This window comes from Pan troglodytes, chromosome 2 (assembly GCF_028858775.2).
Source record: "Pan troglodytes isolate AG18354 chromosome 2, NHGRI_mPanTro3-v2.0_pri, whole genome shotgun sequence".
NCBI classification, from domain to species: Eukaryota; Metazoa; Chordata; class Mammalia; order Primates; family Hominidae; genus Pan; species Pan troglodytes.
Window position 1 is genome coordinate 52,256,038 of NC_086015.1, and position 55,883 is coordinate 52,311,920.

Below are 55,883 nucleotides of genomic sequence, written 5' to 3' on the forward strand. Positions count from 1 at the left end.
CCTCCTTGGGGGCCTGCCTCCTCTGCATTGCCCTGCATTCCCTGAACTCCCAGCTGAGGAAATAAGGTGGTCTCCTGGCAGCTGGAGTGCCTGTGTAAAACTGTGTTTTTGCAAAAAAAGGACTTGATAGAGTTTGGACAAAACTTGCAGTGCAGAGAAAAAAAGTCAAATTAACTATGTGGTTTGGGTGGATTCATTGTGTGTAAAAATGTATAATTGGTATTAACAGTGTATTACATCTTTGAACCTTAAATGCTCATAAAATGTTAGAGAAAATTGCTTTGATGTCCAATGCTATAAATGATGTTCTGTTCATTGGCAAGCCAGAAATGTCTACTTTCTGTGTTAACAGCAGCCAGCATGGGTGACTGGTAAACCCCAACAAAACTCAGAGGACTGCTTGCCAATTAAAATTTCTTGAAACAACATGGGTGGATTCACAAGGCTAATCTCTCCGGCAGTCAAAGAACAATTGCTGCCTCTTACAAAGTAAGAACTCTGTGTTCCCAGTATTAACACTACTGCTGCATGCCAAACTTGTAACTCCTGTCAAAAGCCGGCCCATTTATCTTCTAGTAAAAAACTGGCCATACTACACAGGAGTCTGGCCCCACCTGCATCTGCAGCGATCTTTGACCTCCACCCACTCCAGGCTAATGGCTGTACTTTTCTTCCCAGGTTTTTCCTTTATTCAGGTTTTAAAGTGTTTCCGTCCATTCAGTTGACTCTGGCCCCACTGTGGCCCTTGAAACTAATCTGTTATGTTTTATTCAATGGACATTTCACAGACCCAAGTAGCTGATCCTGCCGAATGTATCGTGGAAATAGATGCTTTCAGTATGAGTGATATTTGTCCTGACCTCAAGGGATGCTCCCAATGGGGAAAGGCCACTGTTAGGACAGTGGCAGTGGGACAAGTGCACAATTGGGAGCCCACCAGGCCACACGATGGCAGTAAAGCAGCATATAATACAAGGCTGGGACGGTGCGGGGGCACTCCACCCACTAAAGAGCCAGGAGAGGCAGAAGTGCTAAAGGAAACCCGACACCCTGTGTGGACTGCCCTCCCACTCAGCCAATTAGTCCCAAAGAGCCTTAACATTAAGAGTGTGGGTGACTGGTAAGTATGCAGACTGGAGCCTGTGGCAAAAAGATGTAGCCGCTAAGCAATGGTCCCCCTGTGGACGTGGATAAAGCATTTGTCTGATGCCACTACCAGGTATATCCTTTTTGAGAGGAAATTATTGGCTTGTTATTGGCTGTTAGTGGACATTGAGAGACTAACAAAGCAACAGCAGGTGTTATTATGCCCTGACATCCATGAGAGGGTCAAAAATGAAAACACCAACAAAACGGATTTTTCCCAGAAAAGAAATAAACTAAGGGTGTAACAGGAAGAGCCGCAGACAAAACCCCTCACACATAGAGTTGAGGAAGGAAAGGGCTTTATTCGGCCGGGAGCGTCGGCAGACTTATGTCTCCAAAAACCGAGCTCCCCAAGTGAGCAATTCCTGTCCCTTTTAAGGGCTTACAATTCTAAGGGGGTCCATGTGAGAGGGTGGTGATCGATTGAGCAAGCAGCAGGTACATGACAGGGGGCTGCATGTACTGGTAATCAGAACAGAACAGAACAGGACAGGGATTTTCACGATGCTTTTCCATACAATGTCTGGAATCTATAGATAACACAAGCAGTTAGGTCAGGGGTTGATTTTTAACTACCAGGCCCAGGGCATGGTGTCAGGCTGTCTGCCTGTGGATTTCATTTCTGCCTTTTAGTTTTTACTTCTTTTTTCTTTGGAGGCAGAAATTGGGCATAAGACAGTATAAGGGGTTGTCTCCTCCCTTAACAGTTTAACACGTGCAGGAAAAAGTGGCTAGTCACCTTCTAGATATGGCTGTCTCAAATGTGGGGTTCTGTGCCAGAGCTTCCTGGGGGCTTTGGTACACCACTGTTTCTGAAAATGCCTGGGCCTGATTCAGGGACACATCAGCTCTGTTAAAGGCTGATGGGGTGCATTGGGCCACTGCAGCTGTTCAGCCTCCAGGAAATCGGTTTGTTTTTTTTGGGGGGGGATGGAGTTTTGCTCTTCTTGACTAGGCTGGAGTGCAATGGCACAATCTCGGCTCACTGCAACCTCCGCCTCCCAGGTTCAAGCAATTCTCCTGCCTCAGCCTCCTGAGTAGCTGGGATTACAGGCACCCACCACCACGCTCGGTTAATTTTGTATTTTTAGTAGAGACGGGATTTCACCATGTTGGTCAGGCTGGTCTCAAAATCCCGACCTCAGGTGTTCCACCCACTTCGGCCTCCGAAAGTACTGGGATTACAAGCGTGAGACACCGCACCCAGCCGGAAATCTGTTTTAAACTGCAATGGAAAGGGGGAGAAAGAGTAAGAGAGAGAGCAGAGCTCTGGGTTGTGGTGTTTGCTCTGGAAAATATCTCCTACAATTCATCTTGTTAACATTTTCACTGACTGGTGGGGAGTAGCCGATGGACTGGCAATGTGGTCTGGTGCCTGGCAGTGGGGCATCTTGATGATTAAGTCTCAAAGACTGAGGTCTTTGTAGGGATGAACACTGTGGCAGCAGACTGCACTGGACTCACAGCCCCGTTCATGACTCTTGTGGCTGCCCATGAAAAACGACCATTCAAAGATGAACATCAATGGAATCGACAAGTTAATCAGACCCATGCTGGCCAGGTAAGGACCACGGCCATGTGGAGATACTATCACACAAGGCATGGTAATCCATCTGCAACTCAGGACTGCATCGCCAAATTTGGCATAGTGATTCCAGCACGGGAGGCTAAGGAAGTCTGGCAAGTGTGCCTGACTGCCAGCTACACAGTTGGGTGACAAAGGGAACTCCAGGGTGCATAACCAGGGGTGCTATCCCTGTCTGCACAATAGACATGGGCCAGACTATTCGAGGATTCTTAGATGGACTATGTTACATATTTAGATTCCCTGAACACATCTAATCAACAATGGGCTACTTTTACAGTAAAAAGTACCCCAGAGGCCGGACGCTGTGGTTCACGCCTGTAATCCCAGCCCTTTGGGAGGCCAAGGTGGGTGGAACACCTAAGATCAGGAGTTTGAGACCAGCCTGACCAACGTGGCGAAATCCCATCTCTACTAAAAATACAAAAATTAGCTGGGTGCGGTGGTGGGCACTTGTAGTCCCAGCTACTTGGGAGGTGAAGGCAGGAAAATCACTTGAATCCAGGAGACAGAGGTTGCAGTGAGCCAAGATTGCGCCATTGCACTCCAGCCTGGGTGACAGAGCGAGACTCTGTCTCAAAAAAAAAAAAAACAAAAACAAAACTCTCCGTAGTGGTGGTAAAAAGTTGCATTGCTTGACTTCTTGCTGGCTTTTTGAGGTAAGGGTATGTACAGTCATTGAGCTCTTGCTGGGTCAGGATTAATATTTGATGACCAATAAAGATTTTTTTTTTTGAGATGGAATTTTGCTCTTGTCGCCCAGGCTAGAGTGCAGTGGCTCGATCTCGGCTCACTGCAACCTCCTTCTCCTGGGTTCAAGCGATTCTTCTGCCACAGCCTCCTAAGTAGCTGGGATTACAGGCACCTGCCACCACGTCCGGGTAATTTTTGTATTTTTGTAGAGACAAGGTTTCACCATGTTGGCCAGGCTGGTCTCGAACTCCTGACCTCAGGTGATCCACCCGTCTTGGCCTCCCAAAGTGCTGGGATTACAGGCGTGAGCCACCGTGCCTGGCCAAAGATTCTTATCTATTTATAGCAACATTAAATGGACTAAGACAAAAAAAAGTAAAAAAAAAAAGATTCTTAATCTAAGGACTCTTAGAAATCTTCTGACAACTGCTGACTGCAAGAGTGAACAGCCTCCACTAGAGATGACAGAACAAGATTAACTTTCTAGGCACTGATATAATTTTCTTAAGCCTCAATCTATAATTGTTGAACTCTTTTATAGATTTTCCATAGACTATAGCAATTGCCCAATGTCCTAAGTTTAAATGATTATTGGACCCTGATCCCACTTCAGCAAAATGCTGCTGCTGAGACTGCTACTACTTTATGTGTGAATGTCAGGCCTATACTTGTCTGTGAAACACAAGCTAGTTTAAAACTCTTTGGCTGGGCGTGGTGGCTCACGCCTGTAATCCCAGCACTTTGGAGGCCCAGGCGGGCAGATCATTTGAGGTCATTTGAGGCCTACATTATTTTAGGCAGATAGTGAGGGCAAAAGAGTCCTCGGCAGAACTTCCCTTTCTAACAAAAAGCAGCCCAAGAAATAACTTCTTTTCTAACAAAGCACAGCCTGAAAGATTGGGCTGCAAACATAGATAAGGAAGCTGGAAGCTTGCACGGGGGGATGCTGGCAGCTGCACTGATAGAAATGGCTACCTGGGGCCAGGCATGTCTAGCATGGGGGCTCCACTTTCTCTTTTTGTTAGCATGTGCACAGTAAGAAAGAAATAAGCAACAAGGAGTAGCTCTCTGCTTAGGCAGAGGACCCACCTGCATAATAAAAGATTGGGGTGGAGGCTGCCAGAGATTCACATTGTATGCAGATGGCACACCTGGTCCTAACCAGTTTTTGCGCCCTATGCAGATCAGATACCACCTCCCCACCAGCTCATCTATAAAAACCCTAGCATTTCACTGCTCATCAGCAGCCTATTTTTCCAGGACCCATCTCTGTAGCAGAGAGTTATTCTTTCTTTTGCCTATTACAGTTCTGCTCTAAACCTCACCCTCTGTGTGTGTCACATGTCCTTGATCCCTGTGACTATGAGACCGAGGACCTCAGATGTCACCCCAGACAACAAGGCCACTTCAGTAGGGGAAGAGGGGAAGGGCTCTATCCTGTGACCTTGCACATAACCATGCAGCCTCTCAGGCAAGACTTTAACTGCAGTGAATCTGAGTCTCGGCAGAACACCTTGTAATCCTCCTGGAACACAAACTCCTGGGAGGCTTGTGAGGATCCCCTCTAATGCCATCTTCCATTTAGCTCCCTGTCTCCCTTATGAGAGTTTTGTTTGTTTGTTTGTTTGTTTGTTTGAGACATGAGTCTCACTGTCGCCTAGGCTGGAGTGCAGTGGAGTTCACTGCAACCTCCGCCTCCCGAGTTCAAGCGATTCTCCTGCCTCAGCCTCCTGAGTAGCTAGGATTACAGTCGCGTGCCACCATGCCTGGCTAATTTTTGTATTTTTAGTAGAGACGGGGTTTCACCATGTTGGTCAAGCTGGTCTCGACCTCCCGACCTCAGGTGATCTGCCCACCTCCGCCTCCCAAAGTGCTGGGATTACAGGCACGAGCCAGCGCGCCCAGCCTCCTTATGAGGGTTTTGATTAAGTATGTGGCTTTTTGCTCTGGCTCCCCAGGGTACAGCTGTAGGCTATAAAATTGCTCAATTGCAGTCTAGAATTGGCTCCTCAGCAACAGGCTGTCCTATTATTCGTGATGTAGTCATCTGGTCCCTTTTGTTTTGGTGTCACTTAGTATAAAGGCCGCAAGGAGCTGACACCTTTGGCACTTTTCCTTTTGCTGTCTATATGTGTAATAAAATGTTAAAATTGAAGAAAGGTTCACTGTTACTTAACCCATCAGATCTGTCAGGAGTTTGCTTGGTCCTCCTGCTATTACAACAGCTTAACAGCTATTACAACAGATTGGATGCAGAAGCAGATGGAAAATTCAGCTTATTTATTTATTTATTTATTTATTTATTTATTTTGGTGGAGTTTTAGCTCTTGTTGCCCAGGCTGACGTGCAATGGTGCAATCTTGGCTCACTGCAACCTCCGCCTCATTCAAGCGATTCTCCTGCCTCAGCCTTCCGAGTGTCTGGGATTACAGGCACACACCACCATGCCCAGCTAATTTTTTTGTATTTTTAGTAGAGACGGTGTTTCACCATGTTGGCCAGGCTGGTCTCAAACCCCGGACCTCAGGTGATCCACTTGCCTCGGCCTCCCAAAGTGCTGGGATTACAGGCGTGAGCCACTGCACTCTGCTAGCTTCTTCTATTGAGTATTAAAGAAATTTGCAAAACTGTAAAATAATGCCTCTTTTGTTACTAAATTTTTTAAAGGAAATCATATTTTCATAAAAATATGTTAACAAGTAATGGGTTTATTATTGTTTTTAAAATGAATATATACATATATGAAATTTCTGCATTGAAATATCTAGTTTGGTAAATAGTGATGAATTTAGCTCACACAAACAAAAGTATAACCATCCAATGGGTCCACCTTCCCTGCTGCCTAGACAGAGCCAGTTTATCAAAGACAGGGAAATTGCAATAGAAAAAGAGTAATTCGGCTGGGCGCGGTGGCTCACGCCTGTAATCCCAGCACTTTGGGAGGCCGAGGCAGGCCAATCACGAGGTCATGAGATCGAGACCATCCTGGCTAACACAGTGAGACCCCGTCTCTACTAAAAATACAAAAAATTAGCCCGGCGTGTTGGCGGACGCCTGTAGTCCCAGCTAATGGGGAGGCTGAGGCAGGAGAATGGCATGAACCCGGGAAGCGGAGCTTGCAGTGAGCTGAGATGGTGCCACTGCACTTCGGCCTGGGTGACAGAGCAAGACTCCATCTCAAAAAAAAAAAAAAAAAGAGTAATTCATGCAGAGCCGGCTGTGCGGAAGACCAGAGTTTTATTATTACTCAAATCAGTTTCCTCAAAAACTCAGAGATCAAAATTTTTAAGGATAATTTGGTGGGAAGGGGGCCAGTGAATCAGGGTGCTGATTGGTTGGCTCGGGATGAAATCATAAGGAGTTGAAGCTGTTCTCTTAGGCTGAGTCAGTTCCTAGGTGGTGGCCACAAAACTGGTTGGCAGTTCCAGCTGGGGCCGTTCAGTTGTCAGAAATGCAAAAATCTGAAAAGACATCTCAAAAGGCCAATCTTAGGTTCACAATAGTGATGTTATCTTTAAGAGTAATTGAGGGCTGGGCGTGGTGGCTCACGCCTGGAATCCTACCACTTTGGGAGGCCAAGGTGGGCGGCTCACCTAGGTCAGGAGTTTGAGACCAGCCTGACCAACATGGAGAAACCCCGTCCTTACTAAAAATACAAAATTAGCCGGGCGTGGTGGCGCATGCCTGTAATTCCAGTTACTCGGGAGGCCGAGGCAGGAGAATTGCTTGAACTCGGGAGGAGGAGGTTGCAGTGAGCCGAGATCGCACCATTGCACTCCAGCCTGGGCTCAAAAAAAAAAAAAAAAAAAAAAAAACCAACCAAAAAAAAAAAAGAATCCAAAAATATTAGCGGGGTATGGTGGTGCGTGCTTGTAATCCCGGTTACTCAGGAGGTTGAGGCAGGAGAATCGCTTGAACCCAGGAGAGGGAGGTTGCAGTGAGCCGAGATGGCACCACTGCACTCCAGCATGGGCGACAGAGTGAGACTCCGTGTCCTTTTCCCTAAAAAAAAAAAAAAAGAGTAATTGGGGAAGTTGTGCTTCAAAAGAGTAATTGGGGAAGTTGTGCGTCTTAGGGCCTCTGGAATAATGGCTGGTAATATTTAGAATTCCAGCCCTTCTCATCCTACTTTGGTGGCTGGTGGCCTTTCATTCATTTTACAAGAACAGTTTAGCCCTTGGGAAGGGCTATTATTTAAGCTATAAACTGAATTCCTTCCCAAGGCTACTTTGGCCTATGCCCAGAAGTGGACAAAGACAGTTTAGAGGTTGAAAGGAAGATGAGGTGGGTTAGATCTGATATCTTTTACTGTCATTGATAAGGCTCCGATGACTGGAGGAACACCAGGGTCCTTGGTCTCTGATAGGCTTAATAACACAGACACACGTGGAGTGGTTTTAAGGAGCGAAAAGTTTAATAGGCAAGAAAGAAGGAAGGAAGACGAAAACAGCTCCCCCATACAGAGACAGAGGGAGCGGGGATTCCAACAAAGAGAAAGCGCCGTGTGCGGAAAAGTGGCTGCTTATCTGAGGATGCTGGAGGAGGCGGTGTCTGGTTTCCATAGGGCTCAGGGGATTAGTTTGATCAGATGTGTCATTTATGTGGCAGCCAAAAACCTGGCCCTCCCACCCTAGCTTTTTAATATGCAAATGTAGGGCTCCATGAAGTTCTACACACGTGGGAATATGTGGGGGGTGGCCATGTTGCCAGGCACATGTCAGGGCAAAGAAAAGGACGGCGGGAATCGCCATGTTTGGGTGCGTCCAGTTTCTAATGGCCTGCATTTCCATATCAAAGCTTGCCATCCTGCTCTAGGAGCCCAGGCTTTCCTGCTAGACAAGAAACCTTTCTGGAGCTGCTTTAAAAGAAACAAAAACTTCCCAAGGACCCCTTTCCTTCTCTATCTGCTTAAAATAATTTCTTAATAACTCCTATAACATCATAATTTCCTTAGGTATAATTTTGCAAAGGCGGTTTCAAAAGCTCTTTGGGGTCCTCAGTAATTTTTAAGAGTGTAAAAGGATTTTAACAACAAGTTTGCGAACCACTGTCCTTGAGAAGCTCTCCATGGATGCGCATGAGTCTGTCCAATTGGAGTCCTGGTGTATTTCTACATTAGATACCACACAGCAGTGAACACACAATGAACAGGTCAACACGTGTCATTATAGAACTGCGCAAAAGAGCTAGTATTTATATAATGTTTACAACCATGGAAAACAACACTATATTTTGCTTATGGGTACCTGTGGTAAGCACAACCCCAAATATTGCGGCCGAGGGGGACCTAGAAGGTCAAAGTGCGCCTCAGCATTTTCTCTCGCCCTGCACAAGCCGCATTCCGCCCCGAGAACTACGCTTCCCGGCAGGCTGCGCGCCGCGCGGTGACGCACTTCACCCAGTCCTGCTTCTTTCTTCTGGCGCCGCCAGTGGCCCGCGGTGCGCATTATAATCCGTTTCACACACGGTGCTGCTACCTCGTTTGCTTCGTGCGTGCGTGCGCAGATGTGGGCCCCGCGGGAGCAGCTACTGGGCTGGGCTGCGGAAGGTGAGTCGGGGCCGCGAGACCGCCTCCCCCATTCGGTGCTCCAGCCGCAGGCGCCGCGCAGGCGTCGGCCGTATCCACCAGGGATGCGCGTGGGGTGCGAGCTGTGTGAGGCGCTGACTACCCCTACAGCGGCTCTTACTCCCCTGGGGGGCCAGGTTCCTCCCTAGGTGTCCCGTACAGTCTCCACGGTGCTCACTCCACGACTCTTCACCGGGCATCCTGCACTTGTGCACTCCGGCAGTCATTGGCCATAAATGGCTGCTGAGCATTTGAGAGGTGTGGAGTGCAACTGAAGAACAGCATTTTGTATTATTATATTATATCATATTTATTTTGAGACGGAGTCTCGCTCTGTCGCCCAGGCTGGAGTGCAGTGGCGCGATCTCCGTTCACTGCAATCTCCGTCTCCCGGGTTCAAGCAGTTCTCTGCCTCAGCCTGCCGAGCAGCTGGGATTACAGGCGCCCTCCACCACGCCTGGCTAATTTTTGTATTTTTAGTAGAGACGGGGATTTCACCATGTTGGCCAGGCTGGTTTTGAACTCCAGGCCTCGTGATCCGCCCACCTCGGCCTCCCAAAGTGCTGGGATTACAGGCGTGAGCCACCGCGCCCGGAGTATATTATATTTTTATATTTTTTGAGTCGGTCCGGAGTGCAGTGGCGGGATCTAGGCTCACTGCAGCCTCCGCTTTCCCAGGCTCAAGTGATTCTCGTGCCTCAGCTTCCGGAGTAGCTGGGATTACAGGCGGCGCCTCACCACCCCGGCTGTTGTATTTTTAGTAGAGAGGGGATTTCGCCATATTTGCCAGGCTGGTCTCGAACTCCTGGCCTCAAGCAATCCACCCACCTTGGCCTCCCACAATGTTGGGATTACGGGTGTTAGCCACCCCACCCGGCCCAAAAGACTTTTTTTTTGGAGACAGAGTCTTGCTCTGTAGCCCAGGCTGGAGTGCAGTGGGCGATCTCTGCTCACTGCAACCTCTTTCTCCCAGGTTCCAGCGATTCTCCTGCCTCAGCCTACCAAGCGGCTGGAATTACAGGGACACGCCACCACGCCTGGCTATTTTTTTGTATTTTTAGTAGAGACGGGGTTTCATCATGTTGGCCAGGCCGGTCTTGAACTCCTGACCCCAGATGATCCACCTGCCTCGGCCTCCCAAAGTGTTGGGATTACAGGTGTGAGCTACCACACCCGGCCCCAAATGACTTTGGATGTAACAACAGGAACAGTCTAGAACAGGGCTGGGCAGACTTTTTTCTGTTTGGTTTTTTTAGAAACAGGGTCTCCCTATGTTGCCCAGGCTGGTCTCCAACTCCTGGGCTCAAGGGATCCTCCCGCCTCGGTCTCCCAAAGTGCTAAGATTATAGGCGTGAGCCACTGCACCTGGTCTTGCAAACATTTTCTTTTAAGGGCCAGGTGGTAAATGTTTCAGGCTTTGTAGGCCACACGGTCTTTGTTACGACTAGTGGTCTGCTGTTGTGTGAAAGCAGCCAAAGACCATAGGTAAACGAATGAGCATTGCCGTGTTCCAATAAAACTTTCTTTATAGACATTGAAATTTGAATTTCGGCTGAGTGCAGTGGCTCACGCCTGTAATCCCAGCACTTTGGGAGGCCAAGGCAGGAGGATCTCTTGAGCCCAGGAGTTCAAGACCAGCCTGGTCAACATGGCAACACCCCATCTCTACTTTAAAAATAAAATAAAATAAAATAAAATAAGCTGGGTGTGGTGCCGTACACCTGTAATCCCAGCTACTCTGAGGCTGAGGCGCAAGAATTGCTTGAACCTTGGAGGCAGAGATTTCAGTGAGCCGAGATCGCATGACTGCACTCCAGCTTGGGTAACAGAATGAGACTCTAAAAAAAAAAAAGGAAATTTGAATTTCATATATAATTTTCATTATTATGAAATATTCTGTTTCTGATTTTTTTTTCAGCCAATTAAAAATGTAAAAACTGGCCCAGCATGGTGGCTCACGCCTGTAATCCCAGCACTTTGGAAGGCTGAGGCTAGGATCACTTGAGCCCAGAAGTTTGAGACCAGCCTGGGCAACATAGTGAGACTTCATCTTTGTGTTAAAATTTTTTTTTTCTGAAGTAAAGACTATTCTTAGCCTTTGGGTGGTCTAACAACAGGTGGCAGGCTGGATTTGGCTTGTGTGTAGTTTGACAAGCCATTGTTCAGCATGTAGCTGTTTGTCCTGTGTGGCAGCCCTTGTGCCTCCTTCCATCCACTCTTTGAGGGTGGTGGGCTTTGTCTCTGCCTACTGTGCCAAGACCAGTTCAATTGGATAGCAAAGCTAAAGAAAGTAAAGACAATGGACCGGGCGCGGTGACTCATGTTTGTAATCACAGCACTTTGGGAGGCTGAGGCGGGTAGATCACCTGAGGTCAGGAGTTCGAGACCAGCCTGGCCAACATAGTGAACCTCTGTCTCTACTAAAAATACAAAAATAGCTGGGCTTGGTGGTGCGCGCTTGTAATCCCAGCTACTCAGAAGGCTGAGGCAGGAGGTGGAGGTTGCAGTGAGCTTAGATCGCGCCACTGTATTCTAGCCTGGGCACCAAGAGTGAAAGTCTGTCTCAAAAAAAAAAAAAAAGACAGTAACACTAAGTTGAACTTTAGAAGGAGAATAACTTTTCCCTCTTGTCATGAGTGGCAAAGAAGATGTTTTGTGGTCACAGAGCTAGAAAGGTTCTTTGACTTGCCTAAGTGCTTCCCAGATGTGTCCAACATGGGTGGAGGCACATTGTGAGGTCCTGGAGTGTGCCTGTGATTCAGCACCTGTTCCCTTTTTGGAGGACTTATTTGCCTCTCTGAAGGATTTGCCTGTGAGTGGTCTCATGCTGGGGAGAGGCACCTAAGGAGTCAGGGCAGAGTCAGGACTCAGGAGGTAGGATCCCTTAGTTCAGCTGTGTGAGGTTACTGTGTGTCCCTCATTTTTTTCCCACCTGCTCAGTGGGATCAGAACCACCTGTCCCTCTGGAAGGGAGAGGCTTAGATGGTCTTTTTTGCTGAAAAGACTGAGGAGCTGCCTCCTTGCCTTGTGCTTTGCTCAGATGTAGCCACTGGGAGTGGCCAAATAATGGTACTCAGTTTTTCTTCTTCTAAAACTTTAGAACTTGAAATAGTAAGATTGCTTTGTTTTCCTCCTGAGTTTAGTCAGGAAAACAGTAACTTGGAAAATTACCCCAGACAGTTATCAAACAAGACTATAATTTTTTATATATATTTTTTAATTTTAAAATGCTGCTCCATTTACACAAAAATGTGCAGTTCTGGATAGATACATAGTGTAGGCACATATTATGGGGCCAGGATAATGGTTTTCTAGGGCATGCAAGAGGAGAAATTGTATATATGTCTTTATGAAATCACTTGACACATTCTCATCACTTAGTACAAAAGCCAGAGTTTTTGCTGGGGTCTGTTTAGAGTGTTTTCCAGGGGTGATGATTTCAGCAGGGGTGATGTCATTATCACATTTAGGGCCTTTTTTTTTTCTTGCAAACCCAAGGACAAGGCTACCCTTAGCCTAATTCCCCACAGTAACTGCACTATTACTCTGGGGAGCTCAAAAATAGATGGGACGAATTATAAGCTTTTTTTTTTTTTCTTTGAGATGGAGTTTTTTACTCTTGTTGCCCAGGCTGGAGTGCAGTGGCACCATCTCAGCCCACTGGAACCTCCGCCTCCCGGGTTCAAGTGATTCTCCTGCCTCAGCCTCCCGAGAAGCTGGGATTACAGGCATGCGCCACCACACCTGGCTAATTTTTGCGATTTTGGTAGAGACGGGGTTTCACCAGGTTGGCCAGGCTGGTCTCGAACTACTTACCGCCCACCTTGGCCTCCCGAAGTGCTGGGATTATGGGCTTGAGCCACGCCCAGCCATTATAAGCTTATATGTATCTTTTCGGAGACAGGGTTTCCCCGGCTCTGTCACTGAGGCTGGAGTATAATGGTGTGATCTCTCACTTCATTGCAACCTTTGCCTCTGGGGCTCAAATGATCCTGCCACTTCAGCCTCCCAAGTAGCTGGGGCTACAGGTGTACACCACCACGCCTGGCTAATTTTTTTATTTTTTGTAGAGATGGGGTTCACCATTGCCCAGGTTGATCTCGAACTTCTGGGCTCAAGCAATCAGCCCACCTCGGCCACCTAACGTGCTGGGATTACAGGCATGAGGCACCGTGCAGAGCCTGGCCAGCTTCTATGTATCTTATAAACACATATGCCTGGAATAAAGGGTGTCAAGGAGGAAGCTTCAGACTGCTGCTAAGACCCTCGTCCCCCTGAGAGGCACTCCCTTCCCCAGACTCTGTCCCTTCTACAAAGGCACAGGTCACAGGTTAGAAATACGACATCCCAGTTCCTTTTCTGAACTTTCAGAATCAGTGACACCCAAGGATCAGAAAAACATTCTTCTTTCCCCTCAGCAAAGATATGGAAGAGAAGGCTGGGCGCGGTGGCTCACGCCTGTAATCCCAGCATTTGGGAGGCCGAGGCAGGCAGATCACCTGAAGTCAGGAGTTCGAGACCAGCCTGGCCAACATGGTGAAACCCTGTCTCTACCAAAAATACGAAAATTAGCCAGGCATGGTGGCAAGTGCCTGTAATCCCAGCTACTTGGGAGGCTGATGCAGGAGAATTGCTTGAACCCAGGCGGCGGAGGTTGCAGTGAGCCGAGATCGTGCCATTGACCTTCAGCCTGGGTGACAGAGTGAGACTCTGTCTCAAAAAAAAAAACAAAGATATGGCAGGGAAAGCCTGAGCTTCCCTCCAGAGATGTTAAAATCTTACCTTTTAAAATTCCACAATAGGCCAGGCATCGTGGGTCATGCCTATAATCCCAGCACTTTGAGAGGCCAATGTGGGCAGATCACTTAAGGTCAGGAGTTCGAGACCAGCCTAGCCAGCATGGTGAAACCCCCATCTCTACAAAAAATACAAAAATTAGCTGGGCATGGTGGTGCATGCCTGTAATCCCAGGGAAGTTGAGGTGGGAGGATCACTTGAGCCCAGGAGGTGGAGGTTGTAATGAGCAGAGATTGTGCCACTGCATTCCAGCCTGGGCAATAGTGAGACCCTATCTCAATCAATCAATCAATCAATCAGTTCCACAATAATTTGAAGAGGAATGAGAGTCTGACAAGCTGCGCTTTAGAAATGCTGTTGTAATGGTCTTTAATACTTTTTTCTCCTTTTACTCATGCTCTTTTGTAAAATAAGGAATAACATTGACAAGTTTTTAAAACAATATAATAATTATTATTTTTATTATTAGAGATGTGGGTCTCATTGTCACCCAGGCTGGTCTTGAAGCCGTGGATTCAAGTGATCCTCCCACCTCAGCCTCCCAAAGTGTTAGGATTACAGGCGTGAGCCACTGAAACCGGCCTGACACATTTTAAAAAAATATTTTCATTAAATCACAGACTTCTGTTTCTGTGTTTAACATTTTCTTTTTTTTTTCTTGAGACGGAGTCTCGCTCTGTCGCCCAGGCCGGAGTGCAGTGGTGCGATCTCGGCTCACTGCAAGCTCTGCCTCCCGGGTTCATGCCATTCTCCTGCCTCAGCCTCCTGAGTAGCTGGGACTACAGGTGCCCGCCACCACACCCAGCTAATTTTTTGTATTTTCAGTAGAGATGGGGTTTCACTGTGTTAGTCAGGATGGTCTCGATCTCCTGACCTTGTGATCGGCCTGCCTCGGCCTCCCAAAGTGCTGGGATTACAGGCGTGAGCCACTGCGCCTGGCCTAACATTTTCATAAACTATTTTCGAGATGGAGTTTTGCTGTTGCCCAGGCTGGAGTGCAGTGGCGTGATCTCTGCTCACTGCAACCTTCGCCCCCTGGGTTCAAGCGATTCTCCTGCCACAGCCTCCTGAGTAGCTGGGATTATAGACGTGCACTACCATGCCTGGCTAATTTTTTTATTTTTAGTGGAGTTGGGGTTTCTTTGTCATGTTGGTCAGACTGGCCTCAAACTCCTGACCTCAAGTCATCTGCCTGCCTCGGCCTCCCAAAGTTCTGGGATTATAGGCGTGTGCCACTGTGCTCGGTCCATTTTCATAAATTAAAAAAAAACATGTAACTGGAGTCACATAACACATGGGGGGAAATGATGCCTTGTCTCAACAGTTTTGCTAATTTTTAGGGTAGAAATATGATGAGTGCTTAGAGTTTACCTTACTACATTTAATTAAGATCAGTGTTTCTGTAAAAATGTAATAGGGAAGTGGTGCAGAGCATAGAGAAGTTGACTCAAGCATAAGGCAGGAGGTGAGAGGAGCTCGGGGTCTGGGTCAGCTGAGAAGGCTCAGGTGGCCACAGCCAAGGCTCAGAGGGCTCTTGGGGATCCTCATGATGGGCCTGGTAGGGCTGGCTTCTCAAGGTTGCTTCTTTCTTTCCCCAGCTCTGCCTGCCAAGGATTCTGCCTGGCCCTGGGAAGAGAAGCCTAGATATCTGGTGAGTTGGGCCCGCCCTTCTCTTTTCTGAAATGCTGGCTCATTTCTCAGAGAATGGGCTCATCTGTCTTTCTTGGGAAGGGAGGAAGTGATTAACATTTAAGTGGTTTATGCCTTGTGTTAGCCATCGTTCTAGGCTTATTATATATAATGGTTTTTGCACTTAGTCTTTCTATTTTTTGAGCTTATACAAAAACATGACCAAGTTTAATTTTAATTCAGAGTATTCTAAAATATAATGGTAACTTTTTATAAAAACCTTGGGTTATTAAGATCCTAAAATGCACTATTAAAGTTCCCTACATCAACATTTGCACAAATAGTTATAACACTTTAATAGTATCTAATAGTCTGATCTTGTACATTGGACCTCTTTTTCACATTTTGTTTTAGAAAACAAAGATGCAAAAGTAGAAAAAGAGTTAATGAACTCTTCTGTATCCATCATCCCACTTCAGCAGTTACCAACTCATGGCCAATTTTATTTCATCTCCATTCCCACTGGATTAAAGAAAATCCAAGGCATCATACCATTTAATCCATAAATATTTCAGTCCTGTGTTTAAATCATTATCAGCTGTAGGAGATGGGTGGTGACGTCCCCATTTGCGAGATGAGATCATCTGGCTTAGAGGGATTACATGATTTATGCACAGGGACACGTGGATGGCCAAATGGTAGAGTCAGGAATTAAATCCAGATTTCTCTGATCTCAAACCATGAATTTTCTGTGATGCCTTCTTGACTGTTTTTTTCTCCTAGAAAACTACCCAATGATAAAAGAACACACTTTCCAACTCTACGAAATGGGGTTATGTTTTGGATGAAGAGCCTCTTAGAGTTCACCCCCTTGTTCTGATGTTGCATATCCCTCTCCCCCAACCCCTGTGATCTTTGCTATACCAGAAATTTAATTTATTGGTTTCTGGGCACAGGACTGTGTGAGATTCTGGGAGCTAGCCAAATAGAGTTGTTAAATTCACTGTCCTTATTCTCAAAGATCCAAGATTTTTTAGGAAATGATGCATAGAGACAGGAAATAATGACACTGGTAATAATTATGATGAAGACAGCTAAAACTGTAAAATAGTACAGGGAAAGACTAAGTGTTAGCCTGTAGCTGTTAAAACAATGCACAGCCACAAAGAATGGTCTTAGGTTTGGATTGATAATCAAATTCATGGTATGCAATGTACTTTAACCCTGCATTAAATTCGCGTAGCTTCATGAAGGGATAGAGTATAGGAGACATAGTAGGCACACCATTCTTCTCAGGAGGTTTTGTACCAGTCTCTAGGGCAGCTTCCAGGCCATAGGGGCCAAGCTTGATTGATACAGATGAGGGTGACTTGGGAGCAAATTACTTCATTATCAGGGAAGCAGCTGCCTTTATCCTTTATTTTCCCGTATTCCCTTATCTGCCCCAACTTTTTTTTTCTTTTTTTTTTTTTGAGACAGAGTTTCGCTCTTGTCGCCCAGGCTGGAGTGCAATGGCACGATCTCGGCTCACTGCAACCTCCACCTCCTGGATTCAAGCAATTCTCCTGCCTCAGCCTCCTGAGTAGCTGGGATTACAGGCACGCACCACCACACACAGCTAATTTTTGTATTTTTAGTAGAAATGGGGTTTCACCATGTTAGCCAGGCTGGTCTCGAACTCCTGACCTCAGGTGATCTGCCTGCCTCGGCCTCCCAAAGTGCTGGGATTATAGGCATGAGCCACTGCGCCCGGCCCATCTTATGTTTTCATGCGCTTCAGAGTAAGTTGCAGATCTCAATACATTTCACCTCTGAATACTTCAGCATGCATATTATTAAGTAGAATTCAATATCGTTTCTGATTTTTTTCTGAGGTAAAATGTATATACAGTGAAATGCACAAATTTTGAATTTACCTTTTGAGTTCAGCACTTCTACAGCTATTCGTTAGGCATTCACATAGCTTCCTTTTTTTGATGTGTCTGTTCAAAGTTTTGACACATTTAAAACAATTTATGATTGACATATAATGTTTGTACCTTTTTATGGGGTACAATGTGATGTTTTCACACATGTATACCTTGCGTAATGATCAAATCGGGGTAATTAGCATATCCATCACCTTAAACATTTATTGTTTCTTTGTGATGAGAACATCCAAAAGCCTCTTTTCTAACTATTTTGAAATATACAATTCTGGCTGGGAACAGTGGCTCATACCTGTAATGCCAGCACTTTGGGAGGCCAAGATGGGCGAATCACCTGAGGTCAGTAGTTCGAGACCAACCTGGCCAACATGGTGAAAACCCATCACTACTAAAAATACAAAAATTAACTGGGCATGGTGGCGGGTGCCTGTAATCCCAGTTACTCAGGAGGCTGAGGCAGGAGAATTACTTGAGCTTGGGAGGTGGAGGTTGCAGTGAGCCGAGATCGAGCCACTGCACTCCAGCCCAGGTGACAGAGCAAGACTCCATTTCAAAAAAAAAAAAATACAATTTATTATTGTTAACTCTAAGCTTCCTACTTTGCAATAGAACGCCAGAACTTATTCATCCTGTATAAGGTAGTTCTGTATCTATTGACCAATCTCTCCCCTGCTTTCCTCTCCCCTCTCCTCTCCATCCTCTGGTAACTACTATTTTACTCTCTACTTTCTTTTTTTTTTATTAAATAGAGACGGGTCTCACTATGTTGCCCAGGCTGGTCTCAAACTCCTGGACTCAAGCAGTCCTCCCCTCTTGGACTCTCAAAGTGCTGGGATTACATGTGTGAGCCATTGCACTTGGCCTACTCTCTGCTTCTTTGAGAACAACTTTTTTTTTTTTGAGACAGAATCTCCCTCTGTTGCCCACGCTGGAGTACAGTGATACGATCTTGGCTCACTGCAATCTCCGTCTCCTGGGTTCAAGTGATTCTCCTGCTTCAGCCTCCTGAGAAGCTGGGATTACAAGCATGCGACACCACGCCTGGCTAATTTTTGTATTTTTATTAGAGACTTGGTTTCATCGTGTTGGCCAGGCTGGTCTCGAACTCCTGACCTCAGGTGATCCACCCTCCTCGGCCTCCCGAAGTGCTGGGATTACAGGCGTGAGCCACCACACCTGCCCCGTCTTTTGTCTTATATTTGTTTTGTGAATATTTTGTTCTAGCCTAGAGCCTGCCTATTCGTTTTCTTAACGTCTTTTGATGAGCAAGAGTTTTAAAATTTTGATGACGTTTGTTAAAACTATAAAATGGTTTTTTAAATATGAAATTTTTGTGTTTTTAGTGGAGACGGGGTTTCACCATGTTGGCCAGGCTGGTCTCAAGTTCCTGACCTCAAGATAACCTCCCACCTCGGCCTCCCAAAGTGCTGGGATTGCAGGTGTGAGCCACCGTGCCCGGCCTAGATCAATTTCTTATGTAGCTAGATTCTCCAAGACCACCAGTTCCATTCTCCCTGTGAATCTTAATGGTGACTTGATGAATATGAATTTATCAGTTGATTTAGGGACCAGTGACTTCTGAGGATGTGGCTGTGCTTTTCATTGAGGCAGAGTGGAAGAGACTGCGCCTTGAGCAGAGGAACCTATACAAAGAAGTGATGCTGGAAAATCTCAGCACGCACCTGTAGTTCCAGCTACTCGGGAGGCTGAGACAGGAGAATCACTTGAACCTGGGAGGCGGAGGTTGCAGTGAGCTGAGATCACACCACTGCACTCTAGCCTGGGTGACAGAGCAAGACTCCATCTCAAAAAAAAAAAAAAATTAGCTGGGCGTGGCGATGCGTACCTGTAATCCCAGCTACTTGGGAGGCTGAGGCAGGAGAATCACTTGAACCTGGGAGGCAGAGGTTGCAGTGAGCTGAGATTGCACCAATGTACTCCAGCCTGGGCAACAGAGTGAAACTCCATCTCAAAAAAAAAAAGAAACTGTTTAATTTAAAATCACCTTTAAGTTGCGGTGATTTTTAGGTTTTTTTGGTGTGGTATGAGATAGGGATTGGCGTTCTTTATTTTTAAATTTGGGCGTTCAGTTCTTCCAACACTGTTTTTTTGAAAAGACTTTCCTTTCTTCATTGAATTCCTTTGATACTTTTGTTAAAAATCAATTGTGGGGCCAGGCACAGTGGCTCATACCTGTAATCCTAGCACTCTGGGAGGTCAAGGCAGGTGGATCGCTTGAGCCCAGGAGTTCGAGACCAGCCTGGGCAACATGGCGAAACCTCATCTTTACGAAAAGTACAAAAAATTGGCTGGAGTTATTCACCTGTAGTCCCAGCTATGTGGGAGGCTGAGGTAGGAGGATCTCTTGAGCCTGGGAGGTTGAGGCTGCAGTGAGCCATGTTCACACCACTGCACTCCAGCCTGGGTGATGGAGTGAGACCCTGTCTCAAAAAAAAAGAAAAATCAATTGTGGGTCTGTTTTCTCGGTGCTCTGTTCTGCTCCATTGAACTCTTCTCACATTTGTATTGTGCTCCTCACTAATGTAGTAGCTTTATGGTGAGTCTTAAAATCAGGTAGTGTAAGTCCTTAAATTTTATTATTATTATTATTATTATTTTTTGAGACAGATTCTCGCTCTGTCTCCCAGGCTAAAGTGCAGTGGCATAATCTTGGCTCACTGCAACCTCCACCTCCCGGGTTCAAGCGATTCTCCTGCCTCAGCCTCCCTAGTAGCTGGAACTACAGGCACATGCTGCCATGCATGGCTAAATTTTGTATTTTTAGTAGAGACGGGGTTTCACCATGTTAGCCAGGATGGTCTCGATCTCCTGACCTTGTGATCCACCCGCCTCGGCCTCCCAAAGTGCTGGGATTACAGGCATGAGCCACCACGCCCAGCTGTCTTTTGCATTTTTATATAAATATTGAAATCTATCAATTTGAAATTGAAAGTCTTATCAATTTGTACAATGGGATTTTGATTGAATTGCTTTGAATTTTTATATTAGTTTGGGGGAGAATAATATCTTTTTTTTTTTTTTTGAAACGGAGTCTCGCTGTCGCCCAGGCTGGAGTGCAGTGGCAGTATCTCGGCTCACTGCAGGCTCCGCCCCCTGGGGTTCACGCCATTCTCTTGCCTCAGCCTCCCAAGTAGCTGGGACTACAGGCCACTGCCACCTTGCCCGGCTAATTTTTTATATTTTTAGTGGAGACAGGGTTTCACCATGTTCCAGGATGGTCTCAATCTCCTGACCTCGTGATCCACACGCCTCCCAGAGTGCTGGGATTACAGGCGTGAGCCACCGCGCCCGGCCATGAGAATAATATCTTAACATTATTGAGTTTTCTGGTCCATCAGCACAGTATCTCTCCATTTATTTAGACCATTTTTTCCTCATTTATGTAGATCTTTATCTTAATAATCTGGGCGTTTTTTATTTTTATTTTTTGAGACAGAAGATCCCTCTGTTTCCCAGGCTGGAGTGCAGTGGTGCAATCTCAGCTCACTGCAGCCTCTACTTCCTAGGTTCAAGTGATTCTCTTGCCTCAGCCTCCTGAGTAGCTGGGATTACAGGCGTGCACCACTACACATAGCTATTTTTTGTATTTTTAGTAGATGGGCTTTTGCCACGTTGGCCGGGCTGGTCCCAAATTCCTGACCTCAAGTGATCCACCTGCCTTGGCTTCCCAAAGTGCTTGGACTACAGGTGTGGGCCACCATGCCCGGCCATCACCGTTAGTATTAATGAACCAATAATATAATAATGGTGGTTATTAACTAAAGTCCAACTTTATTCAGATTTCTTTAGTTTTAATGACCATTTTCTGTCCCAAAATCCCATCCAGGTTATCATGTTACACTTAGTTGTCACGTCTCCAAGGAAGTACTAGTCATATTTTTCTTTTTTTTTTTTTTTTTTGAGACGGAGTCTCGCTCTGTCGCCCAGGCTGGAGTGCAGTGGCACCATCTCGGCTCACTGCAAGCTCTGCCTCCCGGGTCCATGCCATTCTCCTGTCTCAGCCTCCCGAGTAGCTGGGACTACAGGCGCCTGCCACCACACTAGGCTAATTTTTTTTTGTATTTTTAGTAGAGACGGGGTTTCACCATGTTAGCCAGGATGGTCTCGATCTCCTGACCTCGTGATCCACCCACCTCGGCCTCCCAAAGTGCTGGGATTACAGGCGTGAGCCACCGTGCCCGGTGCTAGTCAGATATTTTGTAGATTGTCCCTTACTTGGGATTTGTTTGATGTTTTCCTCAAGTGAGAGGATTGCTTGAGCCCAGGAGTTCAATACTAGTCTGAGCAACACAGCAAGAACCCATCTCTATAAAAAATTAAGAAATTTGCTGGGATTGGTGGCATGTACCTGTATCCTAGCTACTTGGGAGGCTGCCGTGGGAGGATCACTTGAGTTCAGGAGTTTAAGGCTACATTGAGCTATTATTATGCCACTGTACTCCAGCCTGGGTGACAGAGCGAGACCTTATCTCTTAAAAAACAAACAAAACAAGCTGGGCGTGGTGGCTCATGCCTGTAATCCCAGCTACTTGGGAGGCTGAGGCAGGAGAATTGCTTGAACCCAGGAAGTGGAGGTTGCAGTGAGCTGAGATCGTGCCATTGCACTCCAGCCTGGGCAACGAGTGAAACTCTGTCTCAAAAAAAAAACTAAACAAAAAATCAGTCGATGTTTGTGTCGGTCATTTCTGGACTCTATTCTGTTCCACTGATCTACTTGCCTTTGTTTTTGCCCATACCACACTGTCTTGATAAATGTAGCTTTATAATAAGTCTTGGAATTGGGTAATATGAATCCTTCAACTTTATTCTTCAGTATTTTGTTAGCTATTCCAGGTCTTTTGTCTTTCCATGTAAACTCTACAATCGGTTTCTCGATAGGTACAAAATAGCTTGCTGAGTTTTTGACTGGGTTTGCATTGAATCTATACATTGAGATCGGAAGAGCTGATATCATAATACTGAGTCTAACTATCCATGAAGATAGACTGTCTTACCATTTGTTTAGATCATCTTTGATTTCTTTCATCATTGTAGTTTTTCACATGTAGACTATGTACATGTTTTGTTAGAGTTGAACCTAAGTATTTAATTTCTTTGGTGCTCTGTGTGTATGTGTGTGTGTAAAATTTAAAATTCTAATTGTTCATTGCTGGTATATAGGAAAGCAGTTGACATATAGGAAAGCAGATGATCTTATATCCTGCAACCTTTCTATGTTTGCTTATTAGTTCCAAGGTTTTTTTTTTTTTATTTCTTTTTGTAGATTCTCTGGAATTTCCTATGTAGACAGTCATGTCATCTGTGAGCAAAGACAGCTTTACTTCTTTTCAAATATGTGTACATTTTCTTTTTCTTGTCTCATTGCAACAGCTAGGACTTTCAGTACAATGTTGAACAGGAGTGGTGAGAGAAGACATCCTTGCCTTGTTTCCAGTTATCTAGGAAAAACATCTAGTTTCTTGCTATAAAGTAGGATATTTGTTGTAGGTTTTTTGTAGATGTTCTTTGTCAATTGAGGAAGTTCTGCTGTATTTCTAGTTTGCTGAGAGCTATTACTTTTTTTTTTTTTTTTTAAGACAGTCTCACTCTACCTGTCAGGCTGGAGTGCAGCAGCGCCATCTTGGTGCATTGCAACTTCTGCCTCTTGGGTTCAAGTGATTCTTGTGCCTCAGCCTCCCAAGTAGCTGGGATTACAGGTGTGCGCCACCACGCCCAGCTAATTTTTGTATTTTTAGTGGAGACGGGGTTTCACCATGTTGGCCAGGCTGGTCTCAAGCTCCTGACCTCAAGTGATCTGCCTACCTTGGCCTCCCAAAGTGCTGATATTACAGGCGTGAGCCACCATGCCTGGCCAAGAGTTTTTACTTTTTTTTTTTTTTTTTTTTTGAGACAAAGTCTCGCTCTTTCTCCAGGCTGGAGTGCAGTTGTGCGATCTTGGCTCACCGCAACCTCCACCTCCCGGGTTCAAGTGATTCTCCTGCCTCAGCCTCCCGAGTAGCCGGTATTACAGGTGCTACCAACCACGCCTGGCTAGCTTTTGTGTTTTCAGTACAGACATGGTTTTGCCACGTTGGCTGGTCCCGAACTTGTAACCTCAGGTGATCTGCCTGCCTTAGCCCCCCAAAGTGCTGTGATTATAGGCGAGAGCCTGGCCAGAGACGGGGTCTTGCCATGTTGCCCAGGCTGGCCTCAAACTCCTGGGCTCAAGCAATCCTCCTGCCTTGACCTCCCAAACTGTTGGGATTACAGGCACAAGCCACCACGCCTGGCAGCTGAGAATTTTTATAATCACTAGATGTTGGGTTTTGTATTTTCTGTATCAAATGATATGATCATATGATTTTGTTTCTTTAGCCTGTTAACACGGTGGATTACAATGATTGATTTTCTTTTCTTTTCTTTTTTTCAAGCCCACGAGCCTAGTTTATGACATTCCATTGGGCAAAACTCCTGTCCCCAGCACTGAGTATGGCCCAAGCCCCACAGCAGTTGCCAAGGGACCCAACTGCCCTGCCTGCCTCTAGCTCCCAGCATTGCTACTGGGGAGGCCAAGGGTACTGAAGTTCATCCCACTGTCCCCTGTCCATACATGTCAGAGGGGCCAGGCCGTCATGGTGGGGTGGGGCAGGAGTATAGTTGTGGCCCAGGGCTTGTGAGTACGCCTCCTACTCCACAGCGCAGGTGCAGGAGGAACTCTGGAAGCTCTGCTCTCTGTGAGTGATACAGCTTCCAAGGTGTTCTTGAGTAGCAGACATTGTCCCTCAGGAGGGTTGACCCCAAGGCCATGAACGCCCTGTTCCAGGGGAGGCCTTTTTTTGTAGATGGGCATGAGGGTGCGGGGACCCCAGTGGGTCAGGTACTGGTTGAATTGGGGTTTGCCCTTTGGAACAACTCCTTCAGGAAGCTGAGGCCTGTGATTTGGTAACAGACCTGCTCGGTAGGCCATCTTCACACACTCCTCAATCTTGCAGTTCTCTTCCCGTCATAGGCCTGTGATCTTTCGGGGCAGCATGCCTCCATGGGGCTGGATGAACTGGCTAAGCAGCAAAACATCATCATAGTTTTACTTGTGGTTCAGGTTCCAATGGCAGATGGGGCACTGGCCAGAGGGGTTAGGAGGATTTGGACTCTCCTTGGGAGTCACTGTGATACGGCCTTCAATTATAGTTGTCTTTCCTTCTTGGATTTCCACCACTTCCCTGAACCCACGAGCTGGAAGCTGAGACCAGCTGGTCACTGCTGGGCCTGCTAGGAGCCCACAGGGAAGCTGCCCACAGCCAGACACCAGAGCCTCAAAGGCCGCCATCTTGAAAAACCAACCCTGACCTCCACAATGATTGATTTTCAAATGTTGAACCAGCTTTGCGGAACTATAATAAACCCAAGTGTGGTATGTAATTCTTCTTGGGCATTTCTGGATTTGATTTTCTTATATTTTGGGAGGGGGTATTGTATCTCTGTGAGATATATTGATCTGTAGTTTTAATTTCTAATGTCTTTATCTAGATTTGCTATTAGGATAATGCTGGATTCATAGGATGGGTTAGGAAATGTTCCCTCTGCTTCTGTTCTGGGAGAGATGGGGGTCTTCTATAGTAAAAAGGTTTTGTTTTTGTTTTTGTTTTGTTTTTTGTTTTTTGTTTTGAGACAGTCTTGCTCTGTCTCCCAGGCTGGAGTGCAGTGGCATGATCTTGGCTCACTGCAACCCCTGCCTCCTGGGTTCAAGCGATTCTCCTGCCTCAGCCTCCCGAGTAGCTGGAATTGCAGGCGTGCGCCACCACACCCAGCTAATTTTTGCATTTTTAGTAGAGATGGGATTTCACCATGTTGGCCAGGCTGGTCTCGAACTCCTGACCTCAGGTGATCTGCCTGCCTCAGCCTCCCAAAGTGCTAGGATTACAGACGTGAGCCACCGAAAAAAGTTTTAATTTTGGTGAAGTCTGGTTTATTATTTTTTTTTTATGGATTGTGGTTTTGGTGTCATGTCTAAGAACTCTTTGCCAAGCACTAGGTCCCAATATAGATCTTCTCCTGTATTTTTTCTAGTATTTTTATATTTAAATTCGTGATTCATTTTGATTTTTTTGTTTGTTTGTTTTTAATAAAGTGTGAGATTTTAGGTTGAGGTTAATTTTTTTGTCTGTGAATATCCAGTTGGTCCAGTGCCATTTGTTGCAAAGTCTATTCTTCATTGAATTACTTTTACAAAAATCCACTTTGGGGTATTTGTGTTGATCTCTTTCTGGGTTTTCGGTTCTCTTCTATTGATCTGTGTGTCTATTCTTCCATCGATACCCTGTCTCAAGTATTGCGGTGATCAAATAGTAAGTTTAATATCAGGTAGAGTGATCTCTCTTACTTTGTTCTTCTAGTTTCTTTGCCTTATCATATATATTAGGATAAGTTGTCTATATCTACAAAAAAATCTGGTTGGGATTTTGATGGGAATTGTGTTAAATCTATAGATCATTTTGGGGAAGATTGACATCTTTACTATGTTGAGCCTTCCAACCCATGAACGTGCTTTGCCTCCCCATTTATCTAGATCTTTGATTTTTTTTTCCATTGGCATTTTGTAGTTTTCAGTGTACAGATGTTATAGTTGTTTTGTTGGAGTTATGTTAGGCACCTCTTTTTTGCGGGAGTGATTGTAAATGGTATGTTTTTAATTTCAGTTTCCACATGGTCGTTGTTAATCTATATGAATACGATGGATTTTTATGTGTTCATCTTGTATCTTTCAGTCCTCCTGGACTCACTTATTAGTTATATGATCATTTTTATAGATTCCTTTGCATTTCCTACATAGAAAACCGTGTCCTTGGCAAATAGGGGTAATTTTATCTCTTCCTTACCAGTCTCTGTGCTTTTTACTTCCTCTTCTTGCCTTGTACTGGACAGAATGTTTGATTACTTTTTGAGAACCAAAAATTATTTACTTAATTTAAAAATCAGTTTTCACTTAAATATAAAACATTCTATTGCTTAGTTATAGCAAATTGTAATAGCAAGTGTTTACTGCATGTGAGGCATTGATGTCAGTGCTTTATCTTTATTAAGACAGTAGGTGTCATTATCAAGCCCATTTTATAGATGTGGAAACTAAGACACAGAGAGGTTATGTAAGCTTCCAAAGGTCATGTATTGTATAAGTGGCAAAGCTGGGATTTGGACTTGTGCGGTCTGACTCCATAGATTGGGCTCCTACTACATCCACTGAGCAAAAAGCCTAGCTTCCATTGTAGCTGAGCCTGTTGTTTTACGTTTCAGTGGAAAAACTAGAGGGGGAAGAGGAGTCAAGAGAGAAATGGAGAGGATATTGGAACATGAGAGACACAAGGCTTGAACAAGACAAATTATGAGACCTGGGGTATAAAAAGAAAAGGGGAAAGATCACTGAGAATATGAGAACCAGGATGTGCCTGAAGCAGCAGGTCATGGAAAGCATGTAAGGGACAGCAGCCCACACCACTGCCCGCTCAGGCCTTGGCTGCCTAATCCTGGGTCCTGGCCTGCTGTCTAGACTTTTTGTCCTCCCTCGTACACTGTGCCACGCGGCCTGACTGCCTGGGCTGCTGGCTATAGATGTGACATCCCTCCCAAAACTTCTCACACACTCAAGGATTTCAGTATCTACACCTAGTTTCCTACTCTTAGCTCAGCATCATTATTATTCTCTACTGCTTCTGCACTTCTGTGCTGGGTTTTATTAAATCTCTTTTATAGTCCAGCTCTCAGGGGAGGATGCTAGGAAGCTCTGGCTTGGTAGCCTTGCACTGTGTTTCCTTCAGCCCCTACTGTCATCTTTGATTTGCTAGAAGCTTAATTAGTTTAGCTTTAGAACCTGGAATATACATTACCAACTCCTAGAGTGCCAAGGACCACTTGGAAGGTGGACAAGAAGATTGATGTATACCTGAGAATAGGAGGAAGAAGCTGAGTCAGAGAAGAGGTACTCAGGGTAATCAGAGGCAGCTGGGAATAATGTGCAAATGTTTCCAAAGTCTGCAGAGTGAAGTTAAAATTCTAAAGCAAGTCCGAGGCAGGCAGATCACTTGAGGTCGGGAATTGGAGACTAGCCTGGCCAACATGGTGAAATCCCATCTCTACTAAAAACAAAATACAAAAAAAATTAGCCAGGTGTGGTGGTATGCACCTGTGGTCCCAGCTACTTGGGAGGCTGAGGCAGGAGAATTGCTTGAACCCGGTAGGCAGGGGCTGCAGTGAGCTGAGATCACGCCACTGCAGTTCGGCCTGGGTGACAGAGTGAGACTCCGTATCAAAAAAAAAAAAAATCTAGGGCAAGTTAGGAGTGTCATGGAATACCCATAGGCTGAAGCAGTTGGTCACTGAGCAAATAATGCTTGAATTCAGTAGAAGTAAGTTGATTGGTGACTCCCTTGGTATCTGAGGGCAATGCCACCTTTCAAGTGTAACTAAAGATAAAACACCACTGAATACTCATTTAGAAGAGAAGAGACTTGAAGATGAAAAAGCATATGGTGTATGTTTTTTTGAGACAGGGTCTCGCTCTGGTCACCCAGGCTGGAGTGCAATGGTGCGATCTCAGCTCACTGCAGCCCTGACCTCCTGGGATCAGGCAATCCTCCTACCTCAGCCTCCTGGGTAGCTGGAACTACAGGTGCACACCACCATACTTGGCTGATTTTTGTTTATTTTTCATAGAGACAGGGTCTCACTGTGTTGCTCAGGCTAGTCTTGAACTCTTGGGCTCAAGCAATCCTCTCATGTCAGCCTCCCAAGTAGCAGATCCATTTTTTTTTTTTTTGAGGCGGAGTCTCACTCTGTCACCCACGCTGGAGTGCAATGGAGTGATCTTGGTTTACTGCCACCTCTGCCTCTCGGGTTCAAGTGATTCTCCTGCCTCAGCCTCCCAAGTAGCTGGGACTACAGGCGTGTGCCACCACGCCCAGCTAATTTTTGTATTTTTAGTGGAGACAGCGTTGCACCATATTGGCCAGTCTGGTCTCGAACTCCTGACCTCAAGATAACCTCCCACCTCGGCCTCCCAAAGTGCTAGGATTGCAGGTGTGAGCCACCGTGCCCGGCCTAAATCAATTTCTTACGTAGCTAGATGCTCCAAGACCACCAGTTCCATTTTCACTGTGAATCTTAATGGTGACTTGATGAATATGAATTTATCGGTTGATTTAGGGACCAGTGACTTTCGAGGATGTGGCTGTGCTTTTCACTGAGGCAGAGTGGAAGAGACTGAGCCTTGAGCAGAGGAACCTATACAAAGAAGTGATGCTGGAAAATCTCAGGAATCTGGTCTCGTTGGGTAAGGACATGTTCTCTTCCTTCATTTTTCCATTCAAGTATTTACTGACCATATTCAGTGTGCCAGCCAATGTTTTAATCTCTTAGAACATATCAGTGAATAGAATAATAAAGCATTTCTTCTCTCGTGGAGCTTATATTCTAGTATAGGTAGACTGACAATATACAATAAGCAGCATATATAGGTAAATTATATATGTCAAAGGATAATAAGTGCTACATAGCTAAAAAAAATATGTATAAGATATATATAAATATAAGTAGAGCAGATTAAGGGAGATCTGAAGTGCCGGGTGTGGAGGCAACTGGCTGAACTTTTAAATTGCATGATCAAGGTAGGCCTCTATGAGGAAGTACATTTGAGCAAAGGCTTGAAGGAGGTGAGGAGGTTGGATATGTGGGTCAGGTGGGAAACTGCTCCAGACAAGGGGAAAGCAGTGCCAAGGCCCTGGAGGCAGGAGCATATCTAGTCCTTTGGAGGAAAAGCAAGGAGGCCAAGGTGGTTGGAGTACAGAGAACAAGGAGGAGAATAGTAAGAGGTGCCTTCTATGACCTAGAAGTTGGAAATGTTTAACATTTAAGGTATAAATCTGTCAGTTTGATGTTTTATAGATTACCGGATATCATACATCATGTTTTTATTCACTTATTTAAAAACTAAAACTGATTACTAGGTTAGCAAATACAAAATTATCTCGATATTCCTGAGTTCTTGATGAGAGTCAGATTTTCAAAGTTCCTCACATTTCTCTCAGCATCTTTCTCAAGGTTTGTCTTCATCTGGCATAGCTATGAATTAAATAGTTCTGATTTGTTCTCTTTGCATCTGCTTAGACCTATTTTGCACTGCTTTAATCTAATTTGAATTGGCCTCATTTCAATCCTAGTTGCCTATTTCTGTTTCAGTGTAGATTCATCCATTTAAGTTAGCTTTCAATTGGCCAATCTGATTTGGTCTTGTTTCATCTGGTCTTGTTACTCTTTATCTTTTTGCTCATACATTTTGTTGATTCTGAAGAATATGTTAAAATTGCCTTAAAATAATCTGATTCAAATTAATCTTGACCCTGAAATTTTGGATCTCACTGTATCCATTTCAGGTGTTAAACTGTTTTCATCCTTGATCCGTCTTTCCCTTTCTCTCTACATCACTTTTTCTCTTATTGCTGAATTATTTAAAGCAAATCTCAAATATCATGACATACCACTCCTTTATATCACAGTGCAACTCCAATAAATAAGGACATTTTATTTTATTTATTTTTTTTGAGATGGAGTTTCATTCTCATTGCCCAAGGTGGAGTGCAGTGGTGCGATCTTGGCTCACTGCAACCTTTACCTTCTGGGTTCAAGTGATTCTCCTGCCTCAGCCTCCCGAGTAGCTGGGATTACAGGCGCGCACCACCACAGCCGGCTAATTTTTTGTATTTTTAGTAGAAACGGGGTTTCACCATGTTAGCCAGTCTGGTCTCGAACTCCTGACCTCAGGTGATCTGCCCGCCTCAGCCTCCCAAAATGCTGGGATTACAGGTATGAGCCACTGTGCCCGGCTTCACATTTTCTTATATAACCACAGTATCATGATCAGAACTCACAAAGTTATCAGTAGTGCTTCAGTATCATCCAACACCTAGTCCATGTTCAAATTTACCTGATCATCTCAAAAAAGTTTTTTTGCAAATTTGAATCGGGATTCAGATGAGATCCACACATTCCATCTTCTAAAAACTTCTCTTAATTTATATCAATTCCTTCTCTCTCTCCTTGTTTTTTTCTTCCCTGTAGCCCACGGATTTGTTTGTAATGTTCTGACTCTAGAATATAAATCTATTTTAGATAATATCATAATTTTTGCATGGTAGGTTGTAAATCAAGAGAAAATAGTTTTGAGCTTTACCAAGAGGTGTTCACCAATATGAAAAAAAAATACATCACTCATGGCAGTGCTGGTTGTGGTGTTTGAGTAACCGCTTGCGTAGCACACTTAGGTCTGTCACCACTAGAACACATGTAGTCATCAATAAGGCATATCCATGTGTGTCTGCATTTGTAGCTATCATGTCCACAATGATCTTCCTGTAAGCACTTGATTGCTCTGGTATGTCTCATAATGTAGCCTTGTCAAGAGATTACATATTGAAATGAATATTTTTATTGTAAATTACTTTCTTTTTTTCTTTTTTTTTTGAGATGGAGTTTTGCTCTTGTTGCCCAGGCTGGAGTGCAATGGTGCAATCTCGGCTCACTGCAACCTCTGCCTCCCTGGTTCAAGTGATTCTCCTGCCTCAGCCTCCTGAGTAGCTGGGATTACAGGCACGTGCCGCCACGCCCAGCAAATTTTTTTATTTTTAGTGGAGACAGGATTTCACCATGTTGGTCAGGCTGGTCTCAAACTACTGACCTCAGATGATCCGCCTGCCTCGGCCTCCCAAAGTGTTGGGATTACAGGCGTGAGCCGCCATGCCCGGCTCCTTTCTTTTTTATGTTTCGGATAGGGCATTACATTATTAAAACATTCTGCAGCTGGGTGCGGTGGCTCATGCCTGTAATCCCAGCACTTTGGGAGGCCAAGGCGGGCAGATCATGAGGTCAGGAGTTCAAGACAAGCCTGGCCAACATGGTGTAACTTTGCCTCTACTAAAAATACAAAACAAAAACAAAAACAAAAAAACAGCCCGGCATGGTGATGTGCACCTGTAATCCCAGCTACGCAGGAGGCTGAGGGAGGAGAATCGCTTGAACCCAGGAGGCGGAGGTTGCAGTGAGCTGAAATTGCGCCACTGCACTCCAACCTGGGCAACAGAGCAAGACTCCATCTTGGAGAGAAGAAAAACACAAAACATTATGAGTACATTTAATTAAATATGAATTTTGTTTCAGGACAGTAAGTGAGATGTTACAAAATATAGGTTATAAAAAGGAGGCTTTTGTTCTGACAGTATTAGAGAACATCTTCTGCCTAACCCTCTAGTCCTTTTTTAATTAACTTGGCTCCTATCACTCATTTACTCAAAAGTATGTATTGACTATTAAACACTGGGTCTAGTTCTGCATTCTTAGAATATACCAGTGATATGTATGGGAGAAGGGTGCTGTAGACATAGAAACCAGCCAGCGTACATCATCAGGATGGGAGGACAGTGTGGCTCAGATGGAGCAAATGAAGGCTGGAGAATAGGTTGAGTCAAAGAAGCAATAGGTGGAACCCAGTGGGCCCTCTAAGCAGCTTGGCTTTTACTCTGAACATTATGGACTTTCTTTTTTTAAGTTGAAGGGTCTTGTTTATTAGAAATGTAGAATAAAGAAGGAAGAGGCCGGGCATGGTGGCTCACACTTGTAATCCCAGCACACTGGGAGGCCGAGGCAGGCGGATCATGAGGTCAGGTTTTCGAGACTGGCATGACCAACATGGTGAAACCCTGTCCCTACTAAAAATACAAAAGTTAGCTGGGCGAGGTGGCATGTGCCTGTAATCCCAGCTACTCAGGAGGCTGAGGCAGGAGAATCACTTGAACTTGGGAGGCAGAAGTTGCAATGAGGCAAGATCGCACCACTGCACTCCAGCCTGGGTGACAGAGCAAGACTATGTCTAAAAAAAAATAAAAAGGCCGGGCGTGGTGGCTCACACCTGTAATCCTTGCTCTTTGGGAGGCTGAGGCGGGTGGATTGCCTGAGCTCAGGAGTTCGAGACCAGCCTGGGCAACATGGTGAAACCCCGTCACTACTAAAAATACAATAATTAGCTGGGCATGGTGGCACACGCCTGTAGTCCCAGCTACTTGGGAGGCTGAGGCAAAAGAATTGCTTGAACCTGGGAAGCAGAGGTTGCAGTGAGCCAGGATCACGCCACTGCACTGCAGCCTGGGCAATGGAGACTTTGTCTCAAATAAATAAATAAATAAAATGAAATAAGAGAAAGAATTGGCTTTAGTCACTCACTCCCATTCCATTCTTCTGTTCCTGCTTCTAGGGCAGAACTCTGTGGTTCCAGGGCTTAGTTTCTTTTGGATGGATGGGGGTCCAGTTGGCTTTAATATTTATTTATTTATTTTAAATTTTTTTGAGACAGAGTCTTGTTCTGTCACCCAGGCTGGAGTGCGATGGTGTGATCCTGGCTCACTGCAACCTCCGCCTCCTGGGTTCAAGTGATTGTCCTGCCTCAGCCTCCCGAGTAGCTGGGATTACAGGCACCCGCCACCATGCCCTGCTAATTTTTGTATCTTTAGTAGAGATGAGGTTTCGCCATATTTGCCAGGCTGGTCTTGAACTCCTGACCTCATGTGATCCACCCACCTTGGCCTCCCAAAGTGCTGGGATTACAGGCATGAGCCACTGTGCCCGGCCTTTTTTTTTTTTTTTTTTTTTTTGGAGACAGAGTTTCACTCTTGTGGCCCAGGCTGGAGTGCAATGGTGGGATCTCGGCTCACTGCAACCTCCACCTCCTGGAATTGAAGCAATTCTCCTGCCTCAGCCTCCTGAGTAGCTGGGATTATAGGCCGGTGCCACCATGACCGATTAATTTTTGTATTTTTAGTAGAGACGGGGTTTCAGTATGTTGGCCAGGCTGGTTTCGAACTCCTGATCTCAGGTGATCCCGCCCTCATTGTTCTCCCAAAGTGCTGGGATTACAAGTGTGAGTCACTGTGCTGGCCAGAAGAATTTTAACCAAATGTGTAGACCCATGGATTCATTCCATCCTATGCAGAGTCCTGGTCTTCCATATTTAATTAGCACAAATGCCATAAAACTGCCTTCCTACTATTTAGTAGTTCTCCCTGTGAACTATTCACTAAAGTTTCTTTACTATTCATTCCCTTGCCTGACGATTAAATAAACTCAAAATTTTTATTTATTTATTCACTTGTATTAAGTTCTGATGGTCTTTATTACCTGAATTTGGATTCTAAGCTCTATTATTATTATTATTATCCTTAATAATAATAATAGACCCCATAATAAATATCACTCACTATGGGCCCAGCATTGCGCTTTGTGCTCTGTAGGGCTTTACATAAAGACCAAATGTAATGCTGGTATTATTTCATAGATCGGGAAATTGAAGTTTAGAAGGATTAGTAACTTTGTGTCCACAGTCATAAAGTAAGAAAAGACAAGACAGGGTTCAGGATGCCAAAATATGTGTTCCTAAATACTCTAAATACACCACAAATAACTCTGAACTTTTTAAAGGTCTATGTTCTATAAATAATGAGATCCTTGCTACTTTGACTAGGCCTTTGAAGAAAAGAAGCCAGTGAGAATTAAGCCCCCTGACATAGATGCAATACCTCTTGGGAAAGCTAACCACCTTTGGCCTTTGAACTACATCTAGGGCCAGGAGTGTTCCAGGCTTTGACTACTCTAGGCTTGCAAAGCTGCCATCCAGACATCCTGATCATCAGATTCCCAGACACCCAGCCCAACTGCTCCAACTCTCTCAGGACAGGAAGAGGGAATGAGGACTAGCTAAGCTATGCTGCTCCAGAGGAGCTACTGAAACCAGGACCCCCATCCATCCAGAAGAAATGAAGCCCTGGAATCATAGAGTGCTGCCCTAGAATCAGGAATCGAAGAATGTGGTGGTGGGAGTGGGTGACTAAAGCCAAATAGGGCCGGGCGCCGTGGCTCACGCCTGTAATCCCAGCACTTCGGGAGGCCAACCAAGGCGGGCAGATTGCCTGAGCTCAGGCCTTCAAGACTAGCCTGGGCAACATGGTGAACGCCGTCACAAAAAACTTCCTGATGTTTCCCATGATTAGATTCAGATTATACACTGCACTCCATTTTTACTTATTACATATTTTACTTTAATCCAAAAAAACCCACAGCCGAATCTATTCTATATATTATCGCAACAGAGAATCTTCCAAGTAGGCATCCAGACATCCTCAGTGCTGTAAATATCTACAATTATACTAAAATTATCCTCTACCATAATCACATAATACCATAAGCATTTGTTTCCACTGAGAGAACAGTCTTTATGACCTATACGGGAATGCTCTTTGTGACTTTTCCTTTGAGAAGAAAGGATGGATTGAGATAGGAGTCACTTAGTCTCGATGTCCCCCAATGTAGAATGCAGTACAGAATAGTATTGAAGAATGTGCATAGGAAGCCTTCATTTGAGTTTCCCCACTCATAAGTAGATATTTACTAGAGGAAGATTACATGCCAAGTTCTACCAGAAGTGAGGATTCATCAGTGGAGAAGACAGGCACAACTGACTTAAAGAAGGCTGGCTCTTGGTCCTCCAATCCAAGATCTGCTCTTCCCTGTTTTCCACAAGTCGGCAAATACAGTAATGTTACCATTTAGCTGCACTTTCCTAAGAAATATCAAAATTAAATTGCAACTGTTTCTAACCAGCTGAAGATAACAAACAACCATGAACTTTTTGTAATCCAGGAGGCCAGACCCTTTATCAGCCTAACTGAAGACCCTTGCCTAACTAATAAATAGAAGAATTTTTTTTTTTTTTTTTTTTTTGAGACGGAGTCTCACTCTGTCGCCAGGCTGGAGTACAGTGGCATGATCTTGGCTCACTGCAACCTCTGCCTCCCGGGTTCAAGTGATTCTCCTGTCTCAGCCTCCCGAGTAGCTGGGACTACAGGCGCCCGTCACTCCACCCAGCTAATTTTTGTATTTTTAGTAGAGACAGGGTTTCACCATGTTGGGCAGTATGGTCTCAATCTCTTGACCTCGTGATCTGCCCGCCTCCGCCTCCCAAAGTGCTGGGATTACAGGCGTGAGCCACTGTGCCCAGCCCTTTGTATTATTCATATTCTTGCAACTTTTCTGTATATTTGAAATGATTTCCAAATCAAAAGTTTGAAGAGGTTGAATGAAAATATAGGTCCTGCACAGCACATCTTGGGGAGAAAGACTTTAATCATTGAGAATGATTAATGGGCCAGGTCTTATCATAAAACAAGAGCCCAGTCAGCCCTTCCTATGACTCTTCTGACTGGAAACTTTCTTTCTTCAGCAGAATCAAAGCCAGAAGTCCATACCTGCCCTTGTTGCCCTCTGGCCTTTGGCAGTCCGCAATTCCTCAGCCAAGATGAGCTACACAATCATCCTATTCCAGGTTTCCATGCAGGAAATCAACTCCACCCAGGAAATCCCTGCCCAGAGGATCAGCCACAGTCACAACGTCCTTCTGATAAAAATCACAGGGGGGCTGAAGCAGAAGATCAACGAGTGGAAGGAGGCGTCAGACCCTTGTTTTGGAGTACAAATGAGAGGGGGGCTTTAGTGGGTTTCTCTAGCCTGTTCCAGAGACCACCAATAAGCTCTTGGGGAGGCAACAGAATATTAGAGATACAGCTCAGTCCAGCCCAGAATGCAAGCTCTGAGGAAGTAGACAGAATTTCCAAGAGGGCAGAAACCCCAGGGTTTGGAGCAGTCAGGTTTGGGGAGTGTGCACTAGCTTTTAACCAGAAGTCAAACCTGTTCAGACAGAAGGCAGTCACAGCAGAAAAATCTTCAGACAAAAGGCAGTCACAGGTGTGCAGGGAGTGTGGGCGAGGCTTTAGCAGGAAGTCACAGCTCATCATACACCAGAGGACACACACAGGAGAAAAGCCTTATGTCTGCGGAGAGTGTGGGCGAGGCTTTATAGTTGAGTCAGTCCTCCGCAACCACCTGAGTACACACTCCGGGGAGAAACCTTATGTGTGCAGCCATTGTGGGCGAGGCTTTAGCTGCAAGCCATACCTCATCAGACATCAGAGGACACACACAAGGGAGAAGTCATTTATGTGCACAGTGTGTGGGCGAGGCTTTCGTGAAAAGTCAGAGCTCATTAAGCACCAGAGAATTCACACGGGGGATAAGCCTTATGTGTGCAGGGATTGTGGCCGAGGCTTTGTAAGGAGATCATGTCTCAACGCACACCAGAGGATACATTCAGATGAGAAGCCTTTTGTTTGCAGAGAGTGTGGGCGAGGCTTTCGTGCTAAATCAACTCTCCTCCTACACCAGTGGACACATTCAGAGGTGAAACCTCATGTGTGTGAGGAGTGTGGGCATGGATTTAGCCAGAAGTCGTCGCTCAAATCACATCGGAGAACACACTCAGGGGAGAAGCCTTATGTGTGTGGGGAATGTGGGCGGGGATTTAGCCGGAGGATAGTCCTCAATGGACACTGGAGGACACACACGGGAGAGAAGCCTTACACGTGCTTTGAGTGTGGGCGAAACTTTAGCCTCAAGTCCGCTCTTAGTGTACATCAGAGGATACACTCTGGGGAGAAGCCTTATGCATGCATGGAGTGTGGGCAAGGCTTTATCACGAAATCACAGCTCATCAGACACCAGAGGACACACACAGGAGAAAAGCCTTATGTCTGCGGAGAGTGTGGGCGAGGCTTTATAGCTCAGTCAACCCTCCACTACCACCGGAGTACACACTCCAAGGAAAAACCTTATGTGTGCAGCCAGTGTGGTCGAGGCTTTTGTGATAAATCAACTCTCCTCGCACACGAGCAGACACATTCAGGGGAGAAGCCTTATGTGTGTGGGGAATGTGGGCGGGGATTTGGCCGGAAGATACTCCTCAACAGACACTGGAGGACACACACAGGAGAGAAACCTTACGCGTGCATCGAGTGTGGGCGAAACTTTAGCCACAAGTCCACTCTCAGCTTACATCAGAGGATACACTCGGGGGAGAAGCCTTATGCATGCGTGGAGTGTGGGCGAAGCTTTAGGAGAAAGTCACAGCTCATCATACACCAGAAGATACACTCGGGGAAAAGCTTTAGAGGTGCAAGGAGTGAGGATGTGATTTTAGCAACAAGTCAGCCATCAGCCACACCAGCGGAAATGCTTAGGGAGAAGCCTTGTTTGTAAGGTAATGTGGACAGAGCTGTACGTGGACATCATTACTTGTCACGTGTCAGAGGACACACTCGGGAGAAACCTTCATGGAGTGAGAGTAAGGTGTTGGCTGGAAGTGGCCCCTTAAGAGATACTTGGAGTCAAATCTATCCACTGTACGCCCACCCCACTCTTGTTCTAAGAGCTTTGGGGACAGTCTTTTGACCCCTTACATTCCTTTAGATGTGAAGATGACAGAGATCTAACTTCTGAGAGCAGAGGTGTCAAGTGATGGTCCCCTTGGAGGAATGGTCTTTGCATCTGACTACTTCCTTCTTCAACTGTGTTCTTCCATTAGCTTCCATGACACTCTCCTGCTTTATTTTTTTCTACATCTCTAGCCTTTGCTGTTTCCTCTCCTACCCCACCTTTAGATTTTACTCAGAGTTCAGTCTCCAGCCCTACAATCTGAGGGACACCTTTACCAGGTCCCCTTCCTAACCCTCCAAATCCAAGATTCTTTAACCACACTCTAAAAGTTCTTCAGACTCAGGACTTAAACATAGCCACGCCACCTTGGCCTTCAATGACAGGGATCTAGCAATGCCACATCATCAGCCTTCCAATGCCAGGTTTAAGGGTTTTTTAAACACAGCTCCTCTTAAATCCTCCAATCTCAGTACCCAGTGTTTTAGCCATGCTCGGGTGGCTAAATTACGTCCAGGAATGGTGCCAGGGCCTTTAGCCATTTGTCTCTCCTCACACTCCAGGGCCCATATGGCCCAGGTTCTGACAGTTTGCCTTACTCCCTTGGCCTGGGGCTAGCCCTACCTGATACCCTGTGTCAATGAGTGTACCTTGGAGAGCTATCCACTCAGGCCCCAGTGCCTCTATTTGCTAAGGGACTCTGCCACAGAAAAGAAGGGGAGAGATGTTCATGTAACCTCAAAATACTTAGGCTTGGTTTTGATGCTAGAGAGGAAGAAGGACTTGGAGAGAGAGAAGGAATGGCTGGTCCAGAGGCTTTTGTCCACTCCCTCTCACTGGAAGTGGTTCATCTCCAGGGAATCCCCAAGGTTAGCCTGCTTAGGGGAAGGGCTAGGGGTACCTGGAATGTAGGATCTCCCCCCTGACTGGCCTACCACCCTAATGTGTCCGGAATTGGTGGGTTCTTGGTCTTGCTGACTTCAAGAATGAAGCCGTGGACCCTCACGGTGAGTGTTACAATTCTTAAACATGGTGTGTCTGGAGTTTGTTCCTTCTGATGTTCGGATGTGTCCAGAGTTTCTAACTTCTGGTGGGTTTGTGGTCTCGCTTCAGGAGTGAAGCTGCAGACCTTAGCGGTGTTACGGCTCTTAAAGGCGGCGCATCTGGAGTTGTTAGTTCCTTCCGGTGGGTTCGTGGTCTTGCTGGCTTCAGGAGTGAAGCTGCGGACCTTTGCGGTGAGTGTTACAGCTCTTAAAGGTGGCGCGGACCCAAAGAGTGACCAGCAGGAAGATTTATTGTGAAGAGTGAAAAAACAAAGCTTCCACAGCATGGAAGGGGACCTGAGTGGCTTGCCGCTGCTGGCTCGGGTGGCCTGCTTTTATCCCCTTATCCGGCCCCACCCACATCCTGCTGATTGGTCCATTTTACAGAGAGCATATTGGTCCGTTTTGACAGGGTGCTGATTGGTGCATTTACAATCCCTGAGCTAGACACAGAGTGCTGATTGGTGCATTTACAAGCCTCTAGCTAGACATAAAAATTTTCCAAGTCCCCACTAGATTAGCTAGACACAGAGCACCGATGGGTGCGTTTACAAACCTTTAGCTAGACACAGTGCTGATTGGTGCGTTTACAATCCTTTAGCTAGACACAAGTTCTCCAAGTCCCCGCTAGATTAGCTAGACACAGAGCACTGATTGGTGCGTTTACAAACCTTGAGCTAGACACAGAGTGCTGATTGGTGCATTTACAATCCTCTAGCTAGACATAAAAGTTTTCCAAGTCCCCACCAGGTTAGTTAGATACAGAGTGCTGATTGGTGCATCCACAAACCCCGAGCTAGACAGAGAGTGCTGCTTGGCGCATATACAATCCTCCAGCTAGACATAAAAGTTCTCCAAGACCCCACCCAACTCAGGAGCCCAGTTGACTTCCGCTAGTGGATCCCGCACTGGGGCTGTGGGTGGAGCTGCCTGCTAGTCCTGCGCCTCACGCCTGCACACCTCAGCCCTTGGGCGGTCAATGGGACGGGCAGCGCCTGTCAGGGAGTCTCGGGCTGCATGCGAGCCCATGGTGGTCGGGGGTGGCTTGGGCATGGCAGGCCGCAGGTCCCGAGCCCTGCCCCATGGGGAGGCGGCTGAGGCCCGGTGAGAATTCAAGTGCGGCGTGGACAGGCTGTCAGTGCTGAGGGACCCGGTGCACCCTCTGCAGCTGCTGGCCCGGGTGCTAAGCCCCTTAATGCCTGGGGCCTGTGGTGCCAGCCGGCCGCTCCGAGTGTGGGGGCCCCCGAGCCTGCGCCCACCCGGAACTCATGCTGGCCTGCGAGCCCCATGTGCAGCCCTGGTTCCCGCCTGCGCCTCTCCCTCCACACCTCTCTGCCAGCCAAGGGAGCCGGCTCCGGCCTTGACCAACCCAGAGAGGGGCTCCCACAGTGCAGCGGCTGGCTAAAGGGCTCCTCAAGCGTGGCCAGAGCGGACGCTGAGGCTGGGGAGGCGCTGAGAGTGAGCGAGGGCTGCTAACACGTTGTCACCTCTCACTAATGCTGCCCCTTTCCCATGGCCTGAGCTAAAAGCCATAGAAAGTGTGTGTATGTGTGTGTGTTTAGGGGTTGCTGGGCAGGGGAAGGGTGGGACACCATCATTCCACAAGACCTCGAAGTTACTCCTCCCATAGAAAAATGAAAGTGGAAAAATTAGTGATCATACATCTACTTTAAACATGAGAGGGAGAAAAAAGTGTTCATTTTCTATTAAAATCCATGTAGGCACTGTCGAGACACCACACAGATCTGGTCCGGCAAGAGGACTGTCAGGTCCAGGCAGTCATAGGAAGAGATTGTAAGCTGCAGTAAATCTGAGTCTCTCTTCAAAGGGTTTAGCCTGCTAACTTCCTTATCCTTGTTCTCAAATTCAACTTTCTTGTTCTTCCTTACCCCTAGTTACTGTAAACAGCCTACCCCATTCTCGTCAGCTTTAATCAATAATTCACATCTGTTCCCTTGGTTACCTGTACCCATTGTTCCCCCGAAACTGCACGCCTCACACTCCACCTCTGTAACTCATGTCCCCCTCCCCTTCTATATTTAGGAAAATATGTACAAGTGGCCAATTGGGTCAGCTCAGATTGTGCAGTCTGACCCCAGCCCATGGGGGAATGACACAGAGATAGGGACTGTGTTACGGATAAAAATCCCCTGGTCTCCTTTGTTCTCTGTGCTCTTGTGATCTTGATTGACACAAGTGGCACCGTTCTGCAGAAGTAAATTACCTTGCTGAGAGAAATTAAACTTTTGCCTGAGTGCTGGTTTTACTTCATGGCACTGAGCATTTCATCCTAGAGCATTTTATATCCAACAATTCTGGGGGCTCGTCTGGGATTCCCATTCTCCTTCGGGAAGGGGTCTTCAGTCACCCTACCCAGGGGAGACACTTCCCACTGCCCTGTTGCGGTGGCCTCAGGGATGGGAGATCGAGACCCACCTGTTGTGACGAATAAACCTGGACTCTCAGCAACGTGGGGAAGAGAGACTTGCAATACTGCGGCGACCAGGTAAACTGCACAGACCAAGGTAGAAAACGTCGCAGGGGCAACAAATTACTTCTTTAGTGGTTTTGCGGGGGTTGGGGCATTCTGGAGGTTGAAAGTGCATGAATGGTAACAAGCACTACTGCTGTGTGGAGTGAGACCAATCTGCAGTTCCGTGGTCATCTCATATGGCTTAGGGCGGCCCTTTGGGGGTCCCGTCAGGGGTTGATACTGACTCGCCATGAATGCTAAAAGTGACCTGGAACATTCCCTCAAGGGAAGCGGCCAGAGCGGACAGTGAAAGAAGGGTGCAAGGAATCTCCAGCAGGTGGAGCTAAAGGATAGGCGAATTGTGCCTTAGCAAAGCTTCCAGTGAAGGACAGGCAAGAGACCCCTAATACGAGGGGTTGAGCCAGAAGGAACCCCCCAAATAGGCAGGAGATCCCTAATATGAGGGGTTGAGCCACAGCAAGCCCCCACTAGGCAAGAGATTCCTAATACGAGGGATTGAGCCTAGCCAGGACCCAGTATGGTAAATAATACAAGCAAAAAAGATAAAGTTAGCAACAAAGATATACCACTGATAGTCCCCAAGGTCTCAAAGATATACCACCTGATAGCCCCTTAGGTCTCACGCTAAAAGGTTGGAAAGATAACAAGAGAACTAAACATAAGACAAAGGAACAAATGATAAAATATTGCTGTTCTATTTGGTCTCAAAGACCTATCCTCAGTCCCTCAATCTTCTGGCCAAAGTTTGGGTCGACTAAGGATATACTGTATCAACTTTTAATTCAACATGTAAGTAATAAAAGCCCAGTTTCTCAAGAAGAACTGAACTATGCTCTTTGTTGGAAGCAAAGACCTGTCCTCCCTTTTCCCTTATGCACCTGCCCCTGCTGTAGAACCAGTGAGAGAAGGGGGGATCCTGGCAAAGAGAACAGCACATGGGATCCCCTAGACCATCCTCCACCTAATACCCCTAGTCCCCCTCCTAATACACCCAACCCTTCCCCTCAGGCCCAGCCTAAGTCCCCCTCCCCGGAAAAACTCCAAGCTCCTAATTCGCCAGGTCGCTTTTGCTGGGCTAGTAACATCAAGGATCCACCGCAACATGTCTGCATCGTCCCTCCCATAGTACGCCCCAGCGGCAGGCAAAGCCCATGCTCCTGCCCCCCGGCTGGTCCAACATCCCAGCACCATATTGACGGCGGCTCTGCAAGACCCATGGGCCAGGCCCCAGCCTATGCCCCAAGCAGACTACATTATGGGATATCTGCCTTACTTTTGCCAAGGCCAAGTAATATGGGGCCTCAGCCGCAGCTCCAAGCACCTAGGCATCCCTGCGGCTAAGTCTCCTGAGCAAGTGGTAAATAATCTTTCAGCTGATATATCCGCTAGCATTTATTGTGGTCAGGCCAGTGTTAAAAGTAAAAATATCCACCAGAAAAGAACTTTGATTCTTTAAAGTCGCTTTGTTGTTGTTGTTGTTGTTGTTGTTGTTGTTTGAGACGGAGTCTCACTCTGTCGCCCAGGCTGGAGTGCAGTGGCACCATCTCGGCTCACTGCAAGCTCTGCCTCCCAGGTTCACGCCATTCTCCTGCCTCAGCCTCCCCAGTAGCTGGGACTACAGGCACCCACCACCACGCCTGGCTAATTTTTTTGTATTTTTTAGTAGAGACGGGGTTTCACCATGTTAGTCAGGATGGTCTCGATCTCCTGATCTCGTGATCCGCCCGCCTCGGCCTCCCAAAGTGCTGGGATTACAGGCATGAGCCACCACGCCCGACCTCTTAAAGTCACTTATATTAAAATGTGCTACCAGAAAAGAATTACATGTGTATAAGTATGAGGTTATTCTGTTAAAAAGGATGGTTTAACATTAACTACTGATAATTCGCGTAACCTAGCAAGTTTCTTAACAAGAGATCCAAATCAAAAAGAAAGCACACATGTTTAGATTTAACTGATTACCATACAAACGTCTGGCCAAACTTAAGAGATACCCCCTTCAAAAGTGATTAAGGGAAAAAGAATGCAACAAGTGTTCAGTGATTAATGAAAGTTCCTAGAGAAAATCAAAGTGTTTAATAATTAGTCTATTCAAATTTATAAGCTGTCTGCACTTAGTCAAGCTTTAAAGTACCTGCAGGACCCGAAAGAACCATCTATACTAATTGTAAATACGCCTTTACGGTGGCTCATACATTTAGAAAATTTCATACTGAATTAATAGTAAAAGTTAAAGCCTTGTTTATGAGGAGTTAGTCACCCAAGTATTAAATAACCTTCAGTTACCAGAAAAGAAAAAAATAGCTATTGTCCATGTCCCCAGGCACCAAAAAGCCTGTCTTTCAAGAGTCAAGAAAATAACCTAGCAAATCAGATAAGCCAGAAAATAACCTAGCAAATCAGATAAGCCAGAAAATAACCTAGCAAATCAGATAACGCTACAGGAGCATTTCTCCTGTAGGTGCTAAAGGGAACTCGGAGAAATGTTATTCAGACCTCTTATGAAGGAAGTCCTTTCTCCACCTACATTAGAGGACTCATTAAAGACCCCAAGCCATGTATAGCACAAAGTTTATATGTGTATAGGAATTTATACCCTGAGCCAAACAAGTCTAGAGACTTGGTTGCCGTAAATCAAATGTCTTCTGACTTATTACTCTACTAAGAATCCAAACTACCTCTCAAAGCAATCCAACATTCCTACATACTTGGTTTATCTTCCACTTTCTCTTCCCTCAGAACTCACAATTTTCCAGTACAGGCGCCACCCCTAGAGTTTCCAGTACCTCGACACCAGCCTGAGGAGCCAGCCTAGTGCTTCTAACCACTGAAACTGCAGTCCAAACAGCAAGAAAAGATAGACCCATCACACCCAAGTCAAGAAAGCACCGCCATCCCTGAAGTTGTGGGTCATTATCCGAGGGAAAAAACCCCTCAAACCTAAGGTTAAGAAACATTTAACACTCTTTTATCTATTCTATTCCCCTTTCTTCTTTCCTCATTCTCTTGCTGACCTTGTTATCAATATAACTAGGTCAGACTCACCCCAAATCATTACCTTTGATGCTTGCCTTGTCATGCCTTGTCAAAAGGATGAATACTGGCAAAGATATGTCTCTACTTCAGAAAAATACCTCTGCCCCTTCAGAGAAGCCACTGACCCCATGCCTTGCTTATGGCGGGGGTACCAAGGCACCCCAAGTTGGGAGATATGTTTTCAATGGGCAGATGTCATCCTAACTACCAGAGAACATGGCGGGACCTCCCCAGAAAGCTGTACCAACCTAAAATTTTGTCTCTGCCTTACCAAAGGAATCATCCCCTCTAATTATCAACTTCACCACTGTAACCCAGTAACAATCTCTATTAATGCCCCTACCTCCACCAACCCTGTGCCCCCTTTAGAATGCTTGTATGGATTAGGAGCAGAGGTCAATGGATATGACCATAAGGCTTCTTTACAATATGCTTTATTGACCCCCCTTCTTCTCCATCTGAATCTTCTACTCTACCTAACAACAATGCCAAAGTAAATATTGTAGAAGTAAAAGATTTAAGACAAACCCTAACAATTGAAACAGGATATCAAGATGTAAATGCCTGGTTGGAATGGATTCTGTCTGCATGTTAAACAAAAGCAATTGTTATGCTTATGTGCACTGCAGACCAGAGGCCCAGATTGTCCCCTTTCCACTAGGATGGTCCTTCAATCAACCAGGCATGGGCTGTATGGTAGCTTTTTTTCCAGGATTCCACAGCCTGGGGCAACAAATCATGCCAAGCACTCTCTCTGCTATATCCTGAAGTCCAACACCCTGTGGGTCAGCCCCTGAGGTCCATCCAGCTTCCATCTCCCGATGTCAGTTTCACCTCATGTCTCTCACAACAGGGGGAGAATTTGGCATTCCTCGGAAGCTTAATGGGATGGAGTGAGCTTAAGCCCTTCCAAGAGCTTACCCGTCAGTCTGCCCTTAGTCATCCTCGAGCGGATGTATGGTGGTATTGCGGTGGACCCTTACTGGACACTGCCAAGTAACTGGAGCGGCACTTGTGCAATTGTCCAATTGGCTATCCCTTTCACCCTGGCATTTCATCAACCAGAGAAAGAAAAACCACAACACCAAAAAATAAGAGAAGCTCCTTATGGGTCTTTTGACTCTCAAGTTTACATAGATGCCATTGGAGTCCCACAGGGAGTGCCTGACAGGTTCAAAGCCTGAGACCAAAGAGCTGCAGGATTTGAATCCATATTTCCAGGGGTAACTATTAATAAAAATGTAGCTTGGATAAATTACATCTATTATAACCAGCAGTGGTTTATTAATTACACCAGGGATGCTATCAAAGGAATAGCTGACCAATTAGGGCCTACTAGCCAAATGGCTTGGGAAAACAGAATAGCTCTAGACATGTTATTAGCCGAAAAAGGTGGAGTCTGTGTTATGATTAAAACTCAATGTTGTACCTTCATCCCAAACAACACTGCCCCTGATGGGAGCATAACAAAGGCCTTGCAGAGACTTACCGCTTTATCCAATGAATTAGCTAAAAATTCTGGAGTCAATGACCCCATTTAAGGATGGCTAGGAAAGTGGTTCGGTAAATGGAAAGGAATCATGGGCTCAATTTTTATTTCCCTTGCAGTTGTAGTAGGCATCCTCATTCTCATTGGGTGTTGTGTCATACTATGCATCTGTGGGCTAATACAAAGAATTGTACAAACACCACTTACTAAAGCCTCCCTTAGTTCTCCTCTACCTTATTCAAGTAAGCTTTTCCTTTTAAAAGATCAAATCGAATGGCAAAGCCAAGACATGTTTAAAAAGTTTGAAGAGAAAGGATCGTAAAAAAATTAAAAGGGAGGAATTGTAAGATGCAATAAATCTGAGTTTCTCTTCAAAGGGTTTAGCCTATTAACTTCCTTATCCTTGTTCTCAAACTCAACTTTCTTGTTCTTCCTTGCCCCTAGTTACCGTAAACAGCCTATCCCCCTTCCCATCAGCTCTAATCAATAACTCACATCTGTTCCCTTGGTTACCTGTATCCTTTGTTTCCCTGAAACTGCACATCTCACATGCTCCACCTCTGTACCTCATGTCCCCCTCCCCTTTTATATTTGGGAAAATATGTACAAGTAGCCAATCGGGTCAGCTCAGATTGTGCGGTCCAGCCACAGCCCATGGGGGAGTGACACAGAGATAGGGACTGCGTTAAAGATACCCCCCCCCGCCCCCCCCCCCCGGTCTCCTTTGTTCTGTGTGCTCTTGTGATCTTGATTGACACAAGTGGCACCCTTTTGCAGAAGTAAATTGCCTTGCTGAAATAATTTGCCTGAGTGCTGGTTTTACTTCATGGCACCAAGCATTTATTCCTAGAGCATTTTATATCCAACAAGACGCAGAGGGGACCTCTGTCCGGCCAGGGCAGATGACTTTGGGTGCCTTCTAGTCAAGAATCACGCCTTCCTTTGTCTCTTCGAAAAGAGGATGAAATCAGGGCTGTAATGGCCTCATCTGTGCAGTAACAAGCTCGAGGTGTTGTGAGATCTTCGCAATAAAGGGTTGCAGGGGAAGGAGGGGTGGGGAAAGGAGTAGCTGAGTCTCTGGTGTAGGGGCTGACAGCTCATTTCTGAAGGATGATAGGGGGCCTCATTCAAATGACTGCAAGGCCCAGTAAGTCAAACTGAGATCAAGGCAGGCTGTCTCCCTGTCAACCTCATCCTTCAACCCTACCCCTAAGGTTCCCTGGTTCTGCCCATTTTTCGGTTATTGTATTTGGCCCTCCAAATCCTTCATCCCCTTTCCTTGAGCTTTGTCCCTCAGTGCAGCTTCTCTCTCAGCACACACCTAGGGACTGCTCTTTATCCCTCCCTGTGGACTTGTTCTTCAGCACTGAATTCTCCCTTTGTTTCCCAAATTTTATTGAAGTGGTGCCTGCAGGGTAGGATGGTGGGGAAGAGTGCTTTGGGAGGAGCCACAGAGGGCTCTGGAGGGGCTACTTGTGACCTCTGCTGCTTGCCCAACATTTGGGGAATGAGGATAGGACTTCCCAAGATCGGTTCCAGCTGTCACTGATCCCCTACCTTCTCCCTCTCTGAGGAATGGCTCCACCTCACTTTACCAGTTTTAGCATCTTAGTGGTCTGCATTTAGGGGCCACTTTCCCATAAGCCTTTGCAGGAGTGCTCGCTCAGTGCAATCCCAGGGGTCTTGGTTTTCCGCAGCTGGTCCTTTCCAACATCACTCTCTTCTCTCCCCTGCCTTGTTAACCCTCCTTTCCCATCTTGAGGGGTCCCTTCATGTCCTGGCCTCAGGAATTCCTCTTTTTAGGCCTTGGAGTGAGGTGAGAATCAAGATCTCCACAACTGGCTCCTGTGATTCAGATGCTGGGCCCTATGGTAAACCTCTCCAGGAAAGGAACAGGCAAGGGTGGAGTGAGACTTGGGCATTTATAATGAGTCTTCAAGGGATCATGGGCTCTCAGAACTGTAGAACTCAGGACTTGTGAATCCTGCATAGCTCCTGGGGAACTGAGATAACGCTGGGCTCAGATTAGGAATCTGGGGCTGCTCGCCACTGGGGGAAATGAATCCCACTGTTCACCCTGATTCGGGTGATTCAAGGGCCCTGATTCCCCAGGGCCATGTTTGATTAAGAAGGGAGTAAGCCCAAAGGAGAGGCTGTGGAATGATGAATGCGTGGGAGGGAGATGGTTAGATGAGGGTTTGAACTTGGAGATTCCAATTCCATGGGGGAGAATTTTGTGTGGTGGGAGGCTGACAAGTGAGAACTGTGAAATGTTCTAATAGATACTGGGAAGAGGTATCTGTCTTTTGAAATATCCAAGCTTTTATGGATTTCTATGTTACCTCTTGTTCTCAAGCTGAATCTATATGAAGATTTAAAAAATCTGGTATATCTGGGCCAGGTACAGTGGCTCACATCTGTAATCCCAGCACTTTGAGAGGCTGAGGCTGGCGGATTACTTGAGGTCAGGAATTTGAGACCAGCCTGGCCAACATGGTGAAACCCCGTCTCTACTAAAAATTAGCTGGGCGTGGTGCACACGCCTGTAATCCCAGATACTTGGAGGCTGAGGCATGAGAATAGCTTGAATTTAAGAGGCAGAGGTTGCAGTGAGCCAAGATTGCACCACTGCACTCCAGCCTGGGTGACAAAGCAAGACTCTGTCTCAAAAAAAAATTTTTGTTTCTTTAATCTTAATAAGTGTTTTATGTAATTTTAAGTAAAATGTACACAAATGAAGAAATAGAAAATGAATTTACTATTTAGTAGTAAATCACAAATTTGTTAAAACAAATACATCTAACCATCTTATGTCATTTCATATGGGTATAAATAACATTTTTAAATGTTGGAAGTTATTCTCTTATAGGAAATAATGATCATATGGAAGCTAGTTTTGTGTCTGGCAGATAGTAGTTGCATAACAGCTTGTATTTTTTTTTTTTTTTTTTTCACTACCAAACCTACCTTTGGAAGATGAACCAGTCCTTGAAGCCCAGCTCCCAATCCAGGCTTTTTCCTTTCTGCCTCATTAACCTTGTCCAGTCAGGTCTTTGACAGTCATTAAGTCATTAAAGCTGTGATTTCTCCTTCTCCTGGGAGTCTATATTGTTTCTGTTGAGCCGGCCAGAAGGGAACTGAGATCTCTTTATGTGAAAAACCCTGAAAGGGAGAATCCTGTGACACACATGAGCATTCTCAGTACAAGCATGTAAAACATCCGTGAACCGTTATACAGTCTGCAGTGGGAGCCACAACAGGACTCTGGATTGGCTCAAAAGCCCCACTTGGCTGGGCACAGTGGCTCACATCTGTAATTCCAGCACTTTGGGAGGCCAAGGTGGGCGGATCACTTGAGGTCAGGAGTTCGAGACCAGCCTGGCCAACATAGTGAAACCCCATCTCTACCAGCTGATCTGTTCCCAAGCAAAGAAGAGAGACTACCAAATATATGATGTTGGTAACAATAGCATGCCTATCTTATAGATGAGCAAATAAAAACAAATGTAGATAACTTGGCCATGTTCACACAGCTAATAAGTAATGGTACTTGGCTATAGCCTGGGATTCTGGAAACATCTGGAGTCTGGGTCTGAGAGGTTGTTCTGTTCAATTCCTTGCCCCCAGGCAGCCTGGTTCTTCAAATTCCTCTGGTCTCCTAAAATCTGACTAATTCTGGCCGGGTGTGGTGGCTCATGCCTGTAATCCCAGCACTTTGGAAGGCTGATGTGGGTCGATCACCTGAGATCAGGAGTTCGAGACCAGCCTGGCCAACATGGTGAAACCCTATCTCTACTAAAAATACAAAAATTAGCCAGGCGAGGTGGCTGGCACCTGTAATCCCAGCTACTCAGGAGGCTGAGGCAGGAGAATCACTACTCAGGAGGCAGAGGTTGCAGTGAGCCGAGATCACGCCACTGCACTCCAGCCTTGGCGACAGAGCAAGACTCTGTCTCAAAAAAAAAAAAAAAAAATTCGAATTCTGATACAAGCAAGATTTAGGTGTCTGCTACACCAGACCTATCTCCAGAGACCTCTCAGGTGAGGATTACAACGTGGCCTATTGACATTTTCCAAGCTGGAAACCTCTATGATAAGGCACTGCAGAAATAGTACCTGGTAAACATTTGTACTTCTTATCCCTGGAACATTGGATCCTTCCAGCTTAGAATTCCTTGTTAGTGGGGACAGAGTGGGGAGATGTTTCTACCAAAGAGCACAGGCAGTGTCTGCTAAACTAATGTTGTTACTAACTTGGTCATTCTGGCTTTCCCATGATGGTAGGCTGGCAGGAAAAGGGAGGAGCCATTATACTTACGTAGGTCATTGACCCTGATTATCATGCATTGGTGATGTTGCTACTCAAGTATATCTGAACCCAGGAGGTTCTGTGAATGCTTCCATACCCAGGCATAACCATCAGTGGGCACATGCAGCAATCACAGCTCTCTATCAGGGTAAGTCAGCTAAGGGATCTGACCTCTTGGAAGTGAAAGTCTGTTTTCCCAGTAGGTAAGCATCTTCAACCTGTAAAGGTTGGCTCTGGGGGCAGGAACTATAATATGGTTGATAAAGGAGGGAGGTAATAAGAATCAATTATGGCTTCAGGCCCAGTTGTAATGGTGGGAAATGTTATCTTTTCCACTAATCCACTTATATTGAGTCTTAAGTAGAGATCGCGGCTCACTAGGTTCTTGCCTGACTCTCTGATATGCTGAGCTACATGCAGAGCTGGCGCATGGGCAGACCCAAACACAGGCAGGGGAGGATGGCACTGAACAACTTTTATGCTCCATCTCACGTCCTCTTGGCCCACATTCCTACCCTGACCATAGCTGCACTCAGGTGAAATCAAAGACCTCCTCACTGTTTCTCTCATGCTCCTTCTAGGAGCTTCTCTGCTGATGCAGTGTGGGAAGCCTGCAAGAGCCCCTCAGCCTTTCTGGCATATGCAAGTCTGGGACTGCAAATGGGTTAGGTCTCCCTGGAAAATCACTGACAACGGATGATGAAACCAATGGACAAACAACCAGCCTCCTAGGCTTTGGTGGGAGACAGAGGACCACCAACTAGATTGAAGCCCATTGTCCACAGTGGTAACCAGCTCAATACCCTATGCTTGGAATGGCCTTCCCTTCTCCTTTCTTTTACTCTCTTAGTGTCCTGATGCCTGTTTTCTGAGACCCCTTCCTAAAATAAACTACTTGCACACAAGTCGCCATCTCATGCTCTGCTTTTGGGAGGCCCTGAAGCGTAGTGTATTAGTCTGTTCTCATGCTGCTAGTAAAGCATACCTGAGACTGGGCAATTTATAAAGAAAAGAAGTTGAATTGACTCACAGTTCACATGGCTGGGGAGGCCTCACAATCATGGCTGAAGGCAAATGAGGAGCAAAGTCATGTCTTACATGGTGGCAGGCAAGAGAGCTTGCGTAGGGGAAATTCCGTTTATAAAACCATCAGGTCTTATGAGATTTACTTACTGTCACAAGAATAGCACAGGAAAGACCCAACCCAAGATTCAATTACCTCCCACCAGGTTCCTCCCACAACATGTAGGAATTATGGGAGCTACAATTCAAGATGAGATTTGGGTGGGGACACAGCCAAACCATATCACATAGACACAAGAGCTATTGAGACAAGTGTAAGCCTGTGACTCCTGGGACCACTAAACCAGAGGAAGAGCTCTCGCCTGAATTATAATTTGTGTTGGGAGGGTTCCCTTTCAAATTTATATTCTGTGGGAACTCATAATCTCAGTTGTCTTCTTACTCTCCTGTATCCTCTGTTCCTCTCTTTTGGCAAAGAACTAGAGCCTATAAATCAATTTATATTTTACCAGTCCTTCAAAATGTCCATAAGCTGCCAAATTTCCCTAAACTTGACATATTTCTCCTTAAGTCATAATCAAACTTAACAGTCTATACTCATTGTCTTTGTTTCCTTAAATCCAAGTTCTCCATTTTCTTGCAATTTTTCACTTACAGGATCATCTAAAATTTGTGGGTGAGGTTTCTTTACATTGGAAATTTGTAGGGAAACCCCACCTGGAACATCCAAAGATGGGAAAGAGTTGGGGGTCAGAGCCATGGATAAGATACGAACGTCCCAGATTGAGACTATGTAGGAAAAACATGTCTAGTGTCTGGGAAGAGATGTTATTTTGAGAGAGAAAAAAGCCACTCAAATGTGGTTGCACTGCCAGAGACCCGGTTACCACCCAGTCATCCATAGCACAGAAAGTCCCCCACTTACAGTGGTTTGACTTCCATTTTTCAACTTTATGATGGTATGAAAATTATAGTACTCAGTAGAAACTGTACTTAGAATTTTGAATTTTGATCTTTTCCCAGGCTAGCAACATGCAATGTGATACTCTCATGATGCTGGGCAGTGGCAGTGAGCCATAGCTCCCAGGCAGCCACACGTTACAAGGGTAAACGATGGACGCTACAGTTCACTGTGCTGCCCGATAATTTTGCCCAACCATAGACTAGTATTTTGTTTGTTTGTTTGCTTTTGTGGCAGTGTCTCACTCTGTCACTCAGGCTGGAGTGCAGTGGTGCAATCTTGGCTCACTGCAACCTTCTCCAGGGCTGAAGCAATCCTCCCACCTCAGCCTCCCAAGTAGCTGGGACTACAGGAACGTGCCGCCACACCCAGCTTATATATATATTTTTGGTAGAGACAGGGTTTCACCATGTTGCCCAGGCTGGTCTCGAACTCCTGGCCTCAAGTGATCTGCCCATCTCAGCCTCCCGAAGTGCTGGGATTATAGGCATGAGCCACCGTGCCTGGCCTAATATAAGTGTTCTAAGCACGTTTAGGTAGGTGAGGCTAAGCTATGATGTCCAGTAGTTTAGGTGTATTAAATGCATTTTTGTCTTATAGTATTTTCAATTTAAGATGGGTTTATCCGGATGTAACCTCATTGTTAAGCTGAGGAGCATCTGTATTACCTTTGTAGGGACAGGCAAACCTACAGGAAACCTAAAATACCAGTCTTGGCTCACAGTTCCCAGTCCCATGAGTTACAAATCTTCAATGGCTAACCAGAAGACAAACCAACACAAACTACCTGCTTCTGTAAAATGCTCTAAGAGGGATGGGAGGAGCTATCTTCTCTCCCAGGACCTAAAATGAGAAGTGTGAAGCCTTAGGAAGACACTGACATCCCCATTTATAATGGGAAAACTTTGAATCACAGACGTTTATAAATGACTGAAATGCTTTTCAGAGAGATTATATCTTACCCTTCTCACTCCCAACGCCAGAATTCTCTGACTCAATTGCATGAGAATTCTGGCCTCTACTTTTGGGGGTGGGGGAACTGTTGGAATTTCTCAATTTTAATCATTCTTGGTTTGACTCAAGCCTCCAGCCCCAGCTCTCTTGAGCTGCACACCCTCCCTGCCTTACCCTGCCCTCTGCCCCTTTGGAAATTCTCCTTAGTCCCTGGCTTCTCACTCTGAGAGACTCAGGCAATCCTAGGCCTCTAATCCCATATTGTAGCTGTGCACGCTATTGAGCTGGGCTTTCCATTTTAGCAGTCAAGGGCCTATTGTATTTTAATTTTTTAGAAATAGGGTTTCGCTCTGTCACCCAGAGTTCAGGGGCATGATCATAGCTCACTATAGCCTAAAACTCCTGGGCTCAAGCAATCCTCCTACTTCAGCCTCCTGAATAGCTAGGACTACAGGTATACACCACTACACCTGGCTAATTTTTTTTTTTTTTTTTTGGTAGAGACAGGGTCTCACTATGTTGCCCAGGTTGATCTCAAACTGCTGGCCTTGAGTGTCCTTTTGCTTCAGCCTCCCAAAGCACTGGGTTTACAGGTGTGAGCCACGGCACCCAGCCTAAAGAACCTATTTTATTAGGGGATTTGATGACTCAAAGTCTCCCTTTCTGCTAGTCTAATATTACAGTCAATCTTATAAAACAGCAATGGTATGCTTTGGCTATGGTGCTGTGGCTGTGGTCTACATTCCCTGGGGTCGGGGGTAAGAGTAACAAAATACTCTACTGGGGTACTGCTGTAACAAAATACCTGAAACTGGATAATTTACAAAGAACAACAGAAATTTCTTTCTTTTCTGGGGTTTTTTTTTCCCTTTTTTTTCTTTTTTAAAGACAGGGTCTTGCTATGTTACTCAGGCTGGCCTTAAACTCCAGGCAGGGCTCAAGCAATCATCTTGTCTCAGCCTCATGAGTAGCTGGGATTCCAGGCATGTGCCACTGTACCAAGCAGAAATTTCTTTTCTCACAGTTCTGGAACTGGGAAGTCCAAGATCAGGGCTCCTGCCCCTGGACCTGAACCTGGATCTTTGGCTTTGATGTTGGACCTTGTGTGTGGATATGAACTTTGAACCTGCACCTTGGAACTAAACCTCTGACTTGGATTTTTTCTGCATTTTGGAACTCACCTTAGACCTGAACCTTGGTCATGAAATGGATCTGAATCATTCTTGGGTCTTGGACATGGGACTTGGACCTCCATGTGTATCTTGGACTTAGGACCATGATCTGGACCTTGTAAATTGACTTGGACTTTGGACTTGGACCTTGGACTAGAATTTGTCCATGGCTGTGGACCTCGTCTTTGGATCTGGATCTGGACCTGGTCTTGGATGTTGGACCTAGATGCAGGCCTTGATTTGATTTGGAACATGGACTTGGTCCTTGCACATGGCCCAACACCCGCGTCTTTGGAACTGCATCTTGGACCTTGGATCTGAAATTTAAACAGGGAGGTGACCTTCATTTCTTGTATTTGACTTTATAACTGGAAATTCAATCTCTACCTGGATCTTGGACCTGGATCTCAGACCTTGCTTTTTATTGGGCCATGGATCTTATACTTTAAACATGGAAATTGTACCTAGATTTGGACCTTTGACTTGGACCTGGATCTGGACCCAGGGATAAGATTTGGACCTCACTTGCAAATTTTGGTAATGAAATTTTCCTTTGCTCCTGTAGTCCTTGGACCTAGGCTTCAGTCATGGATTTAGACCTTAGACGTGACCATCAGACCTTAGAGTTGAACCTAAATTCCTGGTCCTCAGTCCTATAACTCAGAATGATTATGCATAACCTTGGACTTAGAACTTAGATCTGGATCTTAGAGCTGATACTTGACCTAGTACTGGATATTTAACCTTGGACTTCAGACATGGATTTAATCTGGGCCTTGGGATGATTTAAGATCTAGAAGTGGACCTAGAATTAGACCTTGGACTTATGTGCCTGGGCCTGGACTTTGGAAGTGGACTTTGGGCCTTGTAACTCAACCTTGAATATGAGCCTCAAATGTAGACTGTGGGCCAGACGCAGTGGCTCACACCTGTAATCCCAGCACTTTGGGTGGAAAGCTGAGGCAGGTGGATCACTTGAGCTCAGGAATTCAAGACCAGCCTGGGGAACATGGTGAAAACCTGGCTCTACAAAAAATAAAAAAATTAGCCAGGCTTGGTGGCATGCACCTGTAGTTCCAGGTACTCAGGAGGGTGAGGCAGGAGGTTCACTTGGGCCCAGGAGGCAGAGGTTGCAGTCAGCTGAGCTTGTACCGCTGCACTCCAGCCTGGAGGACAGAGTGAGACTCTGTCTCAAGAAAAAAAAATAAAAAATAAATAAATAAGAGAAAATACAGCATGTTTGTAAGATCTGTCTCTTGATGATCCAAGAAAGACAGGAAATAATTGCCAGAGTAATGCCTTGAGTAGGTGGGAGGAGACAGGATCTTCTGCACAGATTGGGGTAACTTTAAATAGGAACTTGGAAGGTTTGCCCATTGTTAATCCTAACAAGAAGGAAGCAGAGTACATAAGCACAGATGGAGATAGGTGGCTCAATGTGGTCTTGGGAGTCTGAAAAGTTTCTCTTCTGGCTGTTTTTGTTACTTTCCTGAAATAGGAAGTGAGGTTAACAGCTGGAGAGTGAGGAAGGGGGAGGAGGTGTTGGAGGTTTGAAGAGAAAGGAGAATACATGAATATATCTAGGAAAGTGGAGGAGTGGACGGTCTAGGAAGACGTGGGAGACATAAGACAGGGATGTAGAAGGGACTATGACTTAAGAGTAAGATTTACTGATTTAAGATTTTCTTTTTTAGCTTAAAAGTAAG

At 45.7% G+C, this 55,883-nt stretch overlaps 1 protein-coding gene and 1 pseudogene across 5 annotated transcripts; one reads left to right on the top strand and one right to left on the bottom strand.

The window, feature by feature from the left end:
• Positions 1-8,781: 8,781 nt before the first annotated feature.
• Positions 8,782-40,982, top strand: ZNF589 (zinc finger protein 589). Of its 5 annotated transcripts, none has more exons than XM_516434.9 (4): positions 8,782-8,972; positions 15,386-15,438; positions 28,541-28,667; positions 35,655-38,724. In XM_516434.9, exons 1-4 carry the CDS (start codon positions 8,930-8,932, stop codon positions 37,520-37,522), a joined length of 2,091 nt encoding a protein of 696 aa, XP_516434.5. In that variant the 5' UTR covers positions 8,782-8,929; the 3' UTR covers positions 37,523-38,724. The 5 variants fall into 5 exon arrangements, with proteins under 5 accessions (XP_516434.5, XP_009443668.2, XP_016796503.2 ...); XM_009445393.5 differs by having other exon boundaries at positions 8,820-8,972; positions 35,658-38,724; XM_016941014.4 differs by lacking the exon at positions 15,386-15,438 and having other exon boundaries at positions 8,866-8,972.
• On the bottom strand, positions 23,975-24,671 carry LOC104005548 (large ribosomal subunit protein mL66-like; annotated as a pseudogene).
• Positions 40,983-55,883: the final 14,901 nt, after the last annotated feature.

Excerpts from the sequence above, each read along its gene's own strand:
- ZNF589 (XM_516434.9), top strand. The coding sequence starts at position 8,930 with ATGTGGGCCCCGCGGGAGCAGCTACTGGGCTGGGCTGCGGAAG. Across the intron at positions 15,439-28,540 it reads AAGAGAAGCCTAGATATCTG|GGACCAGTGACTTTCGAGGA; the intron begins GTGAGTTGGGCC and ends CGGTTGATTTAG. Across the intron at positions 28,668-35,654 it reads CAGGAATCTGGTCTCGTTGG|CAGAATCAAAGCCAGAAGTC; the intron begins GTAAGGACATGT and ends TTCTTTCTTCAG.